The sequence below is a fragment of the Zingiber officinale genome, chromosome 2A, assembly GCF_018446385.1.
Source record: "Zingiber officinale cultivar Zhangliang chromosome 2A, Zo_v1.1, whole genome shotgun sequence".
Classification (NCBI taxonomy): domain Eukaryota; kingdom Viridiplantae; phylum Streptophyta; class Magnoliopsida; order Zingiberales; family Zingiberaceae; genus Zingiber; species Zingiber officinale.
This window is the reverse complement of record NC_055988.1, coordinates 174,855,160-174,927,248: the sequence shown is the minus strand read 5'-3', so window position 1 is coordinate 174,927,248 and position 72,089 is coordinate 174,855,160. Positions and strand designations below refer to the sequence as shown.

Sequence of the window (72,089 nt, the reverse complement as noted above, 5' to 3'; positions counted from 1 at the left end):
AGCTAAATCTCGAACTCTAGATCCCTGATTGATTAATAAGAAAAATTTCTAATAATATGACATAGCTGAGCTGAGTCTCAATCTCTAGATCCTTAATTAATGTTTATATGAAAATTACTAATAAAATTTATAATTATTTTTATGTCAATAAAAAAAAGATATTAACATAATTTTATTTTAGATTTCATCAAAATTAATTAGTAAAAGTGTAATATCAAAAGTAATAGAAAAAAGCTCTAGGTTCAATTCTTCTTTTTCTTTATTCTCTACAGGGCACTATATTTACATATATACAAGGAAAGGTACGGGTATTTGATTTATTGGCTCTACTTGCGGGATCAGTTGAGGAAGAATATTCAATGGAACAACAGCGAGCGGGATAAACCCCGTATTTTCTAGACTAAACAGATTTGCCTTCGGTAAAGCGTCCTCAAGTTGGAAAAAACAGAGCTTCGCAAACCCATTTCTTGATGCAAGAGAACTTCAAAATTACATTTAAATGGTACATATTCTTAATAAAATAGTAAGATAAATGAAAATGCTAAATAAAATCAAGAAGACAATATCAATATCAAATTTTAAAACACTAAATAGGTATCCAATGAACTAGCTAGGAATCATCAATCAAATTTAGATACATGTCCAACCAACCAACCAAAGAATCCAACAATTTGACCATCCACGATGATCAAAACATTGAACGCCCTATAGCCTCCTTGGCCAAAAGGCCTATGCTTCAGTTCGAAATTAGCGGCCTACAAAGATCACAAAATTTTGTTAAAAGAATAGATGTTGGAACAAATTTTAAATAACTAAGAGTTAGATATAATATTGTTAAGTCCTAAAACTAATAATATTCATCTATGTAGAATAATATTGACAATGAGACATTTTTTCCTTTGCTGCTATATCGAGATATTTAATTGGACATGAAAAACATTGACTCAGATAAGACCATGGTCATTTGGGAAATATGACGAAATTGAGATTAGTTGCTTATAAAGAACAAGAACTTGCAATGGGATTATTTAACTGTAATTTACCAAAATACCTAAGACCACACTTAGTTTTCATATTTATCATAAAGATATTTTTAAAAAGAATATCAAAGAAAAGCATGCATTTTAAACTATTTAATTTTACTTACTTCATCAAATACTAAAACATTTAGATCTAAATGTTTATTCATTTTATACAAAGACACAATAGGTCATAATAAATGATTTAGTATGAAAATATATGTGTTACCTAAAATAAAGGGTGAGGGAATTCTTGATGCTCTTGTCATCCCAATCCAAGTTGTTCCACCAATACTCTTCACCTTTAATCACTTTTAATATGTTCTTCAATATTTCAGCCCCAAATGATAATTTTTTGAGCTCTGGGCATTCGTACACTTGTATATATTCCAAGTAAGGAAAATACAGCGGTCGGTTTGCAAAGCGATTGAGGTTCAGCATGTTCCACAAAATCAAGCGTTGGATGGTAGAGTAGAGATGGAGTTGGAATTCCCCACCTCACTTATTACTTCCTTCATTTTTCCACATATACGTATGTCTAGAAAATTAAGGCATGACAGTTGGAGAACCCAAGAAACATCCTTCAACATAGGGCATCCCCAAATAATTAGTTCACGAAGGTTGCTGAACCGAACTCTATTCAATGAAATCTCTTCCAATAGGGTTAGGACATGAAAATCGAGCCTCTTTAAACATCCTAAACTTGATTCGCAACCCATGCCTGTAGCCAACACTAATCTGTCTAATCTGAGTTTTGTAGTGTACAAAAACTCAAGCTTGTCACTTACCCTACAACCTCATTGTAGAGTGCTCAGATCGTAGTTTGGAAGTTTTGAAATATTCTATCCATTCAAAACAAGTTCCCATATGGAGACATTTAATGGTAACATGTTGAGTCACTCAATGTTATTTGTTGTAGCATTAATGGTAATTCCCACACTTAATTGGTGGCATCCTTTGAAACATTTCAGCTTATCCCACCACCATCCCTAAAAAGCTATATATATATATAAAATTTAACATCCCCCTCAAACTCACGCTGCTACTGTTGGTTGCTACTCGGAAAACCTAATGGTTCCACTGTACAAAATTTTGTACAAAGGTCTGAACCTTTTCCTAGCTATCATGTGTTCTTTTAAATTAAATTTGGATCGCCTGCGGAACTTAACACGTTTGATCCAAAGTTTAATCTATTTGTTCTTTTAGGTTTAGACTCGGATCTCCTGCAGAACTTAACACGTTCAATCCAAATCACCTAAGTTATTAATTTCATTAAATATTAGTTTCCAAAATTAGCTTCCAGGACTGCATGGCGAAGCACATGACCTTCTTGGATATGGGAACAACCACCACCGCCTAGACAAAGCCTTTTAAGGAAAGTTAATATTTAATTTCCTTAAATAACTTTAGGTCAACCGAAAAGAACAATCAAATCACAAGGAAAAGAAAAACAAAGAACACAATATCAAAAACAAATTCGAAATACTAGAATCGTATGCCTCTTGTATTTGGTATTATTTCCAAAAATAACTAGTATGATGCGGAAAGGAAAAATACTAGTTATACCTTTTAGAAAGACCTCTTGATCTTCTACCGTATTCCTCTTCTAACCTCGGACGTTGTGTGGGCAACGATCTTCCAAGATGAGGACCACCTAGCACCTTCTTCTTCTTCCTTCAAGTTTCGGCCAAGCACCAAAATCCAAGGATGAAGAACTTTTTCCACCAACTAAGCTCCAAGGGATGCAAGCTTTCTCTCCTTCTTCTTCTTCTCCAAGTAGTATCCGGCCACCACAAAAGCTCCAAGCAAGGAAGAGTTTCGGCCACCACAAAGAGGAAGAGAGGGAGAGAGGATGGCCGGCCACAACACCAAGGAAAAAGAGGGAGAGAATAATAGAGGTTATGTCTCATGAAGACACCCCAACCCCCTCTTTTATATTTCTTAGCTTTGGTAAATAAGGAAATTTAATTACAATAAAATTTCCTTAACTTTCCTTGACAACAATTAATTAAGAAAAATTAAATAAAATTTCCTAATCAATTACATCATGGCCGACCACCTCAATAAGAGCAAACAAGGCAATTTCAATCAACAATTAAAATTCCTTATTTGTCATCGGAAATTTTAAAAAATAAAATTTCCCTTTAAAATCCCTTCATGGTTGATAAAAAGAAATTTCGATAATTTTAATTTTTCTACATGTGAATAATTTATAAAGAAGAAAAATAAAATATCTTTCCAATCTACAAATAAGGAAAGAGATCTAATCTCTTTCTTTAATCTTTTGTAGATCCTTTTAAAAGAGATATTTTAATTTTTAATCTCTCCAATAAATTATATCTTTCACATAAGAAAATTTTAAAATTAAAATTCTTTTTAATTTAATGGGGGCCGGCCACCTAAGCTTGGGTTCAAGCTAGGGCCGGCCACCCATGAACCAAGGCTTGGCTGACCCTAGCTTGATCCACAAGCTAGCTTGGCCGGCCCCTACATCATGGGTATGAAGGTGGGTATAGGTGGGTATAGTACTCTATAAATAAGAGGCTACGATAGGGACCGAGAGGAGGAATTGGTTTTAGTCTCCCGATAAAATTAAGCATCCCGTGTTCGCCCCGAACACACAACTTAATTTTATCAATAATAATTCATTCCACTAGAGAACTATTATTGAACTACCGCACCAATCCCAAATTACATTTTTGGGCTCCTTCTTATTATGAGTGTGTTAGTCTCCCTGTGTTTAAGATGTCGAATGTCCACTAATTAAGTGAGTTACTGACAACTCATTTAATTAATATCTTAATCCAAGAATAATACCACTCAACCTTATCGTCATGTCGGACTAAGTCCACCTGCAGGGTTTAACATGACAATCCTTTTGAGCTCCTCTTGGGGACATTATCAACCTAGATCACTAGGACGCAGTTTTCTTCTATAATTAACAACACACACTATAAGTGATATCATTTCCCAACTTATTGGGCTTATTGATTTATCGAACTAAATCTCACCCATTGATAAATTAAAGAAATAAATATCAAATATATGTGCTTGTTATTATATTAGGATTAAGAGCACACACTTTCATAATAATTGAGGTAGTTGTTCCTTTATAAAGTTAGTATAAAATGGTCCTACTCAATACACTCTAAGTGTACTAGTGTAATTATATAGTCAAGATAAACTAATTCCTAATTACACTATGACCTTCCAATGGTTTGTTCCTTTCCATTTTGGTCGTGAGCTACTGTTTATAATTTATAAGGTACTGATAACATCATCTTCTGTATGTGGCACCACATACTATGTTATCTACAATATAAATTAATTGAACAACTACAACTAAATGTAGACAATTTGACCAAATGTGATTCTTTATTCAAAATAAATGTTTACAAAAGCTTAGGCTTTCAGTATACACTCTAACAGCTACAACTAGAAGCATTGAGAATTTGTCAGACAAGAAATGAAAGCGTGAAGCGGAATGTGCCTTGGTAAACATATCTGCAATCTGTAGATTTGAAGGAACAAAAGGTAATGTGATGGTGCCAATCTGAAGATGATGATGAGCAAAGTGATAATCAATTTCAATATGTTTCATCCGCTCATGAAAAACTGAATTACGCATAATTTGAATAGCACTATGATTATCACAATATAACGGAGTAGGTTGACGAAGAGAGATACCCATATCCGCAAGCAACCAACACAACCAAACTATCTCACAAGTAGTTGAGGTCATAGCACGATAATCATCTTCTGTGGAAGGTCTAGAAATAATATCTTGTTTCTCACTCTTTCAAGAAATGAGAGAATCACCAAGAAAAATACAGAAGTCAGTGGTAGATTTGTAATCCGTAAGATCATCAGCCCAATTAGCATCAGAGTATACACGCAGCTCCAAAGATAAAGTGGAAGAAAATAAAGGGCTTTGAAATTGAGTGCCCCGAAGATACCTAAGAATATGAAGAACAACAGCCCAATGAATTGCAGCTAGCGCAGCGACAAATTGACTAACCACATGAACAGCATATGCAATATTTGGATGAGTCATAGTGAGATAAACCAAGCTTCCAATAATAGTTCTGTACAAACTAGGATCCGCCAAAGGTGAGCCATCAGATGGAGAATATCAAGTATTAGTCTCAATAGGAGTATCAACGACTCTATTATCAGTAAGACGAGCACATTTAAACAGATCAGATATATACTTTGACTGGGATAAAAGATAACCTTTTGGGGAATAAGTGACCTCAATGCCTAGAAAGTAGTGTAGTAAACCCAAGTCTTTCATAGCAAAACAACGAGCCAACTCAGACTTCAAGGAAGCAATTCCATCAGAATCATCACCAGTAATAATCATGTCATCAACATATAATGATAAAAAAATATGACCTGCACTTGTACATCTGATAAACAATGTTGAATCATGATTACTAGTATGAAAATCAAGTGAAATAATCACTGTAGAAAACTTTTCAAACCACACGAGGTGCTCGTTTGAGACCATAAAGTGCTTTACGAAGCCTGCAAACTTCACCAGGTTGATGTGAAATACCAGGAGGAGGTGTCATATAAACGTTTTCATGAAAATCACCATTTAGAAATGTATTCTTGACTTCCATCTGAGATATTCTCCATCGACAAACAGAAGTAACAACAATCAGAGTATGAATAGTCATCATTTTTGTAATGGGAGCAAATGCTTCCTCATAATCCATGTCATATTCCTGAGAATAACCTTTAGCAACAAGACAAGCTTTGTACCATTCAATAGATCCATCAGATTTAGTTTTGATTTTATATACCCAACGAGAACCAATAGTGTATTTTTTTGGTGGCAATGGTACCAAATCTCATGCATGAGTCTAATGTAAAGCAGTTAGTTCCTCAACCATAGCACTTTGCCAAAGTAGATTACAAGCAGCTTCTCTATAGGATATAGGCTTAGAAAGACAATGAATGGATGCAACAAATGAAGCAAAAGAACGAGAATAACAAGAGTAAGCAAAATCTGGTAGTTTAGTAGACTTATGAACACGAGTGGATTGACGACGGTGGAGAGAAGGATCATCCGCAACCTCAGGAGATGATTGGGTAGCGGAAGGAGGAGTATGTGGAGCGGATATCTCGGGAATCAAAGTACCATATTCAATTGAGATACCAGTATGAGCTGTGGGTGAATCTTCCTCAGTATCGGTATTGAAAGAATCAATGCAAAGTAGATCTAACTTTGTCATATCATGCGAACTAGACAGAATAGAAAAGAATGGAATATGCTCAAGAAACATAAATGACGAGAAACATACAATTTTTTATTAATGGGATCAAAGCAACGATATCCTTTTTGACTAACACCGTAATCTAGAAAGACACAAAGAGCAAGCCGAGAGACTAACTTATTACGCTCTACATGTGGACGAAGGACAAAGCAAGTACAACCAAAAACATGCAAAGAGGAATAGACAGGAGCATACCCATACAAATTTTCAAAAGGTGACAAACCTGAATTGTGTGAGATTGGAATTCTATTAATAACATGAGCAGTAGTAAGGATTGCTTCCTCCCAAAAGACACTAGGAACACTGGCAGACAATAAAAATGAACGGGTTGTTTCAACAAGATGCCTATGTTTCCGTTCAGCAACACCATTTTGTTCAGGAGTATATGTACACGAGGTTTGAAGAATAGTACCATCAGAAGCAAGTAAATGTGAAAATTGATTCGAAGTGTATTCACCCCCCAAATCATAATGAAAATACTTTATGACACTAGAATTGTGAGTTTTCACAAGAGCTCTAAAGTTGTTGAAAACTGTAAGATAATCAGACTTGTGTTTCATAAGATAGACCCAAAAGTAACGAGTGCAATCATCAATAAATAAAACATAATACCTTGACCCCTCCTTTTGTAGGAATAAGAGAAGATCCCCACACATCAGAATGGATAAGATCAAATGAGACAGAAGAAAAAGAAAGACTTTTAGAAAATGGTAAGGCAGAAAATTTGGCCAGTTTATAACCACTACAATCAGAAATATTAGAACTTTTTAAAGGTCCTAATATTCCTGTAGAAGCTAAAAACTGTAAACGAGATGCTAAAACATGACCTAAGCAAGAGTGGCACAAATAAAAATCAGAAGATGAACGATTCAGATGAAAAGATAATAAATCTACACTCGAAGCTACAACTTCTGGTAATTTGAGTTCATCTAAAACATAGAGTCCTCCTTGTCTATGGCATGTTCCAATCAGCCTCTGAGATTGCGGGTCCTGAACATAACAATTAGATGAAGAAAAAGAAACTAGGTATCCAGACTCATATAATTAACTAACAGAAAAAAAATTTAAAGTAAGACTTGGAATATAATAAACAATTGTAAGAGATAAGTAAGATGTAACAATTGAACCAACACCTACTAATGGTATAGGAGTATCATCAGCAGTCACAATAGATACAGATGAACTGGGAGACAAAAAAACAAAAGATGATAAATTAGATGACATATGATGGGAGGCACCAGAGTCCAAAATCCATAAGGATGAAGATATACCTGAAATACCAGATAATGACAAACCTATATAAGAGGAAGCAGGCATGGTAGAGGGGTATGATGTAAGGAACTATTGCAACTGCTCTAATATATACGGATCAGATTTTTATGAAATATCTGTATGACCAGGCATGATGACAGAACGAATAATGCTCAGAATAACTAAACTGTAATGACACACATCTGTATAATTCGCAAAAACTGGTGTGAGGACAATCCGTAGTCACACGAAGAATCTATGGTAGAAAAGGATGTCGGCGTAGAAATCAGCAGCATAGGGCGTCCGTGCAGAAATCAGTAGAAAATGATGTTGGCGTCGAAATCGGCAGCACAGGACATCGACACCAAAATCGACAGAAAAGAGCGTTGGCGCCGAAATTGACAACATAGGGTGTTGGTGCCGAAATCGACAAAAATAAATAAACGTCAACGTCGAAATTCGTAGCACAAGGAGTCGGCACCGAAATCGACAAAAAAGGATGTCGGCGTCGAAATTGACAGCAACAGTAGGAGATGACAACGACAACAGGAAGTAATAACAGGAGGCGATAGAAAAAAAAATTAGATCAGAGAAGGAGAACCTGACTTTAATACCATGTAGATATTAAGAAAAGGAAAAAGATAGTCATATTATTGAATCCAAAATTTATTATCAGAATTATAGAATACATAAGTTAAGAAACCCTAAATCTTAAATGAAAAAGAGAAAAAGTCCAAATTACCTTAACAAATTATATATATATAATTTAACAATATCCCACCAGTGCGTATTGATAAATTGGATATCGTCCCATTGGGTATGGTCTCAAGACCAGTACACCTTAGAAACAAGTACTCTAATTTGATAAGACAACCAAATTCAATCGGCAATCTTATAATACAATTATCTGATAAGTTTAAATATTGAAGCTCAGTTAAGCTACAAATCTCCTTGGGAAGCTCTGTTATACAACAATCACTGAGATCCAAGTATGTTAAACGAGGCATGCTTGCGAATAAATTCGGAGGAATTGTTTTCAGATTTCTGTTCCCATGGAGAATCAGTATAGAAAGTTTTGAAAAAGTAGAAGCTTCATACTCTTATAAAGAAGTAATCTCATTCCTCATGAATTATGCTCACCCTGCTTCTTGCCATTCTTTTCGTCTTGGCAAATCACTCAACCCAATTCTTGCCTTTACAATCCATTTCCTTTTGTTCCTCTCCCATCCAGAGACCATCAACAATGCCATGTCTCGGATGACATCGTGCATCTTTACGGCTTTGTCCGAATCACATTTCTCTAGCAAGGATGCAACCCCGAGAGCTTCCAGATGTTATCCTTTGGTGAAAGCTTCATTGATCACGTTAAATTCATGGATTTTGCCGCAACCTATCCAACACGGTATCAACTCAGAGAATTTGAATATCTCATAATCTTCGGGCCACAAAGTGCAACACAAGAGACATTCTCTTACGCAGTCATTCTCTAAACTGTCATAGCTCAGCTTGAAGGCTTTATACATGACGAGTGAATCTTCTGAAATCCCAATGATTGTCCACTCATGTTTATCCCTTTTTTGATGAAGAGCATCATTCCAAGCTTCCCAAGACTTTTTCCCTGGCATGGCACGAGCGACGGTGACAAGAGCGAGCGGAAGGCCTGCACATTCTTTAGCAAGTTCTTCGGTGATGCTGTCCGAAAGCTGAGTCGGACGGAGACTGGTCGTGGTGGCCTGGTTGTTGACGGAAAGTCGTGGGTGGTCCGGCTCCCACGGGCGGCTGACGCTGCTGCAGGTCCCTGCACACAATCAAACGATCTCCCCTTTCACGTTAGAGACCAAAACTCAGGGAAAAAGTCCTCGGATTAGGCCCTCCGACGCTCAAGTCAGGTACTTTTTCCCCAGGGAACACAAAGAGAAGGAAAAAATGACTGAAAGTGAAAAGTTGTGGAAAAAGTGACGAGAGAGCGTACCCGCGTATGAGGGATCTCTTCCTTTTTATGCACCCCCCCGCTTCTAGAACCTGCAACCCTGTCAGAAAACGTCAGACGCTGGGCTTTGTCGTGCAGTCCCGGACACCTGTCGTGCTACTATTGGTCGTGAAAGCATCTTCTTGTTTAGGAACCTCCGCCTTTGCACATGGGTTTTGTCTTGTAGTGAAGGACAGATGGCAGGCTGCTATTGGTTATGAGGGCATCTTTTCGTTTTAGGAACCTCCGCCTTCACACACATCGTTGGTATGTAATGATTATCCCTGACGGACCATTGAGATTCTCCGACTCCCACCCTGCTTAGTTCATCCGATCTATTGTGACCTGCACCTGCCTCACATCCTCTGATCGGCTCTAGCCTCTAAGTGTCACCTGCCAGTCGGGTTGACTCCGAACGGCTCTGTCGATCCTGGTTTATGATCTGTGGTTTGCACTTCCGGGCCTTCGAATCGCAGACCTGCAGACCGAGCCGTCTCTACACAGCTCTGCCGCTTCCGACCTGTGATTTGTGACTTGCACTCCCGGGCCTTTGAATTGCAGACCTGCAGACCGAGCCGTCTCTACACAGCTCTGCCGCTTCTGACCTGTGATTTGTGACTTGCACTCCCGGGCCTTTGAATTGCAGACCTGCAGACCGAGCCGTCTCTACACAGCTCTGCCGCTTCCGATCTGTGACTCGTGACTTGCACTTCCGGGCCTTCGAATCGCAGACCTGCAGACCGAGCCATCTCTACATAGCTCTGCCTATCCCGACCTGTGCCCGGTGTTCCGCCTGTCGTCTCCCCTTGTCTTTCAACTACTTTGCCCCCCTGATCGACAAGTCTGCCTGACCTCTGACTACCCCACATGCTTGCCTCTGACTGCCTAGTCAGCTTGACTATTGACTGCCGAGTCACCTTGAATATTGACCGTCACGTCCTCTTGACTTTTGACCGCTATATGGCCTTGACCTTTCTCACCCTTTCCTCTTGGGCCCCTCCATTGCCAACCGTATCACAAGCCTCCCTCACAAGTCTAGTCGAAGGAGGACGACAGTCTGACTGACTAGACCTCAGCACATCTCTAAGATCTCAGCATATCTCTAAGATCTCAGAATATCTCTGTGACCTCAGCCTATCTCTGTGTCTCTACCTCAGCATATCTCTGCGCGCTCTGCTTCCTGCCTCACGCATCAACCTTTGTGTTGCGTCGCCTGGGATACCATGCCTCCTTAATTGCTTCGCCAGTCGCTTGGGGTACCGTGCCCACGTAGTTGCTTTGACTTGGCTACCCATCCTCTTTATAAAGAGCCTTACGGTCACTTCTTTATTCTATTCTTCTTCTGTCACGCCTTCCCACTTTCTTTTGCTAACCCGCGTTCCACCAGCTTCTTCCCCACACGATGCATTCTCCTTTTTCTGAGGAGGTTGATCAACCACCCTCCCAAATGCGGATAGATCAGCTCACCTTACAACTTGCCGAGAAAGAACGTGAACTGGAGCACGTGTCCCAGGATCGGGCTCACCAGACGGCTGCCCTGCATTCCATGGAAGCTCAGTATCGTCTTGCAAAGTATTGCGTGTATGCGGAGAAGGCGAGGAAAGAGGAATGCCAGGCTAGCCTGCAGCGCCAACTTAGTCTTCAGGAACGTTTGCAGCAAGAGCATGAAACGGAGCTATCTCTCCTCCGTGCGTGTCTAGACGATAAGCAACACACGATCGCTCAGCAGCAAACAGTCATCAGCTCCTTACACGCGCAGCTGGCTCGAGCCTTGAACGCCCCAGAGGCTCCTGAGTCCCCAGACATATCTTCACACGGCAGTGCTCATTCTCCATGACCAATCCCTTCCCCGAGTTAAAGCTGGTCTGGGTGATAATTGTCTCAGTGGCTCCTTTCCCGCAAGACGTTCCCGCTTGTAGCCTTAGCTGTATCACCTACTTATTGAACTGTGTCACTGTACTTGTCTGTCTGTCCTTTTCCGGCATAGTCTTTCCTGCTCAATTTTCATCTAGCAAGCATTCTTAGAAACTGGCCCGTATGTAAGAGACAAGAGTTGCATCATGACTCATTTTTATGTATGAATTTTGGATAATAAAACCAACATAATGCTTGAAAATTAAAACTGTAATAAACGTGCAAAACCTGATTCCGCAGTTAATATTGATGCTTTATGGGTATGGTGGATGACCTCCCGCATTCCGTACCTTGCATATTTGCTGCATATTTGCAATTTACATGAAGGGGCTACAACGAGATCAGATATAATTAACCTGATTATCTGCAGACGTTCCGTTCATCGTGAGACATATCTATCTGAAAGGTCGTTAGGCGTGGATGCCGGGTTCGCTTATGATTCTCGCAGGGGAGATGATTTTTGATTCCCGCATGGGAGCCGACCTAGAAGGTCGTTGGGCGTGAGAACAGAGCTCACTTTTAATTCTCGCATGGGAGCCGACCTGAAAGGTCGTTGGGCGTGAGAGCAGAGCTCACTTATAACTCGCACTGAGGCGAGAGTCTGGGACTACCGACCTAAAAGGTCGTTGGGCGTGAGCACAAGGCTCACTTTTAATTCTCGCATGGGAGCCGACCTGAAAGGTCGTTGGGCGTGAGAGCAGAGCTCATTTATAACTCGCACTGAGGCGAGAGTCTGGGACTACCGACCTAAAAGGTCGTTGGGCGTGAGCACAAGGCTCACTTTTAATTCTTACATGGGAGCCGACCTGAAAGGTCGTTGGGCGTGAGAGCAGAGCTCACTTATAACTCGCACTGAGGCGGGAGTTTGGGACTACCGACCTAAAAGGTCGTTGGGCGTGAGCACAAGGCTCACTTTTAATTCTCGCATGGGAGCCGACCTGAAAGGTCGTTGGGCATGAGAGCAGGGCTCACTTATAACTTGCACTGGGGCGAGAGTCTGGGACTACTGACCTAAAAGGTCGTTGGGCGTGAGCACAAGGCTCACTTTTAATTCTCGCATGGGAGCCGACCTGAAAGGTCATTGGACGTGAGAGCAGAGCTCACTTATAACTCACAATGAGGCGAGAGTCTGGGACTACCGACCTAAAAGGTCGTTGGGCGTGAGCACAAGGCTCACTTTTAATTCTCGCATGGGAGCCGACCTGAAAGGTCGTTTGGCGTGAGAGCAGAGCTCACTTATAACTCGCACTGAGGCGAGAGTCTGGGACTACCGACCTAAAAGGTCGTTGGGCGTGAGCACAAGACTCACTTTTAATTCTCGCATGAGAGCCGACCTGAAAGGTCGTTGGGCGTGAGAGCAGAGCTAACTTATAAGTCGCACTGAGGCGAGAGTCTGGGATACTCCGGTCCGAGACCAGTGGCGATGGCGCTGGTCCGAGACTAGTAATGATACTCCGGTGCGAGACCGGTGGCGATGGTGCTGGTCTGAAACCAGTGATGATACTCCGGTCCGAGACCGGTGGCGATGGTGCTGGTCTGAGACCAGTAATGATACTCCAGTCCGAGACCGGTGGCGATGGCGCTGGTCCGAGACCAGTAACGATACTCCGGTCCGAGACCGGTGGCGATGGCGCTGGTCCGAGACCAGTTGGACCCCAAACGGCAAAGGCGTAGATGAATTGTTCTTTCCCGCTTTCATCCATCTTGCCGGTGCCGACCTAACTGCTTTTGTCGATCTGGTCGTTATTGCTAGCCCTGGGCTTACTCCTCCGCACCACTTTTCTCCCTGCAATCGCACTATGTATGGTATAGGATTAAGAATAAAGAAAGGAGCACATAAACCTTACTCGACTCTTGGGCCATAGCGCCCTTGTAGCTTATGATGACGCCGCAGCTCTCGCGATGCGCTTGGTTAGCGGATCGGGTCAGGGGATGCCTTCGCAGAGCTACTTGCTCGGGCGATCCGCACGAGCAACATCCCCACAGGCCTGCTCGCTACTTTTCTGATCTGGCAATCATTCCCGCTGACCTGCCCTGTCCCATTTGCGACCCTTTTGAATTGCCTGGATTCTGTAGCTTTATGAAACTTCCCGCCTAGCCTTGAGCCTTTCACGAAGAATGCTCCTTTTTTTAGGCCACGCCCCTTCATGATTGCCTTGCCTTGTCGATCTTCAATGCGTTTCTTCTCGCAATGACACCTGTCCAACGCCTTTATTGCTCACGCCTCCTGACGCCAGCTCCTACCCCTTTTTTACACGCCTCAGTGCTTACTTCCCATCAGACGGCGCGAGAGCGTATTACCCAAAAAGATACTCGTCTCGACTTTTGATGTTTCCTAGGAATGAATGGGCTTTATAAACCCTAAGGGCAGTCCGCCGTCTCCACTTTGACGCTTCGCTATCCTCTTCCTCTCGTTCGTGACCGTCTCTGGTAGTGCAGCTTCTCGTCTTCCTGCTTGCGCCCGAAGCTTCTCGCCTTCCTGCTTGCGCCTGACCTGTGACCCCTCTTATCTTCAACCTCCTCACTTGCTTACTTTTCGTAATCATGGATGGTAAGGAACTCTTCTGGTATTCACGCTACATCTCTGATTTAGACCATCACGACCTGTCTTCACTGCAATCCAACTTGGGGCTAGGCGTCGCATATGAGTTTCGACTTCCCTCGCCAGATGAACAACCTTCTTCTCCTCCCGAAGGGTTTATCACTGTCTTTAGGGATCAAATCTTAGGCGGTCTTCGCTTTCCTTTACATCCTTTTCTCTCCGAGTTGAGTCAGTATTGTGGTATTGGTATCTCTCAGTTTGCCCACAATGTATTCCGAGCCGTCTGCGGAATCATCATCTTGTGCCGCATTTATCAAATTCCATTGACCGCTCAACTATTCCACCATTTCTATTCCTTCCGGCGGGCTGAGGCGGGGGTGTTCAACGTACAGGCCAAGCCGGGCTATAAATTTTTTGATGACTTACCTTCCTCCAATAAAGGCTGGAGATCTCGCTTTTTCTTTCTTAAGCCCCCTGCCCCCTTAGCTAGGCCTCCCCAATGGCGTTCCATCCTTCCTTCTGACTTCCCTTCACATGTTCATGATTCTGCCTGCTCCACAGCCTCGGGCAAGCTGACCGGTGTTGTTGTTCACTTGTCCGTGCTAATGCTAGAAGGCATTCTGCACGCTTTTGGTCTTAGCCCTGTTTCAACAGAAATCGGAGCTCCTTTTGGTAAGTTGCTATTTTTCATATGCCGTTCTTCGCTAACTGAGGTGTTTCTTCCCCTTATTTTTGCAGTGGCTGCCATTCTCCGTTCTTTTGCCAGCCAGGAAAAACCATCTGTGGCTGTTCTGCAAGCTCTAAATGAAGAGTTAACACAAAGCCTGTCTTCTGATCCGGCTGCTTCCACCGGTCTACAGCCTTCGGAACCCCAAGCTGCAGGCGCAGTGGCCACCTCGACACTTATTGAACCACTTGCTCCCAGACTTGCAGACTCAGCCCTACCCCGCATATCTGATCAACCTGCGGCTGAGCCATCGCCCGCAGGACAAGTGCCTTCTCTCCCTCCTACCATGAAGCTGCGCTTGACACGCAAGGGTAAAAGAGCGGCCCCGGTCACCGCGACTTCTCCTCCACCTCCTCGCCGTCAACGTGTGGCGGTTATCTCTTCCCCCTCCAGGTCCTCGGATACGAGCTCGGTCCAGGAGACAAGCTTGGCCCAGGAGAAGGCCTCTGATCTGGAAGTTGCAGACCTGCCATTGGACGTGATAGCTCCGGTGCCTGTCTAGAGCTCGTTGCCTGCCCCGCCTTCGTCCTCTAGCGATCAGCCTCGGGGCTCGCTGATTCCCTCAGCCTCTCCTCTTCTCGTGCCTACGAGTTCAGCCTTGCCAACTCTGGAACTGCCTTCCGCGGACCTAGCCTTTGAGGCTTCCTGGAGGCTTCCCTCAGAGACCGACCCGGCCTACGCACCCGCTGCCGACCTATCTTCTATCTTTGGTAGGGTCGATTTCTATGGGGACTTGGCCACCTCCTGGCAATCAGCCAATCGCCAATTCTGGGAGAGCAGTTCCCCTTTGGAGGGTTTTGATAAGATCGCCCATTCCTTGGTATTGGTAAGCTCTTTTTCTTTTCCTGGACATTCATATATTTCTGTAACCCCCTTTCCTTTCCTGCGACCATTTGCAGACCTGTTCCGCGAGTTTGAGTGCCGTTCAACAAGCGGCCGAGCTTCAACGAGAGAATGCGGCGCTCAAGGCCCGCCTTCGGGAACTAGAGCCCCCTGTGGCTTCCTCAGCTCCTCCTGAGCCCTCCCATGGAAGCCTGGATGCTTATCTGCGTGTCGCCGGGGAATCTGCGGTCTCTGCCCGAGCCATCTCCCACGCCGCCTTCGATAAACTACAAAAGCTGGAAGCGACCTTAAAGACAAGTGAGTCCTCATTGGCTTCTGAGGCGGAGCGTCATCAAGTGGCAGTTTCTGATCTGAAAGACAAAGAGGCAGAGCTGCTTTCCCGAGTAGCGGAGTTGACACTGTTACGGCAGAGTCAGGAGCTCCTGCAAATGAGGTTGGTCGATGCCCAGGCCCTGGCTAGTGCTGCCGCTGCCCGAGAGGAAACCATGCGGACTCAGTGGGAGGCTTGCCAAGCCACTCTCCAATCCTTGCAAGCGGATCTCTTGAAGGCCCAAGAAGCAGCAACTCAAGGCCAGAGCGACTTATCCATGGCGCGCGCTGAGGCTGCTGAGAACAAGAACAGTTTGGAAGTGTACCGAGCTGGCGAATCAGAGTGGCTGAAGGCCTACAGGCTGGCCTATGTCAGCTCCTCCTTTTTCCTCCAAAAGCTGGGACGCTGGATGGTCTTGTTGCTGTGTCATGGGGCCGCTGGTGGGGTCAGACAGGCCTTCGAGCAAGGTTTTCTACGCTTGGCACCTCCTGCCACCTTTTTGGACACAGCTCGCCTAGCCAGGGAATTGCCGCAGGAAACTTTCCCTTCCTTCGAAGCGGATGATGGACTTTTCCTCTTGGAGGCTCCTCCCCCTGCGGCCGATCAGGCTCCCATGGATATTTCTGCCCGGGATCTTCCTGCTGCTGTTCCTGAAGCGTCTGCTGATCCTGCGTCTTTCCCCATAGTGTTGGCCGACCCCGTGTTCCTTCCGTTGGCCTCCGTTGATCCTGCGCCCTCTTCCCCGGATGTTGTATGATTGGCGACATGCTGTAATGTTAACTTCCATGTGCTAACGCTGCATCTTCCGTGATTGTACTTATTCACGTGGTCCTATTGAACTTTGGATGATTATACTTATCTGCCTTTATGTTTGGATAATCGTATGGCTTCCCCTTCATGTGTCCTTAGCTTGTTTCTTTTCTTAGTAGGTCGTCCGTGGCTTTGGTTGATCTCTGCTAATCCGCTCGCCCTTGCTTATTTTTCTCGGCTACGTCGCTCTTCCTCCGATAGTTGCCATTATACCTGGCCTGGCCAGGGCTAGACTTTACCTTGCATGTCCCTGAAGCCCGCTGATTTGATCTACCCACCTTCCTAGTGGCCCCTCTGTACACTTTTGTCCTGCTTGGAGCAATCACCTTAGAAGGCGCTTCGTATCTCGAACCCTTGCCTTTCCTATAATGCTCTCTGGTTATATTCTCGAGGATCATCACAGAGCGCTCCCTGTCTATCTCCGCCCCTGTATCAACCATCCGTTGTTAACTTACGAAAATATCCTTCCCCTGCCATACCTATAAGTATCTTCTTCCTCTCTCCCTTCTGTTATGATTCGCCATCACCACGGAGCACTCAAACGCCGCCGCCTCCGACTGACTTTTTCCGAGATTGCGCCGCGCTCCTTCCTTTTCTCCAAACCTCTTCTTTTCGTTTGCTCTTCCCATCTTCTGAGATAATCCCTTCTGCAATGGCTTCTCCTTCTTGGATCTCCTTGTTGGCAGAGCACTTCCCAGGCGCTTCGACTTTCGCTGAGTTGGATTGGGATGACCTACGGTACACTTACAAAATCCCTACTAGCTTTCGCCCCATCATCCCTACTGGTGTGAACTTGTACTTCGATCCTCCGCCTGGTTCTTGTACTTTCTTCACTGAGCAATTTGTATCTGGCCTTCGTCTACCCCCGCATCCTTTTCTGTCTGGAGTGTGCCGCTACTTTAAGATCCCCCTAGGTCAACTGACTCCCAATTCCATAAAGATTTTGTGTGGCTTCGTAATACTCTGCGAAGTTTGTGAGGTTTCCTGGTCAGCTCCTCTTTTTCACTGCTTCTTTGCTCTTGCTCGGCAAGCTGACGGTCTTTTTTATGTCCAAGCTCGTAGCCACACTGTTTTCTTCTCTCCTCTTCCCCCTCCCAGCGCTAACTGGAGGAAAAAGTTCTTTTTTCTCTGGTTTCCAGAGGAAGTGGACTGGCCTCTACGATGGCAATCTGCGCTACCTCTGACTCCGGCGTTGGAAGACTTCCATATGGACCTTCCTTATACTGTGGCTGCGACCCGCATGGAGGATTGGCGCTTGAATCTGACAAGACTGCTATCTGAAGACCTACTTTCCTTTTTCCGGCTGAGCCTCGCTTCCTCTGAAACACTGCGCTCCTTAGGTAAGTTCAGGCTGAGCCCCCCTCCCCCGCTTTCGACCATTTTCTTTGTGAGAATGACCTTTCATATTGGTGCCTACAGCGGAGGTTCTGCATCGCGCCTCAGAGGTTCTGCCTTTGCCCCTCGATGATCTGGAAATACTGCGACGCGGTCGGGTGATCTTGGATAGGAGGCTACTCCCTCATCTTGGATCCACCTCATTTGGAGCAACGACTCAGCCCGCTTCCAACCCCGCCTCGCACACAGCTTCTCCTTCACATGCCGCCCCGAACCGAGGCTGGGGTGGTGATCAAGCTAGCCGTCCGGCCAGCCACGTCTTCCGAGGAGCCCCTCGGGCCCCTAGACGTGGTCGCACAGCCCTTCATCGCGCAGGTCGAAGCTCGTCCGGGCGGGGCGCCACAGACGGGGGTGCTTCAGCCTTTCCACAGGGTCAGCCTTGCTTTGATAATTCTGATTCTGACAACCAGCCCCTGCTTCACAGACGGCATCGGAGACCAGGTCTGACTTCACAAACGCTTGTTCCTGTTCCTTTTACTACCCAATTACCCCCCGCTGCCACCGTGGCTGGCTCTAACACCCTTCCCCTCGTCATTCTTGTTTTGTTTATCTGGCAGCCTCCCCCAACCCTTACAGGGGAAGACCGGCGGCATCCCGCTCTGCCCCTACCCCTGCTGAGGAATCTAGCTCAAGCGAGCATCGTGACGCATCGCCAATGGAGCACATTCCCGGGCCACCTCTTGCTCCTCCCGGTTCTGCTGCCGGCCCTTCTCAACCTTCCTTCTCCGGCCGCTATCATTACAGAACCACTATTCCTTCTGAAGCGGCCTTAGTTCGGCGACATGACGTCCCCATGAGCCTTCTGATGATGAAAGGCTGTCTTGGCAACTTGTGGGCAGAGAGCATGAGTCAAATGGATAGCGCGCCGCCACTAGTCCAGATGGATAGGTTCTCGAAGTCCTGGGCTAAAGTAAGCACCCCACACCTTACGCTTGTTATTAGTTTACCTTAACTGAAGGTTATATCTCCCATCCAGACTCATGCAGAATCTCTAGTTCTGAACCAGTCTTTCCACAACCTCCATCATGAAAGCAAAGAACTCCGAGAGAGAGTCTCTGAATTAGAGCTGCAACTTAATGACCCAGCCCAAGCTAGTTATGCATTGCGGGCAGAAATCCAAGCCCTGACCAATCAGACCAATCGGCAGAAAAGGTCCCTGGTACAAGTCCAGGGTGAGCTCCAAGCGTTGAAGGAAGGGAGAGCTGCATCCGAGGCAGGGTATCAGCAACAACTAGCCCACCAGGCTCAGGAAATACAGTCCAAGGATACCCTTCTACAGGAGAGGAACAAGAAATTGGAGGTTCAGGCAGCTCAACTGGAAACTCAAGCAGCTGAACTGAGGGCTCTGAAAGCAGAACTATCCCAATCCCGAGCGGCTTTGACGGGAGTATCCACCGCCCTGGCGGTCTATCGGGAAGGAGAGAGTGATCGTTGCCTTCAAAGTCGAATGTTGTATCTGAGCTCTCTTGAATTTTTATCCCAGGCCGGGGCACGCTTTTCTGCCACCGTGCCCTACACGGCGGCTGGAGTTATTCAGCAACTCCACGCGCAAAACTTCCTGAGCTCTATCCCTCCTGTAAACTTCTTAGATCAAGACAAGATCATTCAAGGCTTTCCGGATGAGATCTTTGCCCCTTTAAAATGATATGTACCAACTGATTAAACTGATGAGATTTTTACATGTACATATGTATCTTTGAGTTTTTACTTGACTACTCTGCTACCTTCAGGCCCTTCACCTGACCTGGCTTACACCAACAGAGTCAGCATCCCTCAAACCCGATAGGGCCATAGGTAGTTAGCACTCCAAGGTCGGTCTAGATTCCTTCCTTGAGCATCCTGCAAATAATAGGCCCCTGATGCCAGTTTTTTGATAACTTTGTATGGTCCGTCCCATTGAGGCGCCAGCTTTGTTACTTCCCCTAAAGGTTTCACCTGCTTCCAGACTAGGTCTCCTTCTTCGAAGAAACGCGGGATCACCCTTCTGTTATAGTTCTGTCTCATCCTTTGTCTATAGGCTTCCAGCCTGGCAGCTATTTGTTCACGAATTTCGCTGATGAAATCTAGCTCGGCCAGCCGTCACTCTGTGTTCCCTTTGTCATACATCATTCTTCTGACGGATGGTAGCCCGACCTCCAGAGGCACCACTGCTTCATTGTCATATACCAAATGGAAAGGTGTCAGACCTGTGCTTTCTCGGGGTGTCGTACGATAAGCCCACAAAATGCTCGGCAGCTCGTCCACCCAATTGCCTCCCGTGTGATCCAGCTTGACCTTGAGCCCTCGCACTATTTCTCGATTGACCACCTCTGTCTGACCATTGCTCTGAGGATGTGCCACCGAAGTAAAGGCCTGAGTTATGCCGAACCCCTTGCACCAATTTTGTATCTTGCGTCCTTGAAATTGTCTGCCGTTGTCCGACACTAACTTATGAGGTAAGCCGAATCTGCAAAAGATATTCTTCCACAAGAACTGGATCACCGCATCTTCAGTAATTCTGGCCAGAGCTTTCGCCTCTACCCACTTGGAGAAGTAGTCTACTGCTACCAACAAAAAACGTCTTTGCCCTGTAGCCCTCGGGAAAGGTCCCACGATATCTATACCTCATTGGTCAAACGGGCAAGACACTATAGAAGTTCTCAGCAGCTCTGTGGGTCGGTGCGTCAAGTTCTGATACTTCTAGCATGACAAACAAGTATTCACCAGCTTCTGTGCATCCTTTTGTAGGGTAGGCCAGAAATACCCGGCCAGTAGTACTTTCCGAGCCAGCGTTCTTCCGCCTGCATGATTGCCACAGCACCCCAAATATATCTCCCGCAAGGCCTGATCTGCTTCTTCCATACTCAAGCACTTGAGCAGAGGTCTGGAGAAAGACCTTTTGTATAGTTGATCTCCAATCATAACATAAGAATGAGCCTGTCTCCTGAGCATACGCGCTTCTTCTAAGTTGGTTGGTACAATTCCTTGCTGGAGGAAGTTTATTATGGGCGCCTTCCAATCAATTACTCCTCCCAGGTTATTTTGTAGATCTATCTGAGTTATAAGGAAGGTCTGTGTTATAGATCTGTCAAGTACCCAAGTGGTCAGGGAGCTGGCCATTTTAGTTAATTCATCCGCTCTTTCATTTTCAGCCCTGGGAATCTTAGTGACTGTGACCTCTTTAAAATCTTTCCTCATCTTCTCATAGGCTTCCTTGTAAACTTGCATCTTTTCGTTGTTCGCCTCAAAATGTCCGGTCACCTGTTGAGTTACTAGCTGCGAATCTGAGTATATTATGACTTGGCTTGCCCCCACATGCCAAGCTGCTTGCAGACCTGTTAATAGGGCTTCATATTCTGCCTCATTGTTGGTAGCTCTGAAATTTAACCGTACAACCAGTTGCATAATGTCTCCCTGCGGAGATATTAGAAGTGCACCTACACCACTTCCACGATGGGTAGCCGACCCATCTACGTAAACTTTCCAAACCTCCTCCGAACCCGCTTGATAAACCTCTGTCAAGAAATCCGCCAGAGCCTGCGCCTTGATCGCGGTTCGGGGCTGATATTGTATATCATATTCCCCTAGCTCGGTTGCCCATTTGATAAGTCGACCTGCTACCTCCACCTTGGTGAGAGCCCGCCCCATCGTACTATTTGTCAGGACGGTAATAGGATGTGCCAAAAAATAGGGTCGGAGGCGCCGAGCCATGAGAACAAGTCCGTAAACCAACTTTTCCAGGACTGTGTACCGAGACTCAGCCCCCTTCAATAGATGGCTGAAAAAATACACTGGCCATTGTACATTATCCTGCTCTTTAACTAGCACGGCCCCCACGGCCTCGGGGGTGGCCGATAAATAGACCCAGAGGGGTTCTCCGACAACAGGTTTGAACAGCGCTGGTAAAGATTCCAGGTATTGCTTTAGCTCCTCAAAGGCCTGTGTGCACTCTTCCATCCACTGAAACTTAGCTGCTTTCCTGAGGACTTTGAAGAAGGGCGCGGCCCAATCTGTAGATCTGGAGATGAATCTGGACAGTGCCGTTATCCTGCCTACCAACTTCTGTGTCTCCTTCAGATTCTGAGGGATCTGCATATTTCGGAGTGCTTGAACCTTCTCAGGATTGGCTTCTATCCCTCGTTCAGTCACCAGATAGCCCAGAAACTTCCCTCCTTTGGCCCCGAACAGACATTTCAGGGGATTCAGCTTTACACCATATTGCCTCAGAGTCCCACAGGTTTCTTCTACATCTTTTATTAGACTGGACGCCAGGGGGGACTTGATTAAGATGTCATCAACGTAGACCTCCACGTTCCGCCCGATCTGACTCCGAAAGATTTTGTCCATCATCCTTTGGTAGGTGGCCCCAGCATTCCTAAGTCCAAATGGCATGACCGTATAACAGAAAGTACCATCAGCCGTTATGAAGCTAACCTTCTCCTGATCCTCCCTAGATAAGGGTATCTGATGATATCCTTGATAAGCGTCCATCATGCATATCCTTTCACAGCCAGCAGTTGAATCCACCATCTGATCGATCCGCGGGAGAGGGTAACAGTCTTTGGGGGTGGCTTTATTGAGGTCACGGAAGTCTATGTACACCCTCCACTTGTTGTTAGGCTTCTTTACTAATACAATGTTAGAAAGCCAGGACGGGAATTACACCTCCTGAACATGTCCCGCCTTCTTGAGCTGATCCACTTCAGCTCGGATAATTTTATTCTGGTCAGCGGAGAAATTTCTCTTCTTCTGCTTGACTGGCTTGGCTTCAGGTATCAGATGCAGCTTGTGCTCGACTATCTCTGGTTTGATTCCGGGCAGTTCTTCCGGGGACCAAGCAAAAATGTCCCTATTGTGGATCAGACACTGTATCAGCTCCGACTTAAGCTCCGGTGGTAAGTCGCTTGCAATGCGAGTGATGCTTTCTGCTCTGTCAGTGTGCAACTGGATCTCTTCCCAAGGGATAGGCTCCTCGGCAATAGGCAGAGGCTCCTCTTGGATAGCGTGTACACCACCATCCTGCGTCCTCCGGCTTTTGCACGCCTCCACCCGGACCATATCAATATAGCAGCTGCGAGACACCTTCTGCTCTCCCTTGACTTCCCCGACCCGCTCGCCGACCGGGAACTTGATCTTCTGGTGAAAAGTGGAGACAGCAGCCCGGAACTCATGCTGAGCTGGCCTTCCCAGGATGACGTTGTAGGAGGAAGGCGAATCCACCACTAAAAAGGTGCTCCTCCTGGTGCGCACCAGTGGCTCAGTGCCCATGGATATGGCCAGCTTGATCTGACCCATGGGCTTGACTTCATTACCTGTGAACCCGTATAGAGAAGTGGTTACGGGTTGGAGCTCAACGGCGTCAATTTGCATCTCCTCGAATGCAGCTCTGAATAAAATATTAACCGAGCTCCCGGTATCCACAAAGACCCGAGCCACTCGGCTGTTAGGAATAACGACCTTGATTATGAGGGCGTCGTCGTGGGGCAGTTCCAGACCCTCCAAATCTTGAGGCCCAAAGCTAATGACAGGGCCAGACGCCTGCTCGTGGCTGCACCCCACAGCTCCCACATATAACCGCCGACCATGTGACTTACGGGCTCGGCCTGAGTCCCCGTCAGTGGGCCCTCCTGAAATCATGCCGATCTCTCGCACAGCAGCGTTGCCCCAGTTCTCCAGCTCTCCGGCATCTCTTCGATCTTCCCCGAGGCCAGCTTGGTTAGATGGGCCGGCTAGGTCGGGCCGGGTCTGACGAGCACGTCCAGCTGCGGCCCGTTCTTCCTCCATTCTCTGTATTTGGGGCACTAACTCCGGGGGCCTGCTCGGCAGCTCGCCTGGAATCACGAGCGAATTGGAAGCAGTTACTGAGATCGTGCGTCCTGGACCGATGATATGTGCAATATGGTGCTCCCCTTGGTCCAGGCCTGGGCGCGTGTATGGCAGCGACTCGCGGGGCTGGTCTGACTCCCTGAGCGGGCTGAGGGGCAGGCCTGGGTTGAACGCGCTGGAAGGGCTGAGCTGGCTGTGGTGCTCTCCTTTCAGGTCGGTTGCCAGGAGCCACCGTCTTTTTGGCCTTCCTCCTAGCGGCCTGCGCTTCCTCCACCTTGATGTAGCAAGAAGCTTTCTCCACCATATCGTCAAAGCTTCGGGCGGGGTTTTTGATGAGGTCCCTGAAGAATTCCCCTTCTCGCAATCCGTGGGAGAAGGCGCTCATCAATATTTCTGAGGTGGCGGAGGGGACGTCATTGGCCACCTGACTGAACCGGTTGATGTAGCTTCGCAGGGGCTCGGTCGGATCCTGCTTGAGAGCAAAAAGACAGTGGTCGGTTTTTTGATACTTACGACTACTGGCGAAACGACGTAGGAAGGCCGTTTTGAAATCCATGAAGCCATTGATGGACTCTGGGGGCAATCCATCGAACCACTTCTGCGCCAACCCGGACAGGGTGTGTAGGAATACTCGGCATTTGACAGCATCGCTTTATTGATACAAGATAGCCGCGTTCTTGAACTTCCGCAGGTGCTCTTCCGAGTCCTTGCTCCCATCGTATTCTCCAATGTTTGGGGCTCGATAACCCCTGGGCAGGCTTTCCCTCAGGATCTGAGCCGAGAAGGGTACCTTGTCATCCGGATCTTCAGGCAGATCTCTGACAGAGATTATAGCTTTTCCCTTTCCTGAATCCTGAGGTGGATGTAGAGAGCTTTCCCCACCGATGCCGGCGGCTCTTCTTTCTTCGGACTATGCTCACGAGGTCCGGATCGATGATAGTTGCGGCGAGGCTCTCGGAATAAAGTACGAGGGAGTTCTTCCGGTTGCTTCCTCTTTGAGCTCCTGTCGGAGGCAGGAGTTGGTTCTTTGGACGCTTCAGGCGCTAGGCGAGGTCGTGAAACTGTTCCTTGTTTTTCAGAGGCGGTTTGCTTTCTGACATCCTTGAAGAGCTCGTACTCCCCCGCGGTCATGGTAACGTTGATCCTCCTACTGGAGCTTCGACCAGAGTCCTCCATCTTCACGCTTCGGATCAGGCTGTTGTGTTTCCCACAGATGGCGCCAAATTTGATCATGTCCGAAAGCTGAGTCGGACGGAGGCTGGTCGTGGTGGCCTGGTTGTTGACGGAAAGTCGTGGGTGGTCCGGCTCCCACGGGCGGCTGACGCTGCTGCAGGTCCCTGCACACAATCAAACGATCTCCCCTTTCACGTTAGAGACCAAAACCCAGGGAAAAAGTCCCCGGATCAGGCCCTCCGACGCTCAAGTCAGGTACTTTTTCCCCAGGGAACGCAAAGAGAAGGAAAAAACGACTGAAAGTGAAAAGTTGTGGAAAAGTGACGAGAGAGCGTACCCGCGTACGAGGGATCTCTTCCTTTTTATGCACCCCCCCGCTTCTAGAACCTGCAACCCTGTCAGAAAACGTTAGACGCTGGGCTTTGTCATGCAGTCCCGGACACCTGTCGTGCTACTATTGGTCGTGAAAGCATCTTCTTGTTTAGGAACCTCCGCCTTTGCACATGGGTTTTGTCTTGTAGTGAAGGACAGATGGCAGGCTGCTATTGGTTATGAGGGCATCTTTTCGTTTTAGGAACCTCCGCCTTCGCACACATCGTTGGTATGTAATGATTATCCCTGACGGACCATTGAGATTCTCCGACTCCCGCCCTGCTTAGTTCATCCGATCTATTGTGACCTGCACCTGCCTCGCATCCTCCGATCGGCTCTAGCCTCTAAGTGTCACCTGCCAGTCGGGCTGACTCCGAATGGCTCTGTCGATCCCGTTTTATGATCTGTGGTTTGCACTTCCGGGCCTTCGAATCGCAGACCTGCAGACCTGCAGACCGAGCCGTCTCTACACAGCTCTGCCGCTTCCGACCTGTGATTTGTGACTTGCACTCCCGGGCCTTTGAAATGCAGACCTGCAGACCGAGCCGTCTCTACACAGCTTTGCCGCTTCCGACCTGTGATTTGTGACTTGCACTCCCGGGCCTTTGAATTGCAGACCTGCAGACCGAGCCGTCTCTACACAGCTCTGCCGCTTCCGATCTGTGACTCGTGACTTGCACTTCCGGGCATTCGAATCACAGACCTGCAGACCGAGTCGTCTCTACACAGCTCTGCCTATCCCGACCTGTGCCCGGTGTTCAGCCTGTCGTCTCCCCTTGTCTTTCAACTACTTTGCCCCCCTGATCGATAAGTCTGCCTGACCTCTGACTACCCCATATGCTTGCCTCTGACTGCCTAGTCAGCTTGACTATTGACTGCCGAGTCACCTTGACTATTAACCGCCACGTGCTCTTGACTTTTGACCGCTATATGGCCTTGACCTTTCTCACCCTTTCCTTTTGGGCCCCTCCATTGCCAACCGTATCATTCGGCAACGAACTTAATTCCAGTATCTGAGCTGAGAACATCCCCATCGCTGTTCCGCTCAAAGAGTTGCCATGCTTGTTCTGAATCCAGACATCTGACTTTGATCTTCTTTTCTGCTTTCATTTGTGCACACACTGTCTCGCTGCGGGTCGTTAAAACCACGACTTTACGTGGCTGCTTCTGCTGCTGCTGTTGCCCTCGCTCAGTAGCCGAGTGTGTCATCCCCAACAGTTGAAGATCCAAACGTTCCCAAATGTCATCGAGAAGCAACAAGCAGTTTCTGTTCTTCAAGAAGCTACACAACTTAACGCCACAGGTTTGTTCATCGTCATTCTCCTCTAGTGTATGCAGATTTAGACTCTTAGCAATATCAATCTGGAGCTTTTTCAATTGGCAGTCTTTGGAGGCCACAACCCAAATGACACGAACAAATATGGCATGGTTCAGATGATAGTGTTGCTGGATCCTCTTCGACATGGTGGTCTTACCGACACCGCCCATTCCGTAGATGCCTATGATGTTGCCTTCTCCCCCATCGATGTAGCTCACAATGCCCTCCACATACGACTCGATCCCAACAGGCGGTCGGTGCGAGATGGGAAGCATCACGGTGGGTTTCAGAGGCCCAACTGTGGCAATCGGATCCAGTGCACCAGCTCTGCTCGTCAATTCAGTAGCCTCGCCGAGCTTCTTCGCCACTCTTCGAATGATGGAGCAGAAGTTTGATGACTCTCCGATAGAGACCTGATCTCCTGCTTGCTGTGTTTGACTCGACGTGCCGCCGGTTTGATTGAAGCAATTGCAACTGAAGCAACCTAACGAAACAAAGCAATAGAGTACTGATACAAATTCCTTTTCTTTTTTCTTTCCCTCAAAACTCTCTTATAGATAAAAGCAGTACGCACGTAGTAGCTTGTGTATGGATTAAAGCACAAAGCAGGACAATTGAATCGCCATGAAAAGGAAAAACAAAAAGTATATAGGGGAGAATACTGACTTTGTTGGAAATGGGGAGAGTGGGGATGTGAGAATATGTGCCACGTTTCTCACTATTCATAATGAAAATTTTCATTATGCTCTTGGTTTATAATTTCCTTATATAAAGGGGGTGCGTCCAAGCATCATTGAGGGGAGGAGGAATAGAGTGTGCGTTCGGAACGAACGAAGGTTCGGAACGACGGACGAAACACAAAGAGTTAGAGGAGGACATCTGAGGCGGTGGGATTTGGTTCGTGGAATTACGGAGGATCTTTCGATCCTGTGATCGCTCTTCCGACAGTGAGTTTTCGCCATTGCCGATTGCGGATCTGCGGGAGATCGCTGTAAGTGTTTACCGCTTTAATTTAATTAATTCGTCTTTCATGCATTTAGTATAACCCACATTGGTATCAGAGCACAAGTTATTTCTAAATGCTTAGAGACGAATTATGAAATCTCTGTTTGGAAATTTTCTGTGTCGCTTTTTCATTTCCCGTCGCTGTTTTGCACAACTAATGTGTCGTAAAATATACGCTGTGCCAAATTTGTAAAATCAAGACCGCTGGATTTGCCGACGACAGCAATCCGTGGCCGTCGATGACGTCTTGGCTGGCCGACTATGTGTTGGTAGCTAGGACGGGCAGAACCATTGTTGGCAATCTCGTCGGGCCTAAAGATGACTGGTTTATGGTACCGGAAAGGACTGGCTGCCACCGGCAGAAGGCTGGCATGGCCGGCGACTGTGTTTGTTGCACTTGCGGCGTGGGTAGCGCGATCAAAGTGGGCGGATTGGTGGCGTGAGTGAGCGACGTGGGTGCGGCGGAGAAAACGGCATATTTTTTGTTCAAGAAACTGTATTTTTTTTATTTCGAACAGAACAGTGCATATATGTTAAAGCTCACGTGGTTTAAAAACTATTTATATATATTAATATATATAAATAATGCAGGTTAGAATTAATTGAAATTATGATTATGGGTCTAATTTTAATTAATTAGATGAGTTTAAATTGGTTGGTTAAATTAGATCCGGTTTAGATTAAATTATTGGGTTTAATCAAACCAATTTGATCCAACCCCAAATCAATTTGGGTTAATTAATTGGGTTTGGACCAAATATGATCAAATGACCAGTTGGGTCAAATTTGATCAAATTGATTAGATTTGTTCTAATCAATCAGACTTAAAACCAATGAATATTGGTTTGATCAGACAGATTTGAGTTTGATCAATAAGTCTGAAATTGGTAGAAATGGACTTAGATCAAACAGTAACAGAACATAGGTACAAAAATCCCTATCCAATTAGATTAATTCTAATTAAAGACAATGGACCGAGCTTAGGATCTGGATCCCTAATCAACTGATCCAATGAGTCTGACCCATTAGATTAGTTCTAATTGTCGACTTGAACTCCTGAAAATCGAGAAGATTTGTTTTCTTGATTTATTATGCTGGTACTATGCCTGTATAAATTGAAATAAACCGGTTTTGTACTGGTTAGTCGGTTTTGTACTGACTTATTTATTTTCAATTTTTCAGATGGCACGGACGATCACCACATTAACTCGTCGTGAAGTGCGACGAAATCAGCTCAGGGAGGAGATTCAGGAGATAGAGTATAACTCTACTTATGGAGTCGACGGACACATTGGACGGCTTGATGATTTGTTTTGGAAACTTGAGCGAGCAGAGTTTCTAGTCCTGGATAGTTATAGGATTTGGGCTTTGATGCATTCATTGCCAGAAAATCCAAGAATGATAGCAGACTATATTTGGGAGCGTCATCAAGGACGCATCACATATTCTGTATTATGTGAGGAACTGCTTCATCATATGACTGAAGAGGATCCGGAAGAGTTCAAAGAGGACTCGGAAATGATCGAGGAGGAACCAGAAGAGGATCCAATTATGGATCCAATAGAGAACCTTGAAGCTGTCCTGCTTGAGATAATCCCAAATGAGTCCAGGCTAAGAGGGATTATTTTGGCCACTGCACTAGTGTCTGTCCTAGTGGGAGTGGTAGTTGCCTATCTAGTTTTCTAAGGTTCTGTTATTTTCATTATGTATGAACAATGTTAGTTCATTTCATTCATGTTAGTTAGTTATATGTTAACAATATGTAGCATAATTTTATGTTAACGATATGTTCATTTATTTATGCTGTTTGCTTGAATGATGCATGATTAGTTCATGATGTATTAAATGATTAGTTCATTTAATTAAAGAAATCATGATATATTAAATGATTAGTTCATTTAATTAAAGAATTCGTGATATTATAAATGATTAGTTCATTTGTTGAGATGTATGTAATAGAATTGATTAATATTAATTTGATTGGGCATACGAATAATGAGTGAAAACATAGTTGTCACTTGATTTTGTAAACCGACTCAAAATAATATTAAGTCAATCATAAATTACATACATATGATATATACTGAATACTAAATAATGTGTTTGTTTATGATAGATTATGACAACCAAAAACATAATAGCTGAACTCAATAAAGGTGAAAAACTTAATGGGGATAACTATAAGATCTGACACCTCATGATACAATATGTACTTGAGGAACAAGAAGTTCTAGAGGCTGTAAATCAGGTTATGGAAGAACCTGTAGATGGTCCCACTACACAATATAAACGAGATCTTGATGCCTATAAGGCATGGAAGAAAAAGGACTCCACTGCAAAGGGCATATTGATTAGTTCAATGGTAGACGACCTAGCTTTTGAGTATGAGTCATATCTTACAGCTCATGATGTCTGAGTAGCCCTTAAAGAAAAATATAGTGGAGTAAGTCTGAGCAAGCTTCGACATCTGACAATCAAGTTTGACAGCTACAAAAAGTGTCCGAATGTATCAATAGTTCAACATCTCAGGGAGATGTCGAACATGATTCGGGAGCTGAAAACTGCTGCTCATGAGTTGACTGATGAACAACAGGTTCAAGCAGTTATTCATTCACTTCCAGATTCTTGGGAGACCATGAAGCAGACCCTAACTCACAGTGAGAGTATCAAAACTTTCATTGACGTCTCATGCCATATAGAATTGGAGGCGGAGAGAGTTGAATCCGCAAGGATTTCTGGACAAGCCTATGTGGCTATAGGTTCTGCTGGATCATCTGGATCCAAGAAAAAGAAGTGGTTCAAGAAAGGGAAGGGAAAGAAGAGGGAAGCTGTTGCTGTGGGACAGGGCCCAATCAAGAAGATAGTAAAGAAGACTGGAAAGAAACCTAAAAACAAGTTGACTTGTTTTAATTGCGGCAAGAAGGGTCACTTCGCTCGGGGGTGCACTGAGCCGAAAAAGGTAATCCAAGTGTGTCTTCTTTTCAAGAGCATTTTGTTGCTAGTTCAGTGTTGTTAGCTGATTCTTATCCTTTGTGGATTATAGATTCGGGAGCAATCAACCATGTAGCTCGAAAGCGAGTTACATTTGTTGAGTACCGTCGGGTACTAGCTGGCAACAAGTGGATCTATGTGGGAAACAATGCAAGAGTTGAAGTCAAAGGAGTCGGCACTTGCAAACTCAACCTCAGTGGTGGTAGAGTTTTGTTTCTACATGATGTCCTGTATACTCCTGAAATTCGACGGAATCTTGTTTCCGTTACGTGTCTTCTTGATTTAGGGTATTGTATTAATTTTTATAGTCGAACTTAAGATTGACTCAGTGTCAATCGGACATGGTTTTTTAACAAATGGTTTTATGGTTTTTGATGTAGAACTAGATGTCAATTATGCTATTGATGGTTGTTTTTTAAACATTGCTCTAACTAGTGATGCAGATATAACTGATGAGGTTTGGCATGCTAGATTAGGACACATAGGGCAAGAACGTATGAATCGATTGGCTAGAGAGGGTCTATTGGGCACTCGGGCTAAGATTAAATTGTCTGTATGTGAGCATTGTCTTGCTGGAAAAGCAACTAGGAAACCATTTGGTAAGGCTATTAGATTTAAATCAACATTCACTATAAGAAATTATAGATTTAACCACACCTAATAGACAACAGTTTTTTGAGAAACTGTTGTCTTTTTGTCATTTAACAACAGTTTTATGGAAAACTGTTGTTGTTGGTCGTGTTTTTTTAAAAAAGACAACAATGTTTAAAAAACCGTTGTTTTTGACATACATAAGACAACGGTTTTTTAAAATTGTTGTCTATGAGATATCTTTACTTGGCATACGACAACAGTTTTAATCAACCGTTGTCTATTAGCGTTGCTTACATTTTAATGTGCATATTTTAATTTGGTGTCTAAAACTATGTTGTCTTTAAAAATTATTTTATAAAAAAATATTCAAACATAATTATTTGTCTATTTTCATTGATGAAGTGAAATTTATATCCCTTAATGTTTATCTCTAAGATAAAATTTGTGGTCTACGTTAAGATGGATGGATTTATTCAAATAGTAAGGATAAAATTGCAATTTTGTACAAACTATATGTTGCAACAACTATTCTTCATTAATTTCGTTTTCTTTTCCCCGACGACGAAACCCGCGCCAACCCTAATCGTGATCTTCTCCCCGACGGCGACCGCCATCTTCTCTCCTTCCAGTCCACGCCGGTCACAAGTTCGCAATCGCCGTGGCTCATTTTGTCCCGAGGTGCGTTTTTCTTCTTTCTCTGCAGAGCTCAAATGCCAGGTTAATCTTCTCCTCCAAGCTTCCTTTGTTGTGTATGGACTTTTATTTTGAATTTTTAAGCACATTTCTTGGTTTTAAAGTTGCTTTTTCGTTGTTTTGTGGATTTTGGTTCTAGGTAAACTGTAATTAGGGATCAGCTGAAATCAAACTTTTCCACTTGAATTTACCTAATTGTTGGATTATTCAATTCTAATGGGGAAATGTACGCTAAATTGTCTTATTAATCGAAATGAGAAGCATGTAATCAACGGGAAACCACGGAAATCCATGAACACTAGTAGTTGAACTCGTGATAAATGGTTCCCTTTTTCACTGGAATGTAGTACATTAAGTTGTTCTAGAAATATCATCATTAGAAATTTTAATGATTCTGTACTTGCAAGATAGTATATGGGACTATGTGTTGGATCATCAAGCTTAAAATGTGGAACTGATTGTGCTTGTTTTTTACTGCTTCCGTGCCTGTTGGGGCTGTGAGTTTGCTTTTGTTTGTGTTTTTCGGTTTGACGATAATTTCTACCACAGTAGCAAGTGACTTAGTCTTTTGTTATATCCCCTTTCTTGTTTGAGCCCAATTTTCTGTGTTGGAATGCCCCTTCTTGCTGAGATTTTAGCTAGAAGATTAAGATTCATAAATTTGTGGTTGTAGATTGTCTTAATGAGTAAAATTCTGACATTTTACACTTGTCACTTGTTTAGAAGTGAAAGTGCACTAATTATTGATATTTCTGGCAACACAGGCTTTGTTAGTGTAGATTGTGGAGGCAATGAATCATATACAGATGAGCTTGGACTGGAGTGGACACTAGATAGTCAATTTGTATATGGCGAAACAGCTAGAATATCAGCTCCAAATGAGAACCGGAAACAATACATGAAAGTGCGCTACTTTCCTACAGATAATTGAAAATACTGTTACACATTCAATGTTACAGTCAGGACACGCTACCTTGTGCGAACAAGCTTCTTGTATGGGAATTTTGACGAGAGTAATGTCTATCCGAAATTTGACATCTTAATTGGAGCAAATCATTGGACAACCATTGTCATCTATGATGCAAATACCATTGTGACACACGAGGCTATTATCCTTGCTACTGCTCCAGCAATTAGCATATGTGTATCTAATGCTACAACTGGAGAACCATTTATTTCCACCATCGAACTTTGACAGTTTGATGGATCATTGTACCACACGGATTTTGAGACTCAGTTCTTCTTGAGTCTATCTGCGAGAATAAATTTCGGTGCTGAGACTAATGAATCTGTCAGGTATTTTTTTCCAAGAAATTATTTATGATAATCTAAAGTTGGGCAGATTTATAAATATGATTTTGGTGTTGATGGAGAACTGTATCTTGAATTATCACTAATGTTTATGTGGCATTATTTTTTTACTGGTACCAATTCATGTAAGGAGCTACTTTGTGAATTTTTACACAAATTTTATGCACGCTCAAACATTAAGCATAATTGAATCTTCGGATTTCCATAAAGTCATATTGAATCCCCTCAAATCCCAAAAGAGGTCCAGGAATACACCAAGAATATTATGTGTCCATAAAGTCATATTGAATCCCCTCAAATCCCAAAAGAGGTCCAGGAATACACCAAGAATATTATGTGAGGAAATACAAATACTAGCTGGAGAAAAGGAAGGACTCAATAAGGTGTGTCTGTTAGTTCTTAGTGGCAGAGCACAAACTAACCAGATTAAAATTAAGTGTAATTATCACTTATTTACTAAGGACATTGCAGTTCACTGTACCTCCATTCTGGTACAAATACCAAGTGTGATAGTGGTGTATACTTTTTAGCATTGAATAATTGTTGAGGTCTACATGGTAACTCAAAGTATCCTGATGATCCATATGATCGAATATGGGAATCTGATTCTTTGAAGAGGGCGAACTACCTTGTTGATGTTGCTGCTGGAACTCAAAGAATATCAACCACTGTGCCTATAGATGTTAATAGTGATGAAAGACCTCCATCCAAGGTGATGCAGACTGCAGTAGTGGGTCAAAATGGAGGCTTAAATTATCGTCTTAACCTGAATGGGTTTCCGGGGAATGGTTGGGCGTTTTGTTATTTTGCAGAAATTGAAGATTTGAAACCAGATGAAATCAGGAAATTCAGGTTGGTGCTTCCGGGGAACAAGGAACTTACACATCTCATTGTAAATGTCGAAGAAAATGCCCAACGGAAGTATCGGCTATATGAACCGGGATCATATAATATAAGTCTCCCTTTTGTCTTGTCTTTTGCTTTTAAGAAAACAAATGATTCATCCAAGGGACCTATCTTAAATGCTTTTGAGATATACAAGTATATGGAGATAAATTATGGATCCCTAGACGGTAAGTAAAGAAATATCTTGTTAATTTGGTAATCTAGAGCAACACTGTTTTCTTTTAGAGTGTATCCTTTATACCTCTTTTCTCTTCAGCACTGACCATGGAAAGCTTTGTATCACATTACCCAAAAGAAGTTTGGGCACAAGAAGGTGGAGATCCATGCTTACCAGCTCCATGGTCATGGGTTCAATGTAATTCAGATCCGCAACCACAAATTGTTTCAATGTACTGAATGCTTCTCTAACTCTCATTGGTCTTTGTCATGTTTGCTTTGCTTTCCCATGCATGATTTCCAGTTTCTCTAGCTGACCTATGAATTGTTGCTAATGTACAAATTTTAGCTATCTTCTCGCCGCGTGAACTAATGAATAGATTCGTATAATGAACAGTAGACTATCAGGGAGAAATTTGACGGGGAATATACCTGCAGAGCTTGCTAGTTTAACTGGCCTAGTCGAATTGTAAGTTAGAATCTACTTCTGTTCCAAGTCAATTTATTTCATTCGGCACAACTGTTGATGGATTTAATGATTCCTTGTCACTGTGTCAAATTCAAATATTTCAGATGGCTTGATGGAAACGTGCTTAGTGGCCATATACCTGCTCTCGGTGCATGCTTAAGTCTCAGAAACATGTAATATATAAATATTGCTGGTTTATATATCAAACACCTAATCATTCGCTAGACTTTTTGAATTGTTTTTTTGCAATCACCTTGAGAACAATAAGTTAACTGGTGATCTATCATTTTGGCCTATCAAATTTACAAGAACTGTATGTCCTTTCTTGCCATTATATTGTCATTTAACGAACATCAATGTTTGCCCAAATTTGTTCTCTTTTAACGTTTGGCTTTGTCTATCACCAACTCCAGCATGAAGTAACTATTGAGCTTGCAGGTACGTGCAGAACAATATGCTGTCCGGAACAGTACCTGGTCATCTTCTTGGCAAAAATATAGTTTTCACGTGGGTATTTCTTATTAGATTGTGTTGAATATCTCTTTAAGTCCTACTTTCCAATGAAATTACAATTATCAAACTTGGGTATGCTATTTTTAGGCGTATCCCCAAGTGCAATAACATAAGAACAGAATTTAGACTGGCCTAATCATGATTGTTCTTGGTGATCAACAAAACAAGCTATCTAGTCTTTCACATTGTGTTTCACTTCATATACTTACTTATTGCTATTAAGAGGACTGTTGGAACAGTTTATAGGTTGTCATTGGTTGAATTCACCTTTGAGTATATTATGGTTTATTTTTCTGAGCATTTTCTACGGAATAGCTGAAGGATTACATTTTGAACAACTGAAAGAGATATGGTATTTATTTCATAGTATTAACTCTGCAACATGAATCAAGTTTGTTTATCCAACTTATACTGTAGTGCATTTGCCCACCCATAATATGAATCAAGTTTGTTTATCATAGAAGGTCTCACCTATTGTTTTATCATATGTAAAAGATATGCATACAAACAAAAATTTTCCAACCGTAACACGTGTATCCTATTCGACATGGAATTGAAAATTAGTGGTTCTTTTTTGTATTCTATTAAAAAGATAAGCTTTCTAGTACATGGACTTTTGAGCTATCAAACACAATCCATCCATGTTGGCCACGTTAAGTCAATCAAAATTTGACCACTTTGAGTTATACGCTTACCAAGTTTCACAATTAAATCCTTTCACACTTGATATGCATATTAGTGTAATAAGAAAACTTAACTCTTTGTATAAACATGTCAAAGGTCGAGTAGCTCTTGACATATTACTGTTGGTGCGGGTAGCACTAACGGTCTAACCTAGGTTTTGATGAATGACAAATAGGTTAAGTTAGTTTTGTTGTTGTTTGACACTTTGATCGAGTGTGCAGGAGAAGTCCAGACAGGTCGACGGGCTGACCGGATGTCTGGCACGAAGTCCAGCTAGGTCGACGGGCTGACCGGATAGCTGGCAAGAAGTCCAAGCGGGTCGACGGGCTGACCGGACGCTTGGCAAGAAGTCCAGCTAGGTCGACGGGCTGACCGGATAGCTGGCGAAAGGTCCAGACGGGTCGAAGGGCTGACCGGACGTCTGGCAGGTAAGTAAGGTAAGTCACTGGAGGGGAGTGACTGCGAGGACGCATTCTCGGGAAGGGAACATTAGGCGTCGATCCGGCTTAGATCCATTTCGGAAATCTAAGTCGAGATCGTGACTAGATTCCGGTCTCGGAAAGACGGAATCTAAGTCATACTTTTTCTGTTAATTCATACTTTATAAATTGTGCTAACAATCTGTGTTGCAGAGTATATTTTGCCTCGGACTAACCTTGTTTTGCAGGAGAAGGAATCTCTGGAAAAAGGTGGTCCGGGCACCCGGAGGGGATCTGGGCGCCCGGAGGCAACTTTTATCCTCTGCGTCGCCTCGCCACGTGGAGCATCCAGACTGGACTTGCCACGTCGCACCAGGGCGCCCTGAAGGGATCCAGGCGCCCGGAGCAGCATATAAAAGAAGCCCCAGGGGTGGAGCTTCAAAAACAACTGAGAACTCTTCGACTGCTTGCCCTGCTGCTCTACGCTTCTGCGATGCTAACAAAGCTCCGACAAAGTGCTCCTTCTTCTTTGGTTAAATTCCTTGTCGGTATCACTTTGTTTCATTAGCATTTCTTGTACTCTTTTTGTAATCATATTCGAATTGCTAGTGATTGCCCAACGAAAGTGGTCAAGGACCACGGGCCTTCGAGTAGGAGTCGTCACAGGCTCCGAACGAAGTAAAATCAACTGTGTTCATTTACTTTTCCGCTGCGTACTTTTACACTCGAGTTTTCGAATCGATATTCACCCCCCCATCTATCGAACGATCACGGTCCTACAAGTGGTATCAGAACAGGTACCGCTCTGATTTGGTGCAACCTTCAATCAGACAGGGGGTGAAAAATTAATTTTTTTTCGGTTTTCAGTTTTACGAATTTTTTTTCCCCATTGCAATTAAATCTAAATTGGTGCAACACCAATTTAGATACTTCTATAATTTTTTTCCCGCACTACTAATCCAAGACCAAGTCTTGGGATTTTTGTTTTTCTTTTCTTTCTTCTGTGCGCAGGACTAAAATATCTCAGACAGAAGGATTCAGTACAGTACGACCTCCACTCTTCAACGGGGACGATTTTCCGTACTGGAAGAAGCGCATGGAGGTCTACCTTAAAACAGACTTCGACCAGTGGATGAGCGTTACGAGACCCTATAAAATTCCAGCGGACAACTCCGGGAATATATTGGATCCTGAAGACTGGATAGCAGATTTGAAGAAAAAGGCGTCAACAGGAAATAAAGCGATCAACACTCTACAGTGCGGATTAACAAGAGAAGAACTGAACAGAGTTGGTCCACACAAAAACGCTAAAGAGCTGTGGGACAAATTGATCGAGCTGCACGAGGGAACGAGTGACGCCAAGGTAACAAAACGAGACCTGCTTTTGAATAAAATTCTTAATATAAAAATGCAGGAAGGTGAAACGGTGAATCAGCTCCACGCGAGGATCAAGGACATCCTCAACGGGCTTCATGCGATAGGCCACCAAATGGAAAATAGAGACTTAATAAGGTACGCATTAAATGCTTTTCCACGTAATAGTTTGTGGGCATCAATCGTAGATGCCTACAAAATTTCTAAAAATATTTCCAAGTTAAAATTAGACGAGCTTTTCTGTGAACTAGAATTACATGAACAAACTAATGCTGGAGCCGAGAAAGGTATATCTTTATTTGCAGGTTCCTCCAAAGAAAAGAAGAGCAAGCCTGAATATGAAGAAGGTTCCGACCAAGACTCCGAAGACGAAGAACACCTGGTGAACTTGGTAAGAAAAATGTTCACCAGGAGAAAAAGGAACTTCAGCAAGAAGGACTTTCAAAAGATCAGTTCTCCCACGGAACAGAAGAACGTGACCTGTTTCGGATGCAACAAAAGGGGGCACTACAAGAACGAGTGTCCAAGACTGAAGATTGACAAACCGAAACAGACCAAAAAGAAGGCTCTCAAAGCAACGTGGGACGACTCCTCCTCGAGCGAATCGGAAGCAGAAGATCAGAAGCACCAGAGTCACCTCGCGCTGATGGCCCGCGAAGCTGAAACGGAAGACGAATCGGAAGACGGGTCCGAACCCGAATCGAGCCACGAGTCCGTACTCGTTTCCGAAGGTTTCGAAGAGGTATACCTGAACCTAAATCGTAAATTCTTTAAAATTATTTCTTGTTTGAATAATAAATTGATTAAACTAGAAAATGAAAACAAATCACTTCTTGAGGAAAATCAAGACCTCAAGGAACAAATAAAAAATTCAAATCCAACTCAAGATATAACACTTGAGGAAGAAAATTTATCATTAAAAAATGAAATAAATAATTTAAAAGGGATGTTAGAAAAATTCACAACAAGATCAAAAAATCTAGACTTAATCCTAAATAATCAAAAAGCATGTTATAATAAAACTGGACTAGGATATAAGTCGAATTCAAATAAAACCTTAAAATCATTAATAACCCAATACAAATCAACCAATCTAGCTTGGGTTCCGAAAGCGTGCTTAACCACGCAAATATGACTTAATCAATATTATATACCTAAAGAAAAAATACATTATATAAAATCAAGTAAACCAAACCAAATTCCAAAATACAAACCTAAATCAAATTCAAAATCTAAACACTTTAAAAATCAACAAAATTATCACCAAGTTAACTATAACTATAAAAGGAATCGACACAAACCTAAAACCAAAATTTAAATTAATGGCCAATAATTCAGGGGGAGGCTCCAGAATAGCTGGCACCTCCAAAACTAAATTACCCGACGGGGTAACCTAAACAAACTAACCCGGCGGGGTAATTAGGACTAGTTAAAAGAGACCAAGTTTAACTTGAATCATGGTACTGGTGAAGTTTTTGGATGATAGTACGTTAGGGAAACTTGGGCATCGCATGTCTAGAAAGATATGGTTTCGATCTGGTGCATTTGGCCAAGTGGAACTGACCGAAGCTACCCTTAAATGAATCCTAACCAGTTAGACCAAGGTTTAGTACTAAGCTCCGTGGATAGGACTATTCGGAAAACCTCGAAAGGTTGGTTACTACTAATGATGTCCATGTGACTCACCAAGCTTAGAAGTTTATCCGAAGATTGCCTATTTGTGGAGACCAAAGCTAAATCTGAATCTAACACAAGTTAAACCAAAACTCCATAATTAAAAATCCAATTTCATCTCACAAAATCATAGGATTCCCTGATTGATAATATAGATTGGGTGAGATGAATAAGGCTTAAATTTGTTAAACTTAAAAATTAAAATTTTAATATTAAACTTAAAAATTAGTTTTAAAATTTTAATTTTAAACTTAAAAATTAATTTCAAAATTTTAGTTTTAAACTTAAAAATTAATTTAAATTTTAAACTTAAAAATTAATTTCAAAATTTTAATTTTAAACTTAAAAATTAATTTCAAAATGTTAATTTTAAACTTAAAAATTAATTTCAAAATGTTAATTTTAAACTTAAAAATTAATTTCAAAATGTTAATTTTCAAAATTTTAATTTTAAACTTAAAAATTAATTTCAAAATTTTAATGTTAAACTTAAAAATTAATTTCAAAATTTTAATTTTAAACTTACAAATTAATTTTAATTTTAAACTTAAAAATTAATTTCAAAATTTTAATTTTAAACTTAAAATTTAATTTCACAATTTTTAATTTCACAATTTTTAATTTCAAACTTAAAAATTAATTTCAAAATCTTAATTTTAAACTTAAAAATTAATTTCAAAATTTTAATTTTAAACTTAAAAATTAATTTCAAAATTTTAATTTCAAACTTAAAAATTAATTTTAAACTTAAAAATTAATTTTAAACTTAAAAATTAATTTTAAACTTAAAAATCAATTTCAAAATTTTAATTTCAAACTTAAAAATTAATTTCAAACTTAAAAATTAATTTCAAAATTTTAATTTTAAACTTAAAACTTAATTTCAAAATTTTAATTTTAAAAACTTAAAAATTAATGTTAAACCTAATCTATAAATCTTAAAATTAATTTTAAAAAAAAAAGGCGCCCCTGGTATTCACTTCCGGGGCGCCCGGAAGGGAATCCGGGCGCCCCGCCTAAAATCAACTCCGGGCGCCCGGAATGGCTCCAGGCGCCCGGAGCTCCCTATAAATAGGGGGCAGCAAGCGCCCCCAACATTTGCCACAAACTCCTTCACTCTTAGCAAGGTTCTATCTGAACCTCAGTGTGAGAGTGTTCTAAAAATTAAATTTTCTTGCAGTGAAGACGCTGCCGCGACTCAACCGAGGTCATCAGTTCTCTATTTTACGATGGCTCCTCGGTATATCCTTTTTCCTTGTCTAAAGTTTTTAAATTTGTCTTAATGCTTTTATTTAGAATATCTCTTTGATATAACAGTAGAAAACGAACAAATACTGGTGTTGGGCCCTCTAATGCTAGTACTGACCCTAGGTTTCCCACAGATGAACTAAGGCTTAAGTTTGAGTCAACCATTTATAAGGCCATTAGGACTAAATGTATAAATAGATCATTCTTTCTAGGTTCGTGTGCCTCCGTTATAGAGGTTATAAACCACTATAACTTAAGGAACCTTGTCGAATGTACCAGTCCAGTAAACATAAGTCTGTGTGCTGAATTTTGCAATAACCTAGTGAAAGTAGACGACCTCATCTATACCACTAGGGCAGCGGGTACTGATATCACGTTTTCCCCTACGACTATCCGAGAGTTTTTAGAGTTACGTCCATCTACTTGTTCTTTCTTGTGCTATCCTCCCAGGGATCTACCATTCGGAGATCCCTACTCACATATTACTCTCGATACGATTTATTCGTATTTTTTGGGGGAGAGCGAGATCCCACTGTGACCCAGTTTAGGTCGGTAGAACTTCGAGTCCAGGACTACGCTCTTTATAGGGTCTTAGTCTGTTGCATTTTACCACTGACTACTCGGGACATCGCTATGATGCACCCATTCCATTCATTTTTACTCTATGCCCTGAGTCATCGGTTAGATATTGACATCAGCCTACATATCTTCTCCACCATTATCTACTCGGCTGGATACGTGACTGATAGACGAGTCCACATGCCGTTCTGTCACATTCTGACAGCATATATGTCCTCGTTGCACATTGATGTCACTAGAGGAGACATTGCCTACATGACCGAGTTCAATGTTATAGCAGCTAGGAACTTCTCCTTAGCCGGTATCCACGTAGATAGGAATGACGGGACTATGTCTTGGCGGAGGGGGGCACAGCACCAGCCCGATCCAGACGCAGAGGGGGACGAGTTCATGCTTGCACTGTTTCCAGAGGAAGCCGCACCGGCTCCACCACCGCCCCCAGCTCGAGCACCACGTCACGCTCCCCGCACTCTAGCCGATCGTATGACCGGACTAGAGAGAGCTATGGCGAGTCTCCAGCAGGAGAACTCTGATTTTCATCGGGACATACGGCGAGAGGTTGCCGAGTTACGAGCTGCCGGAGAGACCCGACACACTGAGCTGATGGCGCTTCTCCGATCCTTGGGATCTGGACCACCCCCTTCATCATCTCAGTAGCTCTAGTTATGACTCACTTCTGTAGCTACACTACCTGTAAAATACTTTGGATTTATCTAATGATATTTCAGACTTGCATTGATTATGTTCTATCTTGGTAGCCTAGGAATTTTTTTTCAGAAATATTTTCAAAGATGATTGTTTTTAACTCATAGGTTCAAACAAGTGTCAGTTTTCAAAACTTTCCACTTTTAAATTTTCAAAAACAGTTTTGACCTTAGACTAGTTTTGAATCCTTAGAAAGCATGTACCCATAGGACTAGTTTTTGAGCATCTCACCAACACCTTAGGTTTACCTTGCTTGTGTTTCACAAACATAGAAAGGGGTGAGATGCATAGGCCAACTGTCTGGACTTAAGATGCTTATTTCAGTGCATCAGCATAAGTCTGGACGTTAAATACAAATCAGACATTAATCAGATTAAGTTCATCAGTCAAGTCAAACACTGACTGCTTATAATCAACTTAATATGACTAACCAAGTGAAAGCTACTATCTTCTGATAGTTAGTTAGTACCTAATTGGTTAGACAGCTGTTTAATTTTAAGTGTCAAGTTTAGGGGGAGAAATTACTTAAAATTTTGTATGTTTTTGTACATCTATTTTAAAACTAACTTATTTTTAAACACCAGTCTTCAAAAAGTTAAAACTTAACTAAGTGTTTGAAAAAAATTGGAAGTTTAAAAATCCCACCTAATTTTCAAACTTGATTTTAAAGTTGAAAATTATTACAAATTTAAACTTATTCAGTTTTGTAACATATGCTTGAAAATTAAACTTTCCAAACTTAGCTTTTATCAAATTAGCCTTAACAAATTTATTTTGGCTAAAATTTTACTTGTTTTCTTTGAAAAATTAAAAATTTTGCTTGTTTTGAAAAATCAAATTTAAAAACTAGATCAAATTTTAAAACTTGGTTTTAAAATTGTACTTTTATCAGTATCTTTGAATTTTGAATCAAACTTAGATATTTTCCAAAATTAGCTATTTCTTAATGAATTTTTACAGTAACTCAACACTATGCTTGTTTACCCTTGCATATTTTTGATGAATGCCAAAGGGGGAGGGTTAGGTGGTTAAGTTAGCTAAACCAAATTGGCTAAACCAAATTGAAAACACTAAAACTAACTTTAAAAACCATGTACCTGTTTTATTTATTTTTTTGCGTCTTTTCACTAACTTAACCAGGTTGTCATTCCATCAAAAAGGGGGAGATTATTGGTGCGGGTAGCACTAACGGTCTAACCTAGGTTTTGATGAATAACAAATAGGTTAAGTTAGTTTTGTTGTTGTCTGACACTTTGATCGAGTGTGCAGGAGAAGTCCAGACAGGTCGACGGGCTGACTGGATGTCTAGCACGAAGTCCAGCTAGGTCGATGGGCTGATCGGATAGCTGGCGAGAAGTCCAAGCGGGTCGACGGGCTGACCGGACGCTTGGCAAGAAGTCCAGCTAGGTCGACGGGCTGACCGGATAGCTGGCGAAAGGTCCAGACGGGTCGAAGGGCTGACCGGACGTCTGGCAGGTAAGTAAGGTAAGTCACTGGAGGGGAGTGACTGCGAGGACGCGTTCCTGGGAAGGGAACATTAGGCGTCGATCCGGCTTAGATCCATTTCGGAAATCTAAGTCGAGATCGTGACTAGATTCCGGTCTCGGAAAGACGGAATCTAAGTCATACTTTTTCTGTTAATTCATACTTTATAAATTGTGCTAACAATCTGTGTTGCAGAGTATATTTTGCCTCGGACTAACCTTGTTTTGCAGGAGAAGGAATCTCTGGAAAAAGGTGGTCCGGGCGCTCGGAGGGGATCCGGGCGCCCGGAGGTAACTTTTATCCTCTGCGTTGCCTCGCCACGTGGAGCATCCTGACTGGACTTGCTACATCGCACCAGGACGCCCGGAAGGGAACCAGGCGCCCGGAACAGCATATAAAAGAAGACCCAGGGGTGGAGCTTCAAAAACAACTGAAAACTCTTCGACTGCTTGCCCTGCTGCTCTACGCTCCTGCGACGCTAACAAAGCTCCGACAAAGTGCTCCTTCTTCTTTGGTTAAATTCCTTGTCGGTATCACTTTGTTTCATTAGCATTTCTTGTACTCTTTTTGTAATCATATTCGAATTGCTAGTGATTGCCCAACGAAAGTGGTCAAGGACCACGGGCCTTCGAGTAGGAGTCGTCACAGGCTCCGAACAAAGTAAAATCAACTGTGTTCATTTACTTTTCCGCTGCGTACTTTTACACTCGAGTTTTCGAATCGATATTCACCCCCCCTCTATCGAACGATCACGGTCCTACAATTACAACCTCTAATATTGGTGATAAAAATATATACTGGAGACTAGCTAGACTTGTTGTTGTTGAATTGGATTAAAATCATGTGATTTTTATTTTCACAGGAAGTAAAAGGGTGTTATATACTTAGCCAGTTTTGGTACTTTAATCACAGGAATTGCACAAGTAGAGAAGATTTGATCCAACAAAACAATATACTTTGGCATATATATGTGTGATATATTGTTATGGGTACTATTTAGTTTTGTAAACTTTGGTGATGTTTGGATGTTAATGTTTGATACTTTAATGATGTTTGGATTGTAGGTTCTTGATCAATGATATTTTATAGATAACTTGAACTGAAAGTGAGTTATGCAGTAATTTTAGTTTGTGCCTAGAAAGAAGTATTGTTATCATATTCAATTGTATACAACGTCTTTGCCATCATCATCTTTATGCCATTTACTCCTGGGAAATGACTTAACTTGCAATCATATGCTATTTACCTCAGGGAAAAGATAATGACCCCGTACCCAGAGAGGAGAAGAGGCTGCAGTTACTGATATGGTGTTTAGAAGATGCACAGGCTGTTTAGAAGATGCACAGGTACAGAAGACTTGATCCAACAAAACAAGATATTTTGGACTTTATATATATGTGTAATATATTGTTATGGGTACTATTTTGTTTTGTAAACTTTTGTGATGTTTGAATGTTGATGTTTGGTACTTTAATGATGTTTGGATGATGATGTTTGGTACTTTAATGAAATTTGCATTGTAAATATTGATTATGTTTGGATTGTAGGTTTTTTATCAATGAAATTTGCACCGGATGATTTACACTGGATGAAATTTGCACTGGATGATGATGTTTTTTTATAAACCGTTGAGTAGGAAAATATTAATAAGTTTTTTATTTATTGTCAACATGTTGTATATTGTACCCAAAGACATCAGTTTAAATATGTCAAACTGTTGTCAATGACGTTAAAAGACAACAGTGAAAAATCATTGTCAAACTGATGTTAATTAACATTGTTCGCTAAAAAGACAACGGTTTTAACCGTTGTCAAACCGATGTCATTGGCAAAAAAGACAACGGTTTTTAGCCGTTGTCGTAGACAGCTCAAAACTGTTGTTGAAGAGCCTAGGCATACGCTCAAAGACAACGGTGAACAACTGTTGTCGTTGAATGAAAAGACAACGGTTTTTCACCGTTGTAAAACTGTTGTCGTTTCCTTCAAAGACAACAGTTAAAAACTGTTGTCTTTGGGCACCCCTTTTAACAACACAGCCTTTAACAACAGTCAGAAAGGGGCTACGACAACGGTGAAAAACTGTTGTTGTTAGACTTTTTTCTTATAGTGATTGCAGTTAATTCATTTGGATATTTGTGGTCCAATGAATGTAAAGGCTAGACATGGAGCTTCTTATTTCATTATATTTATTGATGATTTCTCTAGGTTCGGTCATGTATATTTGATTTCTCACAATTCTGAAGCATTAGATTGCTTCATTCGTTATATGAATGAAGTTGAGAATCAAACGAAACGTAAAGTTAACACTTTATGCACTAACCGTGGAGGGAAGTATTTGTCTAATATGTTCAAGACAATATGTAATGATAGAGGGATTATTAGACAGCTGACAATCCCTGGAACTCCACAGCAAAATGAGGTAGCTGAAAGAAGAAACAGGATTCTTCTTGAAATGGTTAGGTCTATGATGGCGCAAGCTAATTTGCCAATCTTCTATTAGGGAGATGCATTATTAACTGCAGCCTATATACTTAACAAAGTGCCTTCAAAATCAGTTCCATCTACCCCATATGAACGTTGGACAAGCAGAAAATCAGTTTAAGTAATTTGAGACCCTGGGGGTCAGCTGCTTATGTTCATGATAGTTCTCACAAGTATGGAAAAATGGGACCTAGGGGTAAAAAATGTATCTTTATAAGATATCATGAGATCTCCAAAGGTTATGTTTTCATAGGTGAGCAATTAGATGGAACCATCTCCGAAATAGACTCGAGAGATGCAACTTTTCTCGAAACAGAATTCCTAATCAGAGGTGATGTTGATAAAAATGCTCCTCTATTCGAGGAGGATGAGATATTATCAATAAGAGAGGTGTTAAAAGGAACACCTGAGTCTAGTCAACTGAGTGGGAGTGATATGTCGAGTCATGAGTTGACTTCTCAACAGCCCAACTTACGAAGAAGCGTTCGTAAGGTTAAATCTAAGAAGAGGTTTGATATTGAGAATGAGGCATTGGTAAAACTTCCAATTGACGATGCTGAACTTTAATCCATTGAGGAAGCATTGAGATGTAGAGTTAGAGAAAAATGGAAAACTGCAATGGTTGAAGAGATGAAGTCTATGATTTATAATCATGTTTGGGACTTAGTCGATCTTCTTCCGGGCCGAAGGGCTATTGGGAATAAATGGATTCTCAAAATAAAGAGGAAAGCTGATGGATTGATTAACAGATACAAATCTCATTTAGTTGTAAAATGATATACCCAAATGGAGGGTATTGACTTTGAAGAGACATTTTCTCCAGTAGTGAAATTTGTGTCAATACGAGTTATTTTGACCTTTGTGGCATATTATGACTTGGAATTACATCAAAAGGATGTAAAAATCACTTTCCTTAATGGTGATCTTGACGAAGAAATCTATATGGTTCAACCAAAAGGTTTCATTGCTGAAGTCCAAGAGCAGAAAGTATGTAGACTTAGAAATTCTATATATGGGCTAAAGCAAGCGTTAAGACAATGGAACATAAGACTTAACGAAGTCGTTTTATCTTATGGTTTCGAGATGATCAATGCGGATCATTGTGTTTTCCTGAAAAGGGAAAAAGAAAAGTATGTCATTTTATCATTATATGTTGATGGTATGCTGATAGCTGGAAATGACATAGGATATGTGAATGAAGTCAAGAAGTGGCTGTCATCACAATTTGATACAACAAATATAGGAGAAGCTGAATACATCTTAGGAGTGAAGATCATAAAAGATCGTCCTAAAAGACTTTTGGGTTCGTCACAAGAGTCTTATATAAATAAGATGTTACATCATTTCAGCATGTCTAATTGCAACATAGAACAAACACCTATTGTGAAAGGTACTGCTTTGAGCAAGAGTATGTGTCCTAAAACTCCAGAGGAAATAGCTGAGATGAATAAAAAATCATATGTCGGTGCTATTAGTAGTTTGATGTACACTATGTTGTGTACACGTCCCGATATCAGCTATGCTGTGGGCTTGGTTAGTCGCTTCCAGTCAAACCCAGGACCGAGACATTGGAAGGCAGTAAAAAGGATATTCAGATATCTGAAGGTGACAATAGATTATTGTCTCTGTTTTCAAGGATCAGATATGAGTCTGAAAGGTTATTCAGATGCAGATTGGGCTGGAGACCTGGATGATAGAAAATCCACATCAGACTACGCATTCTTGCTGAATGGTGGCGCCATCTCCTGGAACAGCAAGAAACAAGCTTGTGTAGCTTTGTCAACTATGGAAGCTGAATATGTGGCATGTTCAGCGGCTGTGCAAGAAGCAGTCTGGTTGAGAAGGTTTTTGAAGCATCAGAAAATTGCTGAGGATAGTGGGAGTCTAGTAACTATCTACTGTGACAGTCAAGCTGCAATAGCTTTTTCTAAGGATCTCAAATATCATAGCAAAGGCAATCATATAGAAATTAAATATAATTTTGTAAGGGATATTGTGGCTAAAAGGAAAGTCATTCTTGAGTATGTCCCTACACGTGTTATGCTTGCAGATCCTTTTACTAAGCCAATGACTAAAGAGTCATTTAAAGAACATGTAAAGTCTTTGGGACTTCATAGAATGTAACAATATTGGAATAACAATCAGACTTTGTGTTATGATTGTGTCATTTGTCATAATTTATTCAGTGTATATGTTATATTTGTTACATTCATATAAGATCTTGGTGAGCATGTTGGCAGGTGGAGATTGGTCTACTTACATGGACAATAATCTCTGTTTGTTAAGTACAAATAGGGGTAAAACCGTTACTTATGGAATAGCTTATGTAGCTGAAATTAAAGACAGATCCATAAGTTGAGGTCGCCTTGATAATTATGTCAAGATGAGATCATTTATGTGTTAATAATGATCGAAGTAAATGAACTCACCATTTACTGAACCTATTGAAAGCCAGATTAGAATTCATATGTTGAATTCAGGATTAGACATTAGGTATGTCTAGATCAAAATCTGTACGATGTTAAATTTGAAGACAACATGCACTCTTTTTAGTAAAGAGAATAACATCATAGCATGTGATTTATACCACATGTGCTATTGCGACAATAAAGGTAGTAGGAGAATGAATCCCTGTTTCTCTACTTTGTGAGACCTTTGAGATTATATGTTAATCTCAATTTTTTACCTTAGTGACTATTTAGCTGTTTACTTGAAGTTGTAATCAGTGTCTGGTATTTTAGCGTGTATCCTATGGCTATGGATGATTCGGTCTATGGAACATAACTAGGAAAGCGACTGATTAAAATGAATAGATTCTAGCTAAAAAGGAAGATTAAATATATTTACATCTTTTGTTGTTATTCACTGGTCGACCCATTTCTGTTATGTATAGAAATGAATGTAAATTTTGGATATGGAACATGCTCTTGACATAATGGTCATTATAAGGGATTAGAGATGTTCATATGGATGTAAATGAAAATTATTTAATCTAGGTAAATAGCAAGACATGGATATCTCCAAGATAATGGCTGTGTGCCACTTGAAGGTTGGATGAATCCTGGATAAAGGCTATGTGCTACCAGGAAAGTGGCTATGTGCCATGAAGAGTGTGTCTCTAATTTATTTGAACAGCTAAGCAAAGTGTAACAACTTTATTAGCCTTGATTGCTCAAGGAGCGGCTAAGTCAAGGTGTAACAATATTCTTAGCAATTATCGCTCAGTGTGCTTGCTGTCGTACGAACTATTTTCTCTAAGTATGGATTGGATGTTCTCATATGGTCTATATAACCAAACTCTCTAATAGTCTATGTGACTTATTAAGTTTTTGTGACTTACCTGAATGAACTAGTCTTAGTGACTTACCTTGGACGAGTGGGAGATGTTGGAAATGGGGAGAGTGGGGATGTGGGAACATGGCGCACGTTCCCCACTACTCATAATGGAAAAGTCCATTATGCCCCTGCTTTATTTCCCTATATAAAGGGGGTGCGTCTAAGGATCATTGAGGGGAGGAGGAATAAGAGTGTGCATTCGGAACGAACGAAGGTTCGGAACGACGGACGAAACACAGAGAGTTAGAGTAGGGCATCTGAGGCGGTGAGATTTGGTTCGTGGAATTGCGGAGGGTCTTCCGATCCTGTGATCGCTCTTCCAACAGTGAGTTTTCGCTATTGTCGATTGCGGATCTGCGGGAGATCACTGTAAGTGTTTACCGCTTTAATTTAATTAATTCGTCTTTCATGCATTTAGTATAACCTACAGACTCATGCTTTCGAAATCCTGCTTGATAGCAGCCACTTGGCCCTCCAGTTCCTCCACCTCCCGTAGTCACTGGCTGACTACGTTGGTCGGAATTTTCCCTTGCCGATCCGCCTGGTCGATCTGGTTCTTGATGTCGTCCCTTTTACCTCTCAATCTTGCCATTTCCTTCTCCAATTTCTGGATGCCAGATTTTGGCCTGCCCAGTACTGGAAGCGATGCCCACAGCCCGCTCAGGCAATTGTTGACGTCTACGTGGAGATTTAGGTTGATGCACGCTGATACGGTGCATAAAGATGGGAATGTGGTAGTCAAGGATAATCAGAAGTCAAGATGATATGGTAATTAAGGATAGTCAGAAATCAAGAGAACATGACAGTCAAGGATAGTCAAAAGTTAAGGGATGTGACAGTCAACAGTCAGAAGAAGGAGAGAGCTAGGGTGACGTCAAACGTAGCGTGGACTAGTTCCCGACCTGTCCCTGCTCGGTCGGATACCCCCAGCTCGGACCTGGTACTTTCAGTAAGACAATTCCAAGCTGCCCCTTCAGCAATCCAGGCACAATGGATGAGTCTCCCGTCAGTCTCAGATACAGATAACAGATAAAAATCGGGCAGGTCGCCACGGCTTAGCCTCCTTATCAAAACTCAAGTCAAATGGTACCTCTGAACGGGCATCCCGCGCGGTCCATAGCTGAATCCGGGCGAGACAGAAAACACTAGACGACAATAATGTCAGGGAATCATAAGCTCCTGTTAGGGAATAACTACCATATCCCAGGAAATATTCCAATGGTCTGCTATCCTCTGCAAATGGAACCTTTCTTCCACTAATAGGAGACCACCGTACACCTTCTCTCACCAACAGACTCTGACACTCGACATTCTCTGACATCGGTCAGGGTCCAGAAAGTATGCAACGTCATATAAAAAGGGAGGTCCTCTCCCTTAGCCATGTATGCGCACTTGCACATTCTCACTCGTCTTCTACAATTCTCTTTTCCTTCGTACACTATTCTTCTGGAGAAAAAAATACTTGACTTGAGTGTCGCAGAGCCTACGCCGAGGACTTTTTTCCTGGTTTCTAGTCTCTAACGCTTAGTGTGCTTGTCTGAGTATGCACAGAGTCTAAGTACCGCCAGTATAGTCACTACTATCTCGGAGTTCCACATAGGGGTCTGTCTTTCTGGTGTACATACGCTCGGTGTGTCAAAATCGTCTCTCCATCAATATCAACACCCTCTCAGCCGATCTTCGTCTGACTCAGATTCCAGATAGGATCGCATATCATGGACGAGAAGGTAGCTTGCAACAACTAGCAACAAGAGATTTGCTTCGCGTAAGTTTACTAAAAATAAATAAATAAATAAATAAATAACTAAATAAATAGCGGTTAAAATTTTTTAAACATAGGTAAAATTGACTCAAAACAGAATTATCGAATAATATAAGCTACTATGAATTTAAAAACAATATTCTTCATTTGTCCGTCATCCACGCTCGTTCTACTGTCCCAAACCACGCCATGTGATTTGTACAGCGAAGAAAAAGGAGAGCATAATCATAACGTATAAAAAAAACAGTAAAGGACCACCAATTAAATTAATTAATTACAAGAATTATCGAATTAATATAAGCCACTACGAATTTAAAAATAATAATCTCGGTCTGTCAGTCATCCCACCACATACTATGATACTAAGCCGTGTGATTTTTACAGCTAGCAAAAGGAAAGAATCATTCGAGCATCCTAATCTATTAGGATATTTCATCTAAATATTTATGATCCCTACTAATACATCACTATTATAATATTTTACTATTTAAGTATTTTAAATCTGATAATAAAATATTCAACCAATTAAATATTTATAGATTTCATTCATCAAATATCCACTCTTAAATATTTCTAATTTCACAATCAAATATCTCATCAACCAAATATTTATAGATCCTACTACCATTTTATTAACTTACATTTAATTTTAAGAAAAATATAATATAAGACATACACATTTAAGAAAAATATCACTTTATACTAATATAAATATTTTATAAATTAAAATACAGAGGTACAAATCATATTAAATTAATAAAATACATAACGATAAACCATAGAAATTACAAACTACAGTTAATAAAATAAATAGGAGCGGATAAAACAAATCATAGAAATTAACTACATGTTTAATTTTTTATTCAAATGCTCACATATCGTTAGATGATTTTGAAGTTATTCATCTGTCATGTCTCGTGTGTCCATTACGAGGAGTTGATGTACTTGGATAAATTGATTTATTTTCTTATTGTTATTATACTCTTCCAAATGTGTCATTGATTGTTGCACAACCTGATTCAATTCATCAATTAGGTCTACTCTTTCTTTGCCTTTCATCTTTGCTGCCTTCTGTCCCATTATTGGATGAGATCGGACTTCTCTATCATCTACATCAATAGTTGTGTTAGGACTAAAAGAGTTAGTATGCGCACCTGATGATTCTGACGTTCTTACTTTCTTTGTACCTCGTCGCTCTAAGGATTGAGAAGCATACATCGGACTATTTTTCACGATCCTCCACACATATTCATATTAGAAAGTAGTTTTAAAAGTACTTTTGTATTCTTCATGAGCTCGTACCACCAAATCCTCTCGTCACTCCATCCGCTTAGTCGATCATTATACTATTTATTGTAAATTCCATTATATCTATTCATGATCTTTTTCAATGAAGCCCAATGAGATTTTGCTTTCTCCATAATTTTCTTTTTAGTTCCCCTATCTCGATTGGTATTGTAGTATGACACTCCGTTTCCAAAAAGACTCACTTTTCTGGGCATTACCAAATACTAAATCTTCACTCATAATTGTGTAGACCGCTGCAAGGAGCTTATCATCTTCTACTGCCCATACTATTCGCTTGCTATGATCTTCATCTGATTCATTGTCCATCTTTGATGCTTGATTGAGAATAATATCGTCAAACCTTATTTCAGATGAGAATAGAGGAAATTGTAAATCGGGGAATCCATAATGTATTTCTGTACCTTTATCACTGTCAATTACATCAACACTAGTTCTTCTCGATTCATTTGATCGAATATCTGGTGATTGAAGCAGATTAATTTCATAAGATGGAGTTTGCATAAAATATTGACTACTCTGTCAATATTCTGGAGGATATGTATAAAACAGAGCTTGAGGGTCTCTACTCAAATAATTTGGATAACTTTAAAAATTATGGTAATATGGTGGTGGCATGGAAAAGGTTGGAAATTTGGTGGGTGTGGAGTGCGAAATGGAAATTGAGGATTGAGGAAATTAGGACGAACTCGAGAATTTTCTTCACTAGAATTTTCGTCGATATTTAGAGAGTTAAACAAATCCCTAAAATAATGATCAGAATTTTTATCCATTTCTCTCTAAATTTTTAGTATGCAATGAATGTGAAATTGATGAAAATAGATGAAAGGAACGATGTATATATAGGAGAAAACGAGCACTGCCCAACGTTTGAAAAAAATAAATATTGATTAACGTTCAATTTTGATTTTTTTTTTTCTAACCTTTGGTTTTAATTTTTTTTATTTGTTTTTTTTCTAAAATTACATGTAAAAAATATTAAAATATTACAACCCACCTTTTGATAAGATGGGCCTTCAAAAGGGAACTTATGTCCAGTGATTTTTAATCACTCCATAAATATTCTTTCCAATAAAGGGCATTTCAAGAGGAAAAAATTTATTCTTTAAATATCTTTCATTAGAGATATTCTTACAATATATAAAAACAAAGGAAAGACCATCAATTAAATTAAGAGTAATGATATACATCTCGAAATCACATCTCGACCCACGTGGACATTTCCACGCCAACACCAAATGCTCTTTTTTTTTTCTCTCTGTCGTGTTTCGATAAATGACTTCGCACTCATTTCTCTCTGCCTCCTGCCCTAAATCTCGTCGCGGATCCTCTCCACGCACATCGAACGCCCGACGATTTCTCTCCGTGCCCATCGAACGCCCGACGCGATCTCCTTCTTCCTCCAGCCTTGCCTTGCCCTAAAACTCCCCTCCTTTGTCTCTTCGAAGATATCAGTGGCCTCAGGGGTGGCTGATAGATAAACCCAAAGTGGCTCTCCCGCCGTAGGCTTGAACAAGGAGGGTAAAGTCTCCAAGTGCTTCTTTAATTCTTCGAAGGCTCGATTGCATTCCTCGTCCCACTGGAACTTGGAAGCTCTCCTGAGTACTTTGAAGAAAGGCAAGACTTTATCCGCAGACCGAGATATAAATCGAGATAGTACTATTATTCGGCCCACCAACTTTTGAGCTTCCTTTAAATTCTGAGGCACCTTCATATCTCGCAAGACTCGGACCTTCTCCGGATTTGCTTCGATCCCTCACTCAGTGATGAGATATCCCAAGAACCTTCCTCCTCGAGCTTCGAACAAGCATTTCAGGGGATTCAACTTCAGTCCATACTGTCTCAGAGTGCCATAAATTTTTTCTATGTCGGCGATCAAATTTATAACCAGAGTGGACTTGATGAGTATGACATCTACATAGACCTCGACATTTCACCCCATTTGCTCCTGAAAGATCTTATCCATCATCCTTTGATAGGTAGCTCCAGCATTCCTTAATCCAAAAGGCATGACGGTATAGCAGAAAGTACCATCTACCGTGATGAAGCTAGCCTTTTCTTGGTCCTCTTGCACCAAAGGGATCTGGTGGTATCCTTGATAAGCGTCCAACATACAAATCCTCTCACATCCTGAGGTCGAGTCTACCATCTGATCGATCCTGGGCAGCGGGTAGCAGTCCTTAGGACTGGCTCGGTTGATGTCCCGAAAGCCTATGCAGACTCTCTATTTATTGTTAGGTTTAGCTACTAGGACTACATTAGAGAGCCAGGATGGGAACTGTACCTCTCTAATGTGACCTGCTCTCTGGAGCTAATCCACCTCAGCTCGGATGATCTTATTTTGCTCGGCTGATAAATTCCTCTTCTTTTGCTTGACCGGTTGGGAGTCAGGTAGCAAATGTAATCTATGCTCAGCTACCTCAGGCTTAACCCCAAGTAGCTCTTCATGAGACCAAGTGAAAACATCTCTGTTATGAGTCAAACACTAGACCAGGTCCGTCTTGACTTAAATAGGTAGATCACTAGATATGCGGGTAACACTCTCCAGGCGTTCAGGATAGAGCTAGACCTCCTCCCACGGGATGAGTTCCTCTGTTATAGGCAACGACTCCTCCTGAATGACCTGGATCCCGCCATCCTGGGTTTGCTGAGTCTTGCGAGTCTCCACCTTTACCATGTCGATGTAACACCTGCAGGAGACTAACTACTCACCTTTAACTTCCCCGACCTGATTTTCCACAGAGAATTTGATCTTCTGATGAAAAGTGGAGACCGCTGCTTGGAACTTGTGCAGTGCTGGTCTCCCTAAGATGACGTTGTATGAGGACGACGAATCCACCACTATAAAGGTGCTCCTCCGCGTTCTCACTAGGGCCTCACTACCCAAAGATATGGCTAGCTTAATCTGGCCCATGGGTCGCACTTCGTTGCCGGTGATGCCATATAATGAAGTGGCCACAGGTTGGAGTTCATTGGTGTCTATTTGCATGCTCTCAAACGCGCTTTTGAACAACACGTTGACAGAGCTTGCAGTATCCATGAAAACTCTGGCCACGCAACTGTTGGTGATGACGGCCTTGATTATCAGAGTGTCGTCATAAGGTAGTTCCATCCCGTCCAGGTCCTGTGGCCTGAAGCTGATGAAGGGCCCCTCAGCTCTCTCTTGGTTGCACCCTACAGCGTGTATCTCCAAGCGCTGCCCATGAGACTTCCGAGCCCGGGCAGAGTCTCCATCTGTGGGCCATCTTGAGATCATACCTATCTCATGGATGGTCGTGTTACCCTAGTTCTCTTCTTCCCGGGTTCCCCCGAGCTCCTGGCTGCGACTAGGCTGCTGATTTCCCTGTCCCACATTTTTTGGTTGGGGTGAGCCAAACTGACCGGCCCTGGCCTGTTGGCTAGCCAGGATCCTCTGTTGAGTCCTGGGCGCGATCTCAAGTGGAGGTAGGCCCAGCTCAGCGGCGCGTCGAGAATCTCGAGCGAACTAGAAGCAATCACTGGTGGCATGGGTGTGAGACCAATGGTAAGTACAATAATGGGGCCCCCACGGTCCAGGTCTTGGGGCTTGAACTGCTACCACACGCTGGGCCAGCCTAGGATCCTGACCTGGAGGAAAGGGTGGTCGGGTGTCTCGAGTGTGCAGAAGAGGCTGAGCTGGCGGTTGAGGCAGCCTTTTCTTTGGCCTGTTGGCAGGGGTAGGCGCTTTGTCTGCTTTGCGCCGAGTGGCCTGAGCCTCTTCCACGTTGATGTAGCTAACGGCCTTCCCCAGTATTTCATCGAAGTTCTTCACGGGGTCCCTTATGAGGTCTCAGAAGAACTTCCCCTCTACTAGTCCATGAGAGAAGGTGCTCATTAGTATTTCAGAGGTGGCCGATGGAACATCTTGAGCCACCTGATTGAAGCACTTAATATAACTTCACAAGGGCTCGACCAACCCTTGCTTAAGAGTGAAGAGACAATGGTCCATTTTCTGATATTTCTTGCTGCTGGCGAAGTGATGCAAGAAGACAATTTTAAAATCATGGAAACAAACCATTTCTATACTTAGCCAAAAAGGGTATTTAGAAACACTCAACACTTAATAACGTCGTTGTACTGATGTGACAATGCCGTGTTCTGGAACTTACGGAGATGGTCTTCCGGATCCTTACTACCATCGTACTCCCCGATGGCTAGGGGCTTGTACCCCTTCGATAGTTTTTCCTCTAATACTCTTAAAGAGAAGGACACTTGCTCATCAGGTTCCCCTCGAGGCTCCTCCCAGAGAACTATAGCCTTCCCCTTCTTTGAATCCCTTGGCGGGGAGTTTTCCGCCATAAAAGCCTGCGGTTGCTCTTTCTTATTATAATAGTCCAGGCCCTTGTGATAATAATCAAGACCTAGCTCCCGGTAGAAACCCGGGGGGAACTCCTTGGGATGTTTCCTCTTAGACCCTCTATCCGAAACATGAGTTGGGTTCTTGGAAACAACATGCATTTTGTATGGTCGCGAGGTAGTGGTTTATTTTTCGGAAGCAGCCCGTCTCTTGGGTTCCTTGAATAGCTCATATTCCCCCACCGTCATGGTCACGTTGACTCGTCCGGTGTCCTCCATCTTCACGTTCCAGAACAGGTGAAGAAGTTCTCACAGGCGGCGCCAAATTGATCCTGTCCAGAATTTGAGTCAGATAAAGGCCTGGTGAGCTGATGCAGACTTAGACAGAGGGGCGACTGGGGCACCTTTCTCGTATATGCTTCCAAAAATGGACTCCCACGTGGTGCTGATGGGTGACGAGGACTGAGCCAGTGGTACCTGAGCTCTGCGCGCACTCGACAAGCACACGGGCATTAAAGACCAAAATCAGGAAAAAAAGTTCCCGGAGCAGGCCCTCCGACGCTTAAGTTAGATACTTTTTTCCCAGGAGAACAGTGTACGAAGAAGAAAGAAAAGTAGAAGACAAGTGCGAATATGCAAAAGAGCCTACTGTTGGTGCGGGAAGCATCCGACGATCAAACCTGAGTTTTGACAATGGCAAAGGATTCAAAGTTAAGGGGTTTTGTGATCTGACAGCTTTGTTGAGTGTTTCAGGAAAGTCCTAACTGCGGTTAGGCAGGTGAAAAACCCTAGGGGGTGGTAACCCTAGGTGGAGAAAAGTCCTAGCTGCGGTTAGGCAAAGGGAAAAACCCTAGGGGGTGGTAACCCTATGCGGAAAGTCTTGGCAGGTCGATGGCTTCAGGCAAAAGTCCTAGGGGGTGGTAACCCTAGGTGGAAAGTCCTGGTGTCGCGAACCAGGTGAAAGACTGGACTAGCCGGGAAGCGGATGTCCAGCAGAAAGTCCGGAAGCGTCGAGTGCTGAGCAAAAGTCCAGTCGATCTGGAGGATCGCACTGGCAACAGGTAAATCTCCTGAGTGGAGTAGGTGAGGACGTGTTCCCCGTAGAGGGAACAGTAGGCGTCGGGTCGACCTAGGGTTTCCGGGGGGAAACCTGAAGTCAGACCCGGACAGTTCGAATGCTGTCAAAACTTTCATTATTATCATTCATTATGTTTCTGTGCTAACTTTGTTTTGCAGGGTATGTGTTTGGGACTAACACATTTTGCAGGAACAAAGGAGCAATTTAACCTCGGATGAGCAGTGTCCGAGGCGCCTCCATGGAGCTTGAGGCGCCTCAGGTGCAAGGCTGAAGGGAAGAAGGTTGGAGGCGCCTTAGATGAAGTTCAAGGCGCCTTGGGTCGAAGGTTGAAGGCGCCTTGGGTAGGCTGAAGGCGCCTTGAACTGGATGAAGTTCAACCAAGTCTGTGCTGATCTCCGTGGGTGACTCGGCCTGTTTAAGGCGCCTTGAAGGGCTTCAAGGCGCCTTGAACACCCTTTATAAGGGGTCTCGAGCAGCAGCACCAGGACAACAAATACCAAGTAATCTCTCGTCAACGTGCTGCTCCAGAAAACATTCCGAAGTGTTGCTACAAGTGCCCGACGACCCGAAGCTTCAGATTTAGCATTTCTTGTTGTCGGTATAATACTTATAGCTTTTAATTGTACTCATAATTGTAATCTTTTAACGAGCTTATAGTTGTTGCCCACGGAAAGCGATCAAGGATCGCGGGCCTTCGAGTATGAGTCGCCTTAGGCTCCGAACGAAGTAAAATCTCTCGTGTCTCTCTGTGTGTATTTGTTCTTTATTCCGCTGCGTGTTTTTAAACTCTGATAGTTCTTCGATTTAACAGAACGATTTAGCCACGAGTGCTATTCACCCCCCCTCTAGCACGTCTCGATCCAACACCTACCTGTGTGAGGGAGAGGACCTCCCCTTTTATATGACAGCGCGCACCTTCTGGAGCATGACTGATGTAAGAGAATATCGGGTGTCAGGTCTTGTCAGGCGAAGGAGGATACATGACATCCTCCTGTAGCCTGAAGGAAGGCTCCATTCATAGGTGACTACAGACCATTGGAATATTCCTTGACACTTGGTAGTTATTCTTTGACAAGCGGTTACGATTCTCTTACCTCGTTGTCCTGTAGCGCTCTTCGTCCCGATCGGGAAGGAATAGGACAGCTCGGGATGACCAGTCGAGTATAACACCTGGTCTAGACCTTGGGAGGCCGAGGCTGTCGAGAGACAATCCCAACGTTGGTCGGGAGTTGGCTGACCTGGAGCTTTAGCTTACTGAGAGCATTGGGTTTACGCCCCGCCAGGCCGTGAGGACCCAACTCGTCAAATCCTAGTCGGGTGTCTTCCGCCTGTCTACCCAAGTGTTCCAGGTCTGGAATCCTGATCTGTTGGAACCCAGCCGGGAATTAGGTTGCTGACATCGTTTCCGACTTGTTGACTGCCATGTCCCCTTGACTTCTGACTGCAACGTCCCCTTGACTTCTTATTACCACATCCCCTTGACTTTTGACTGCAATGTCCCCTTGACTTCTGACTGTCACGCCCCCTTGACTTCTGACTGCCACGCCCCCTTAACTTCTGACTGCCACTTCCCCTTGATTTCTGACTGTCACGTCCTCTTGACTTTTGACGGTCACGTTCCCTTGACTTCTGACTGTCACGTCTCCTTGACTTCTGACTGTCACACCCCCTTAACTTTTGACTGATACGTCTTTATCGAACCCCATTATCATGCACCGTATCAGTAACCATCTTATTATTTTTCCACAAACAGATTATTATTTCAGTCAACCAAATGTAACATTGTCAAAGTAGCAGTTAAGATCAGGTCTCTTTCATCTTTGCTCACACAAGCAAACATAATCAACTTAATTTATTCTGAGGCTTCTCTCCCCCCGACATTAGTCTTGAAGGAGAGGCTAGTGATATGGGGTATGATAGATCGATCGAGCGGGTGAAGGAGGAATTAAGTCAGAAGAGATAGGAAAGGTATATAGCCGGTCGTATAAAAGCCGAGTGAGCACCCCCACGCTCGGATATGCTCGGCCAGGCAAAACCCGCCCGACCATAAAGGCATTTAACCTTATATAATATTCTCAATATATAACCGGCAGACTGCAGGCCGATCGAGCGCCCCCGCACTCGTATATGCTCGGTCGGGAAAAATACGCTCGAGCATAAAGACATTTAGCCTTATATAATATTCTCACTATATAACCGGCCGACCGCAGGCCGAACGAGCACCCATGTGCTCATATATGCTTGGTCGGAAAAAACCCGCCCGAGCATAAAGGTATTTAGTCTTGCATAAGATTCTCAGCATATCACCAACCGACCGCAGGCCGAGCAAGCGCTCCCGCACTCATATATGCTTAGCCGGGTAAAGCCAGCCCAAGCATAAAATCATTTAGCCTTATATAATATTCTCAGCATATAACCGGTAGACCGTAGGTCGAGCGAGCACCCCCACGCTCGTATATGCTCGGTCGAGCAAGGCCTGCCCGAGCATAAAGACATTTAGCCTTATATAAAACTCTCAGCATATAACCGGTCGACCGCAGGCCGAGCGAGCGCTCCCGCGCTCGTATATGCTCGGCCGAGTAAGGTCCGCCTGAGCATAAAGGCATTTAGTTTTATATAAAACTCTCAGCATATAACCGGTCGACCGCAGGCTGAGTGAGCGCTCACGTGCTTATATATGCTCGGCTGGGCAAGGCCCGCTTGAGCATAAATGCATTTAGTCTTATATAAAACTCTCAGCATATAACTGGCCGACCGTAGGCCGAGCGAGGGCCCACGTGCTCATATATGCTTGGCCAAGCAAAGCCCACCCGAGCATAAAGGCAGGTAACCTTATAATATTCCTAATATATAACCAGCCTAAACGACCGGTCGATACATATTTAGCAGGAGGTATTCTAAATAATATATACGTCTGACTTGAACGATTGGCCGAGACATATTTAACAAAAGGCAGTCTGAACAATATATGCGGCCGACTTGAATGATCGGTCAAGACATATTTAGCAGGAAGTATTCTCAACAGTATATACGACCGGCTTGAACAACTGGTCAAGACATGCTTAACAGAATATTTAGCGGGAAATATCTTCTAGAAGTTTCTTCAATTATGATGACGTGTCCTCATTATAAATACAAGTCATAAACGACAAAATGGGTACATCTGTGATACAGAAAGATTCCTTAAAGGATTATTGCATAAAGCATAGAAGATGACTTCATCTCCTAACAAAGTCTAATGAACCGGGGACCACCTCATGACTACGGAGGTCATATGAGGTGATATAAAAAGAGGGATCTTCTCCATTGACAAGGTACGCAAGTTCTAACATCTAAACTCTGTTTTCACTTCAATTACTGTTCTTCTTCTTCCATCGGTAAGAGGAACTGATTTGAGCGTCGGAGGGCCTAGTCAATAATCTCCACCCCGATCTAAGGTCACTAATGCTGTGTTGGCTCATCTCATTATGCGTAGGAGTTCATCTTTATCAAAGATTATCATCATTTATCAAAATCAATACTCATCTTCGTAGATTTCAGATAAGATTATTAATCATTATGATTTATCTTTTTTATATTAAGACTAGTGGAGATAATAAGGACGAGCGCTTAACCTTTAATTTGCCCTAAGAGATGAGGCTGCATTAGATCAGGAGAATGTTTTTTTCTTCATGAATCAAACATAAAAACTACTTTTCTTTATAAAAAAAATTGTATAAATTATATTTTATATTTTTTGTACAAACAAATAACTAAACCCTTGGATAAATATACAAATGTAACCATCTTATCATTTTCTAGAAACATCTTATTATTATTTCAGTCAACAGAGCCTAACATCGTCAAAGTAGAAGTTGAGAGGTCTCTTTCATCTGTGCTCACACAAGCAAACATAATAGACTTAATTTATTCTGCCATCTGCCAACTCTGCCATCTCCCCCCTGCCGAACTCTTACCAATATTGCTAGTCAACAAGGTGGAGCTTCTCCTCGATCGTCCATGGCGTTCATCAAACTAAATCTCAACGTAGACGTCAACAGTTGCCTGAGCGGGCTCAAGGCGACGCTGCGGCTGGGCAGGCCAAAATCTGGCATCGAGAAGTTGAAAAAGGAGATAAAAAATTTGAGAGACAAAAGGGATGACATCAAGAACCGGATCGACCAGGCCGAGCTCGAGGGGAAAATTCCGACCAACCAAGTGAGCCAGTGGCTACTGGACGTGGAGACGTTGGAAAGCCAAGTGGCTGCTATCGAGCAGGATTTCCAAAGCACCAGTGAGTCTTCTCCCTCCCGTATATACCTTTTTCACTCCATTTCAATTGCAAGTCTTTGTGCGTGTTTTAATTCATACAAGCTGCTACTACTACTGTTTTTATCTATAAGAGAGAATAGAAAGAAAAAAAAAGTCTTTGTTTCGATCGTCAGGTTGCTTCAGTTGCCATTGCTTCAATCAAACTCAAACTCAAACTGGTGGCACGAGTCAAACACAGCAAGCAGGAGATCAGGTTCCTATGAGAGAGTCATCAAACTGCTGCTCCATCATCCTAAGAGTGGCCAAGAAGCTCGGCGAGGTTAAAGAATTGATGGACCGAGCTGATAGACTGGATCCGGTTGCCACAGTTAGGCCTTCGGAACCCACCGTGATGATCCCCATCTCACACCGATCGCCCGTTGGGATCGAGTCGTATGAGGAGGACATTGTGGGCTACGTCGATGGTGGAAAAGGCGACATCATAGGCATCTACGGAATGGGCGGTGTCGGTAAGACCACCATGTTGACGAGGATCCAGCAACACTATCTTCTCAAGCATACCATATTTGATCGTGTGATTTGGGTTGTGGCCTCCAAAGACTGCCAATTGAAAAGGCTCCAGATGGATATTGCTAAGAGTCTAGGACTGAAGACACTGCAGGAGAGTGACGATGAACGAACCTGTGGTGATAAGCTCTTTACCTTTTTGAAGAGCAGGAACTGCTTGCTGCTTCTAGATGACATTTGGGAACACCTAGATCTTCAACTGTTGGGTATGGCACACTCGGCTACTACTGAAAGAGGCCAGCAGCAGCAGCCACGCAAAACCGTGGTGTTCACAACCCGTAGCGAGGCAGTATGTGTACAAATGAAAGCAGAAAAGAAGATCAAAGTCAAATGCCTGGATCCAGTTCAAGCATGGCGGCTCTTTGAGGAGAACAGCGAGAAGGATGTTCTCAACTCAGATGCTGGAATTAAGTTCGTTGCTGAAAAACTTGCTAAAGAATGTGCAGGTCTTCCGCTCGCTCTTATCACCATCGCCCGGGCCATGTCAGGGAAAAAGTCTTGGGAAGCTTGGGATGCCGCTCTCCGTCAAATAAGGGATGAACATCAGTGGAAAACCGTATGTCTTCCTGAAGATTCAGTCGTCATGTATAAAGCCTTCAAGATGAGCTACGACAGTTTAGAGAATGCCTCTTATGCTGCGCTTTGTGGCCTGAAGATTATGATATCTATAAATTCTATGATTTGATACCATGTTGGATAGGTTGTGGCATAATACGTGAATTTAATGTGATCAATGAAGCTTTCGCCAAAGGATGCTCTCATTTGGAAGCTCTCATGGCGGCATCCTTGCTAGAGCAATCTAGTGTCATAGAGTTTCCTTATAGGGACATATGTGTAAGGATGCACGATGTCATCCGAGATATGGCACTATTGATGGTCTCTGGGTTGGAGGGGAACAAAAGAAAATGGATTGTAAAAGCAGGAATTGGGTTGAGTCATTTACCTAGACAAGAAGAATGGCAAGAAGCAGAGCGAGCATCCTTCATGAGGAATAATATTGCTTCTTTACAAGAGTATGGAGCTTTCACTTTTCCAAAACTTTCTATGTTGATTCTTCGTAAGAACAGATACTTGAACACAATTCCTTCGAGTTTGTTCGCAAGCATGCCTCGTTTGACATACTTGGATCTCAATGGATGTTGTATAATAAGAGGGCTTCCTATGGAGATTTGTAGCTTAACTGAGCTTCAATATTTAGACTTGTCCTACAATCTTATTACGAGTCTGCCGGCCGAATTTGGTTGCCTCAGCAAATTAGAGTACTTGCTTCTTTCGAATACTGACCTTACAATCGTACCCAAGGGGACAATATCCAATTTATTAATGCTCAAGTGGCTGGATATAACAAAAATTCCTCTTGTATACAAGTGGTGGTGGGATGAGTTGAAATGTTTTAAAGGACGCCACCAATTAAGTGTGGGAATTAGCATTAATGCTACAACAGATAACATTGAGCGACTCAATGTGTTACCAAATGTCTCCATATGGAAACTCATTTTGGACGGAGATAATATTTCAAAACATGAGCAAGTGATGGATCTGGGCACTCCACAATGGGGTTGTAGGGTAAGTGACCACCTTGAGTTTTTGCGCATTAATTATCTCAGAGTAGACAAATTACTGTTGGCTGCTGGCGTGGGTCGCGAATCAAGTTTTGGATGTTTAAAGAGTCTGTATTTTGAAGGCCTAGAACTATTGGAAGAGATTTCATTAAATAGAGTTCGGCTCTACAACCTTCGCAAAATATATATTCATAGATGTCACATGTTAAAGGATGTTTCTTGGGTTCTACAGTTGTCATGTCTTAATTTTCTAGAGATAATTTATTGTGAAGGAATGAAGGAACTAATAAGTGAGGTAGGGAACTCCAACTCCATCTCCAGTTCTAGCATCCAATGCTTGATTTTGAACGACATGCCGAACCTCGATCGCATTGCAAACCGACCTCTCCATTTTCCCTACTTCGAATATATACAAGTGGCTGGTTGCCCAAAGCTCAAAAAATTACCATTTGTGGCTGAAATATTGAAGAGCAGATTAAAATGTATTGAAGGCGAAGAAGATTGGTGGAACAACTTGGATTGGGATGACGAGAACATCAAGGATTCCTTGACTCCTTATTTTAGGTAACACATGTATTTTTCATATCAAATCATTTATTATCTATTATGCCTTATATGAAATGAATGAACATTTATAAATGATTTAGTATTTTATGTAGTAGGCAAAATTAAATAATTTAAGATGCATGCCTTCCTTTGGTATTCTTTTATGGGAAATTTAGGGAATCTATTTTAGAAAATAAATGTCTTTTTATAACTATGAAAACTAAGTGCTGTCTTGGTAGTTTGGTAAATAGCAATTAAAACTAACACGGCAAGTTCTTGTTTTTGAGAAGCAACTGATTTCAATTTCGTCATATTTACCAAATAAGCATTATCTTGATCAGCAATATAAGAAATTATGAGCTACTCCATTGAGTCAATGCTTTTATGTCAAGTTAAATATCCTGAGATAGCAGCAAAGGAAAAATATCATATTGTCAATATTATTCTATATAGATCAATATTAATTATGAGTATGAGGACTTTCAATATTATATCTTACTCTTAACTATTTGAAATTTGCTTTAATATTCATTGTGTTTAACAAAATTTTGTGATCTTTGCAGTTTTATCTGATATGGATTCACGACCAATTCCAAAAAGAAGCATCGACCTTTTGGGCAAGGAGGCAGGCATTCACTGTTTTGATCGTTGTGGATGGTTAAATTGTTGGATTCTTTGACTGGTTCGACATGTACATCTATATATATTTGATTGATGACTCCAAACTAATTAATTGGAGACCTACTTAGTGTTTTAAAATTTGATCATAGATATTTAAACTTGTCCGTCAATTCTATTACGAGATCGACTACCAAATGTCTCCATATTGAAATTCACTTTGGATGGACTGAATATTTAAAAACTTCCAAACTACGATCTAAGAATTCCACAATGGGATTATTGGGTAAGTGACAAGCTTGAGATTCTGAACATTAGAAATCTTGAATTAGATAGATTAGTATTGGATGCAGACGTGGATCACAAATCAAGTTTCAGATGTTTAAAGATTCTCGATTTTTTTAGCCCAAGACTTTTGGAAGAGATTTCATTGGATAGAATTCTACTCAACAACCTTCATAAGCTATATATGTTTCTGGTTGCCCCATGTTGAAGGATGTTTGAAGGATGTTTCTTGGGTTCTTCAATTGTCGTGCCTTAGTATCCTAGAGATAGAAATTTGTCCAAAAATGAAGGAATTAATAAGTGACGTAGGAAACTCCAACTCTATATGGCAACAAAAACGATTCGCTCGTCCCAGCGCTCCAATCAACTCATCTCTAGGTCAACACGAAGGAGGTAAATCATGGTTAACTACTAACCATTAGTGCAAGTGATTAAGGCATGGGGGAGGGTATGTTAGGACGCACTAAGTTTTGACTCCAATATTGATCATATGGTAACATCTTATGTCTCAACCATCGTACTGTCCTGAGAAGACTGACAACTCCAGCTCTAGCTTTAACATCCAGAGGTTGAGATTGTATAACATGAAGAACCTCAATTGCATTGTGATCTCGTCCGAAAGCTGAGAAAAGTGGACCACTGGTGATGTGATGTTAGTGTTGACCGTGAGGAGACTTCGAGGTAGAAACCAGAAGGAGCGTGTGAGTTATCCTCGTCACTGGCAAAATATGCAAACAGATAGGACTTGCCTCAGTTTTGCACTCCGATGCTCGAGGTCGGTCCTAAAAATATGAAAGGAGTCAGCTAAATGATATAAAGATGAAATATGGGGAGAATAAACACGAGAAACATACCTTGGCTAAGAGAGCGCCCTCTGGTAGATCGGTGAGATGGTCGTAATTGCTCAAGTTTGTTTCCGATGATGTCCTGTATGAAAAAGATGAATAGTATAGGAGAGTAAATAACAAAATAAGTGTCTTTAGTAAGGAGTCTCTCTCCTTTTTCTCCATTCTCCTCTCCTTCCCTTTTTTTCTCTCTCCTCCCCTCCCTTTTAGCGTGTCGGGCAAGACTCTTTATAAGAGGGGCATGTCAAGACAAAAGATGTCAGAGGATAAGGTTATCCCTATCTAGGTGTCAAAGGATTCTATCTAGACAAAGATGTCAGAGGTCTTGTTACCCTTGTCTATTTGTCACTAGATAAGATAAAAGGTTGATGGGCACAGCGGTCTAATGGATTTTGAATGGATTGACTTGGTTCTTCTCGGCTCAGCCAGGAAGACTTTCCGGTCAGACAAATTGTTATGGCAAAATTTGGAGTAGCTGATGGTTTCTACCAAGGGGTATGCATTTTATATTAGGTAGATTGGTTGACTTGACTATGTTCCGATAGGCAATCTGGTTGGTTTTAGAAGAATGGTCAGCTAGCCGGGTCAGCGCTGGCAAGTCGACTGGTCTAGTCTGGTCTGGTATAGGAGAAATGGTTATTGATCACTCTTGATTTTGATTCAACTCAGCATATCATTTTGATCCTTTTTATATCCGTGATAACTTTTAATACTTCTTGTATCACATTGCAAACTGACCGTTCCATTTTCCTTGCTTGGAATATATAATAATGACCTCTTGCCGAGGGTAAAAAAAATTACTATTTAGGGCTGAAATAAAATTGAAGAACAAATTAATAAAGATTATATGTGAAAAAGATTGATGGAACAACTTGAATTGGGATGACGGGAGCAACAAGAATTCCCTCATCGCTTATTTCGGGAAATACCTATTTGTGATACATATTTTCATATCAAATCATTTAATATCTAATATGCCTATATGAAATAAATGAACATCCATTAATAAATATACATACCTATGCAAACACTTAGACATCCTTTAATTTTCTTTTAAGGGCAATTTAGGGAATATATTTTAGAAAATAAATATCTTCTGATAAATATAAAAATTCTAAGTGCGTGTCTAGGGTATTTTGGTAAATTGTAGTTAAAACTATCACGGCAAATTCTTGAGAGGCAACTAATTTGGATTTCACCATAATTCCCTAATAATCGCGATCTTGATCTGTAATACAAAAACTAATGGGTTAATCCATTACATGTCTTCTGGAAATTAGTAGAGGCAGTTTTTTTTATTTCTTATTTCTTATTTCTTTGGTTCATGTCAAGTTAAATGATCTTGTCCGAATGTTGAGTCAATGGACGCTAGGGACATGGTACTCTCTGCTGTCTCCGATTGGTGATGTAGGTCTCTAACGAACCTGCAAAGAAGTCGAGTCAGGAGAGGTTTCCCGACAACTGCCCTCCGACGCTCAAGTCAGGCAATGAGAAATGAGAGAGGCAGCATAACTGTGGCTACAGTGAGGATTGCACATACCTTCGTCGATGTCTGGGAGTCCTTATATAGGACCTCGGGGAGACGCGGGCACGCTTCTCGATACGTGCACGCTTCCCCAAACATGCCTTAACGAGCCCATGTCAGAAAAGTACCTCTGACGCCATTCCGCAATCGTCCGAGCATATCCCGGATGTGACGGTGGAAGCTTCCACCGTATGATCCTGTGTACGGCTCGGCCGCCAACCCTGCTACCTGTCGGCGGCAGATGTCTCGAGGATGATGTTGTCCCTTGTCTCCTTTGTCCTCTTGCGTCTCCTGTCTATTCCAGGGCCGAGCGAGTCGGCCGCTTGGCAGGCATATCACTTCTGCCCTGGTTGTAGGTATCGGTCCGACTGGGAGGACTCCCGGTCGTATGCTCAGATGAGATTGCTCCTGCCTGTCTTTGTTGCCTTGTGCCCCGGCCGAACGGACAGCCCGCTCGGCCCTGAAACTTTTTTACCTTGAGCATCGGAAACCCGACCCCTAGTCGGGTTGTCTTTCATTCGGCTCGGGGGATTCCCGGCCGGTCGACCCTCTCAGTCCGGTCGGTCGGGTCTCAGGGTTGAATCTCTTGACCTTTGACCTCCACGTGTCGTTGACCTTCCGCCAATGAGGGTCCCCCGTCCTTACCACCGGATCACATGCCTCCCCCTCAAGTCTAGTCGAAGGAGGCGCTAAGTCCGACTGACTGGACCGCCGGTCGGCCGGAGTGACACCGCTCTGCCACTTTCTGGAATATTCCTCCTCATGGCCGCTCGGCCTCTTACTGCCGTTGGCTTTGCTACCGTGTCGACGGTCAACGCTGACGCCCTTCGGATATCCTCGGAATTCATGCAAATCCTCTCCATTAAGACCGAGCGCGCGCAATGCGCGCCGTAATGGCGCTCATTAAATGCGCCTCTGTGGCATGGTTCCACGTGGCGCCTCCGCTAGCGTCATCGTACGACTCGGCGATGTGTCCGAGGGGACATCGACAGTTTGAAATGAACGGCCCGATGTGGGCCTTGGTTCCTGTGACCTGCACCCGACGGTCGAGGCCGATCGGACCCGACCTTATAAAGCCTTCACCTTCTTCCTCTGTTGCACCTTTGCCTTCGCGTGTTCCGCAGCCTTCTTCGGTGCTTCAGCGTTCCGGCGACTCCGATTTTCCATTCTCCGACGATTCCCCGCCTCCTTCGATCCTCAGCCTCTTTGTAAGGTTCTTCCGCCTTTCTTCTCTGTTTCCCTTGTGTTTTTTGTCAATTTCTTATCTTCTGGTCGCTGTCCCCTTCATCGTCTTCTTCCTTCTGCCATGTGCCTTTTTCTCGTTTTTTGCTTTCTTGCCCGATCGGACAATGGCCAGTTCTTCCCGACCCGCAGACCTCACGTTAGGCCCCTGGTATACTACCATGGAGTCTCGCTTCGATCGGCGCGACGTCGAGACCTTGCTTGATGGCTATGATATTCCGTCCGACTTTGAACTCGTTTTACCCTCACCATCCGCTCGGCCGCACAAACCACCGCGCGGAGCTATCTGTTTTTTCCGTGACCAATTTACAGCCGGTCTGCGGTTTCCTCTCCACCCCTTCTTCGTCGACGTTTGCAATTTCTTTGGTCTCTCGCTCGCCCAATTAGTTGCCAACACCTTTCGCCTTTTGTGTGGAGTGGTGGTATTGTTCAAGATACACTGCATTCCTCTCCGCCTAGAAATGTTTTATTATTTTTATTATCCCAAGCAGTCTGAACTGCGTACTTATCTATTCCAGGCTCGGCCCGGCCTAGTCTTCTTTGATAAACTTCTCTCCTCCAATAAACACTGGAAGGAGTATTACTTTTATCTTTGTCTCCCCAAGCGGGCTCCCTTCCAAACCAAATGGCAGGTCGGACCACCTACTTCTCCCGAGCTAAAAAGATTTAAGACCCGACCGGACTATCTTTAGGCCGCGAACATGCTTGACGGTCTGAAGCTCGACATCAACAAGCTTCTGCCTGAAGGCGTGCTGTATATATTCGGCCTGAGTCCGAGCCGAACTCCACTCCCGAGCAGCTTTGGTAAGAATTTCACTTGCGTATGTACTTTGAGTGCTAACTGATTTTCTTCTTTTTTCTTTGCAGCGAATATAGTCATGGAGTCCGTGATGCTCGTGATTTTGAAGAGAAAAGCGAAAGCGCTTGAGACGGCAGCCGCCAAGAGGATGGAGCAACTGGGCATCACCCCGGTTGGCTCTCACGAGGGTGAGAGCGGGACAAACGCGGAGGAGTCGGCCGCTCAGGCCTCCCCGTGGAGGTGTCGGGAGGCGCCACGTCAAACAGGGAACCGGTCGTCCAAGAAGAAGGCTCCATCGGGAAGGCGAGCGCCCGCTGAGAAAAAAGGCGCCGGACGGAGACGCCACTGTGATCAGCTACTTCCGCTGTTCATGTGTCCGAACGGACGGGAGCCGATTCTCGTGGGAAAACCCCAATGGTGGAGGCATTATCCTCCGATCGGAATCCATCTCAACTGAACCCGCCTGCTGACCCTATCGAGGCTGTGCCGGTCAGCACTCTTCCACCTGCCTCCCGCCAGGTCCAACACTCGACCATTTTGTCCAAGTTCTCCGCCCCGGCCTCTGCTCCCTCTGCGTCTGCTCACACGACTCCCGGTCGGAGCCGCACCATCAGGGCCACCCTGCACCTTCCCACCGAGGAGCTTTTGGCCGAGTCTGATCGGCCGACAGCGCCCGAGCATACGATCACCCTGAAGGGGCCCCTCGCCGAGATGTGGGCCGATGCTCGGGCCCGCGTTGCGATGATTCCGCTCGGCAACCTAGCCAACAACCACATGTAGCAGGCCACTGGGGTAAGTGTGTTTTCTTCCAAAGTCCTTTACGTCGTTTTTCCGATCGGCTATTAATACTCCTATTTATGTCAGAGATGGGTGGAGGAAATCGCTGTCGCCAACCGACTGGCTATGGCGGATGAAGAGCTGAAGGGGCTGAAGAGTTCGGGCAGCCCATCCTCCCAGAGCCCCTCATATGTCGAGTTGCAGAAAGAGCTCAAGAGGACCAAAGATTTGTTGGAGGCCGAGCGAAAGAAGATGGCCGACCAGGCCTATACGCTGGCTGGACTCGAAAAACAGGTCAAAACTTTTGACCGGAAAATAAGCCTAGCCACCGATCGGAAGAAGCAAGCTGTCGCCGATCTGGATAAGAAAAACATCGAGGCGCGGGCCCTGGAGCAACGAGTTAAGGAGTTGACGGAGCAGCTGGACGGCGAGAAGACGGGCCACTCGGGGGAGGTGACCAAACACAGGGACGAACTGAAGACCCTGCATGAGGCTCTTGAAGCTTCCCGAGCTGCCTTCAAGGAGTATCAAGAGGCCGAGCCAGGCCAGGTCGCAGCCCTGAGACTGCAACACATCCGCTCGAACGAATTTTCTGAGAAAGTCTGCGAGCGGATGTATACTGCCTTTGAGTTGGCCATTGCCGCCACAACGGACTATCTGAAGTCCAAGGGTCAGCTTCCCGACTCCGCTGCCATCCCGGCTAAAGACTACGCGGCGCTCCTTTCTTCTATCCCAAAGGAGGTTTATAATTTCCTTGAATGAAGTGTTTCTTATAATCACTCCAACCGGCTCTATTGGCCTAAATTTTAATGAAGATATGCCTCCTTTTGTTAGCTTACTTTTTTTTTCCATTAAATCGCCAATACCTGTGTCTTCCGATCGGAGCGCGAGCTACCGCCGTTCGTGTCCCCCACCTTTCCTTCTCATTAATCGTCTCTCGTCTTGCCTTCCTCGCTCTCCAAAGGAATTTTTCACGAAGTATTTTCTGTAACTGGGCCGCTCATCTGAACACACCCACCTCTTTAAATGGAATTCCCGTTAGATGTGTGCGAAGTACCTTTTGTAACTTGACCTTTTGTAACTTGGCCAATCGGCCGCTCGGCTCACGGGCCGACCTTTTTATTATCTTCTTGCCGATCAACCCGGACGGAAGTACATTATTATTTTCTTGCCCCTAAGAACAAGGCTTGTCGATTGCTGGTGTTTACCACCAAGCCGAAGCCTGCATGACTTGTCCCGTCCAGGCCGTTTATACTCGCC

General features: G+C 43.1%; 1 protein-coding gene and 1 pseudogene across 1 annotated transcript; both read left to right on the top strand.

Moving 5' to 3' along the window:
* Positions 1-32,695: 32,695 nt before the first annotated feature.
* On the top strand, positions 32,696-35,032 carry LOC122044291 (annotated as a pseudogene).
* A 26,680-nt stretch (positions 35,033-61,712) lies between these two features.
* Positions 61,713-63,459, top strand: LOC122043416 (putative disease resistance protein At3g15700). The gene is made up of 2 exons (XM_042604011.1): positions 61,713-62,085; positions 62,237-63,459. The coding sequence occupies exons 1-2, from the start codon at positions 61,812-61,814 to the stop codon at positions 63,313-63,315; spliced, it is 1,353 nt and encodes a 450-aa protein (XP_042459945.1). The 5' UTR covers positions 61,713-61,811; the 3' UTR covers positions 63,316-63,459.
* The last annotated feature ends 8,630 nt before the right edge of the window (positions 63,460-72,089 follow it).

Excerpts from the sequence above, each read along its gene's own strand:
- LOC122043416 (XM_042604011.1), top strand. The coding sequence starts at position 61,812 with ATGGCGTTCATCAAACTAAATCTCAACGTAGACGTCAACAGTTGCCTG. Across the intron at positions 62,086-62,236 it reads GCAGGATTTCCAAAGCACCA|GTTGCTTCAGTTGCCATTGC; the intron begins GTGAGTCTTCTC and ends TTCGATCGTCAG.